A 67,855-nucleotide genomic window follows, 5' to 3' on the forward strand; every position below is an offset into this window, starting at 1 on the left:
CAATCCTCAATAACATCCCTTACATCGTGCAAAAGGAGGGTAATGGTATTAACTCTATACTTTTTTGTGTTAAAGACATTATAATTTTTAGCTTAAGCAATAATAAAATAGGAGTATATACATTCCCAACTAAAAGCGAAGTTTAGAATGTAAATAATCTACACAAATTTTTAAAAGAATGCATATAAGACACAGAACTGAAGTAAAGATAAGCACACAACAGGAAGATGCATCATACAGGAAATGTATATGGAATAAATGTTTGAATTAGTAGTCAGTAGTTTTCAGTGGGTTGAAAAATATACAGCAATATTCAGTTTATAAGTCACAGTTCGAAGATATGTTACAGAAATAAAGCAAATAAAAATTTGGAAAATATATACCTTATAATTATTAAACAAAAACACAAAAATGTGTATTTGTATCTGAAAAATAGATACAAGGAAGAAAATAGCAGGAAGACATTATACTTTAAAATTTGTACACAATGTTAAACATCAATTCAATTTACATAAAACAATTTTACTATAAGAATAAAGAGTTAAACCTATAAACAAATTAGAATATTTTAATGTTATCTCAGTAATTAATTTTTATAAGGCAGGAATAACATTGGTTATGTTCTGTTAGGTTCATACACCAAAATGCATAAATCTGACCTAACAGATACATATAGAACTGCATACACCAACTGCAGGATGTTTGCTTTTTAGCACAAACTGAATATAGGTAAAACTGACAATTATAGGACCATTAAAAAATAAATCTCTAACTTGCATAGAATGTAATAAAACAGAGACTGTAATAAAACAGAGACTGAAATAAAACAGGACAGAGAATAGAAACAGAAGATGTGATTGAAAACATTTAAAGATATAGGACCACAAAAAAACTCTTTAACTTGCATAGAATGAAACAAAACAGAGAATGAAATAAAACAGGACAGACGTTAGTAACAGAAGATGTGAATGAAAACATTTAAAGATGTGCTTGGAAATTAAGTTACGAAATACGAAATAAGCCATGCCTGAAGGAAGCAAAGATAATCAAAACTGGAGAACATGTTTTTTGAAAATAATGACATCCCCAATGCCAATTTGATGGGCTTTTTGGGGTTTTTTCTCTTTGTTTGTTTGCTTTTGCGGTACACGGGCCTCTCACTGCTGTGACCTCTCCCGTTGCGGAGTGCTCCGGATGTGCAGGCCCAGCAGCCATGGCTCACGGGCTCAGCCGCTCCGCGGCATGTGGGATCTTCCCAGACTGGGGCACGAACCCGTGTCCCCTGCATCAGCAGGCGGACTCTCAACCACTGCGCCACCAGGGAAGCCCTGATAGGGCTTTTATAAGCAGTATAATGGACAGCAGTCCAGCAAGTTAGGAGAAACAGATGGGATCTGCCCTTGTCTTGAGAATATGGGCTTGGGCTGGTCACCTGGCTTCTCTGCACCTCAGTTTTCTAATCATTAAATTGAAGGGGTCTCTATGGTCCTTTAAAGTGTTCAAGCCCTATTATTCAAAGCATAATCTTGTTTTTAAATTATTACAGGATATTCAACTTGAGACTTCACTTTACAATGTTTGAGAACTAATGACATCCCTACATATTCTCATGAGATGCAATTAATAAGTTACATTAAAAGGAATCTCCAGGCCCAAATGGTTTCACCAGAGAATTCTACCAAACATTTAGAGAAGAAATAAAACCAATTCCTCAAAATCTCATCCAGGTTGGGGGGGAGGGGGTGGGGGAACACTTCTTAGTTCATTTTGAGAGGCCAATACTACTCAGATACCAATAACAGTATAAAAATAAATAAAATATAGACCAATATGCTCATGATTTCACACATAAAATTTCTCAACAAAACACTGGCAAAAGGAATGTGTGTATATATACACACACACATACATATCATTATATTCCATGTTCCGTGACTGCAGGGATTACTGCAGATATGCAAGGCTGGTTCAACATTCAAATCCAGTCAATCCATCATATCAACAGGCTACAGAAGAAAAGACATATGATCACATCAACTGAAGGAGAAAAGGCATCTGACAAAATTCAACACCTATTCATAATGAAAGCTCTTAGCAAATGAAGGAAACCTTCCAAACTAGATAAAAAACATCTATATAAAAACCCACACTATCATCTTATTTAATGGTCAAGCAACACTGAACGCTTTCCCCTTAACATTAAGAACATGACAAGTGGGCTTCCCTGGTGGCACACTAGTTGAGAATCTTCCTGCTAATGCAGGAGACATGGGTTTGAGCCCTGGTCTGGGAAGATCCCACATGCCACAGAGCAACTAAGCCCATGTGCCACAACTACTGAGCCTGCCTGCCACAGCTACTGAAACCTGCATGCCTAGAGCCCGTGCTCCACAAGAGAAGCCACTACAATGAGAAGCCCGTGTACTGCAATGAAGAATAGACCCCACTCGCCAGAACTAGGAAGAAGCCTGCATGCAGCAATGAAGACCCAATGAAGCCAAAAATAAATAAATTTATTAAAAAAAAAAAAAAGAATAAGACAAGTGTGTGCTCTTTCACCATTTCTATTCAACATTGGACAGGAAATTCTGGCTAGTAGAATAAAGACTGGAAAAGGAAATAAAACTGATACACATAAGGAAAAAGTAAGATGTTCACTATTCACTGATAACATTATTGCTTATGAAGAAAATCCTGATGAATCTACCAAAAAAAAAACTCTGCTAGAACTAATAACTGAGTCCAGCAAGGGCACAGGATACAAGGTCAACATATAAAAATTAATATTTCCCTCTAACAGTAATGATAATGAGCAAACTGAAATTAAAAATCTCAATACCACATATAAAGACTCCAAGAAAAGGTGCATGGATGAAGATCTAACAAAATATGTTCAGAATCTGTAAGGTGAAAATTATAAAACACTAATGAAATAAATCAGAGAATCTAAATAAATGGAGAGACATACCACGTTCATGGAATGGAAGACTCAACATAATAAAGATGCCAAGTCTCACCAAAATGATCCACAATGTATCATCTATAAAAAATCCCACAAGATGTTTTTAAAATATAAACACATGATACAATTTATATAGAAAATGAAAGGAAAAATTGACATGGAAAGTTAAATCAATTTTTAAAAACAATAAAGAAGATGGAATCACTTTACCTAATTTTAAGATTTAATGAGAGCTACAGTATTCAAGATAATGTGGTATTAGCAGAGGTTTAAATACCCAGATGAATGGGATAATATAAAGAACTCAGAAATAGACCAAAATGAATATGCCCAACTTATTTTTTACTAAGTTCACTTCAATAGAGGCAGGGCAGTCTTTTCCACGAATGGTACCAGAACTGAACATCCTGAGGCAAAAAACACAACCTAAACTTCACATGGTAATACAAAAATTAATTCAACATGGACTAGAGATTTAAATATAAAAGGTAAAACTATAAGACTTTTAGGAGAAAATATTCAGGACCTAGAGCATGCTGAAGACTTCTTAGACAAGACATGAAAAGCATGAAGAAGGGGCCTTCACAATAATGCCATGGATTAACATAACAAAAATGACTTGGCCTTCAATGGGAATACAAAACTAGACATGCGGTCATTTGAAAGGCCCCGAGGAGGGTTCAGAGTGAATGCATGATTATTTTTATGTCTTTCTGTACAGTATATTTCTTAACATGAAGGAATACTATCACGTTGCTCAAAAAAAAAAACCAAAACACAAAACAAAAACAACCAAAACTCCAAAGAAGTAATTTCAAAATACCCTGACAAAAGATACTAGTCATTTAGTCATTATACTGGGACTAAGCCAATGGCAACAACCGTGGAACACACATGTACCTGCACCCACACATGCTCATTTCATCTGTTAAAATTCTAGTCACTTTCCTTGACAGTGACTCTTCACATAATCTTTTGTAAGATTAAAAATGAGACTACCTCTCTGCATGTATCATTATCCTTTAGCTTAATTTAGCTATGTGTTTTATTTTGTTCTGGCTCTAATTCGACCTCTAGAAAGTCACTGAGGTGGACCTGAAGAAACCTCTCTAAGGAAGAATCAGAGGGAAGAACTGGGATTCATCTGGGAAGGTCGCACAGCTACAGTCATCGTCACCCCACAGAAAAAAAAAGAATAAACAAGTAGATTAAGTATGAGTGTTGGGTGGTTAATGACACAGTATGTTCTCAAAAAATCAGTCTTAAATATGCAGTAAAATGGGCCCACTCATACATACATCTTTATCTCCTTAAATATGAAAGTATTTCATAAGTCAAGCCTTAATATTTCTCATAAAGACATATGCTACTCAAGGATAGAGACGATGTTGTAGAACAAAGTTGGCTTGCAGTAAATATTTTCAGACATACCCTCAACTAACTCTCCTGACACTGGACAGCAGTGCATGTATATTCAAGACAAATAAAAGGAACAAGGCCCTCTGATCTCTGCAACAACACTCCCCTTACCTCAACTAAACTAAGGAAGGGATGACAAATTGCCACAGGCCCATCACTGAAATCTGAAAGCTGTGTTTGCATTTTTCTCCTCTCCTCCTCTTTTGTTTACAAATATCCCTGAGATAATTTTGTAGCGTAAGCTAATGAGAAAGATGTGGCTGAGGGTTTTGCTAAGTGCACAATAAAGATTGGATCACTCTCCTGTGTGAATTTTCAAATACAGAATAAGTTTCTAGGCTGAGGCCATTTCTAAGATGACTCTTTAGATGACAACTGATATCCTGCAATAGCTTTTCTCATGGAGAAGAAAAATGAGAGGTTTCTCTTTGGTATGAATGATCAGATTCTGAGTAAGATGCTACCTCTGGCAAAAGATTTTCCTCAGTCGTTACATGCAAAAAGTCTTTCCCCAATAGGAGTTCTTGAAGACTGACTGAGGAATGCCCACTTGTGAAGGTTCTTCCCACATCTGTCACACTGACAGGGTTTCTCCCAGTATGAACCCTCTGATGCTGAGTGAGGGATGAGCTGCGACTGAAGGCCTTTCCACACTCACTGCACTCATAGGGCTTCTCCCCTGTGTGGATGACGGAGTGTCGAATGAGGCTTGTGCTCCAGCAGAAGGTTTTCCCACACTCGAGGCATTCATAGGGCTTCTCTCCACTGTGAATCCGCTGGTGCCTGGTGAGGCCTGACCTGCGGTTAAAGGCCTTCCCACACTCCATGCACTCATAGGGCTTCTCTCCAGCATGGATGCTAATGTGTCGAATGAGGTCCTTCCTAGTGCTAAAAGCTTTCCCACATTCTTTGCACTCAAAAGGTTTTTCTCCAATATGGGCCCTTTTATGCAAAATAAAAGTATAGCAGTAGGTAAAGGCCTTTCCGCATTCAGTGCACACATAGGGCTTCTCTCCAGTGTGGATGATGGCATGTCGAATGAGGTTTGCCCTTTGGCAAAAGGCTTTGCCACATTCCATGCATTCATAGGGCTTCTCTCCACTGTGAATCCGCTGGTGTCTGGTGAGGTATGACCTACGGTTAAAGGCTTTCCCACACTCCATGCACTCATAAGGCTTCTCTTCAGTGTGGATGCTGAAGTGTCGAATGAGGTCTGACCGATTACTAAAGGCTTTCCCACATTCTTTGCATTCATAGGGTTTTTCTCCAGTGTGGGCTCTTTTATGTAAGATAAAAGTGGAACAGTGGGTAAAGGCCTTTCCACATTCACCGCACACATAGGGCTTCTCCCCGGTATGACTCCGCTGGTGCTGCTTGAGGTGTGACCTGCGGTAGAAGGCCTTCCCGCACTCAAGGCACTTGTATGGCTTCTCTCCAGTGTGGATGACATAGTGTTGGATGAGGTCTGTGCTGTCACAAAAGCCTTTCCCACATTCGTTGCATTCAAAGGGTCTCACTCCACTATGAATCTGCTGGTGCCAGGTGAGATGTGATCTGCGGTTGAAGGATTTCCCACACTCCACACACTCAAAGGGCTTCTCTCCCGTGTGGATGATGTAGTGTCGAAGGAAACCTGTCTTATCTCGAAAGGCTTTCCCACATTCTTTGCACACAAAGGGTTTTTCACCAGTGTGGCTTCTGTTATGTAAGACTAAATTGGAGCGGTGGGTGAAGGCCTTTCCGCACTCACTGCACTTGTAAGGCTTCTCTCCAGTGTGAATCCGCTGGTGCCTCGTGAGGTGTGACCTGCGGTTGAAGGCCTTCCCGCACTCTGTGCACTCATAGGGCCTCTCCCTGGTGTGGATCATGTGGTGCTGGAGGAGGTGTGTGCTCTTAATAAAGGTTTTCCCACACTCTGTGCATTCATAGGGCTTCACGCCAGAGTGAATCTGCTCATGTCGAACAAGGAAGCAATTCTTGTTAAAAACTTTCCCACATTCCTCACACTTATAGAGGTGTTTTCCTTCATGTATCAAGGGTCCTTTCACTGGTCCACGTGAGTCACATTCATAAAGAGTATCTCCTGGAAAGACTCGCTGCTGAACAATCCTTGAGTGAAGACCATCATGTGTCCCTAAACCACCATGTTCAGGGCTCATTTTCCCAGAGAGCTTCTCCCTCTGGGGGTCCATCCCCGGTCTCAAGTGGCCTTCATGCATTTCCAGTGGCCCATCCTGATCCTTGGTTTGTCCCAACAGGGAGTCCCCTGAGGCTCGCTGAGTCAGTTGTTCCTGGGGCGAGACTTCCTCAGACAATGCCAGGTGAGAAGGGGTAGGCTCTGTGGTATCAGCTTTTGTGTTGCCACCTGAAGGGAATACAATACACAAAAGGCATATAAGTGATGGCAACACAGAAGAAACTAAATCACCATGTCAGTGAGAAGATGAAAATAGTGGCTCTGTACCTGCTGCGTTTTCAAATCTCTGAAACCCAGGTGTGCAATTTCTTTCTTTTTGGTTCTTAGATTCTTGAAAATTTTAGAGGGAAAACCCAAAGGGACAGCATGGGCAGGGGACAGAATGTCTGGAGACGAGGGGCAGATAGACAGAGGAATGATGACACTGTGTGTGGTGTGTGCTCGAAGCCAGAACATCTCAAGGTGCTAGGAGGCCAGCAAAGGGGCACCTAGTGCAGTAGGTGGGAGACAGGAAGAGGTCATGCAGGCTTCCCAGATGCGGCCAGACCTACTGACGTATAGAGAAAATGGGAAGGCCCTTTCAGCCTTTGGAAATACAACGAACAAAGGCACAGAATCCTCCAGAATCAGGGAACTGCCATGCATGAGAGGATAAGCTCCCAAGATGGGATTAGTGTCCTTACCAGAAAAGATACTAAGGAGCTTGCTTCTTTTCTCTGCCATGTGAGGACAGAATGAGAAGCCTGCCATCTGCACACCAAGGAGCAGGCCCTCATCAGATGCCAGATCTGCCAGCACCTTGATCCTGGATTTCCCAGACTTCCGAACTGCGAGAAATAAACGTTTGTTACTTGAGCTGCCCACTCCGTGGCATTCTTGTTACAGCAGCCAGACTAAGGACGGTATGAGTAATGTTCTCATTCTGGAGTTTGGTGATGTTAAGAATATTATTTTCAAAAAGAAACAAAGGAGCAAATAATTAATACATCAATTAATCAAGGTCATTGATTAATCAGTGATGACAATGTCCCCATAAAACCAAGGTTTATGATTAACTGAAACCTGTACCTGAGGTCCACTAAACAAAAGTTAGAGGTCACATGAGTATTATGGTCTCTGACCACAAAAACCCTAGGCCCAAATTCCAAAAGAACACAATATTAGCTTTGTGGCATCTGGTAAGGCACTCAAACTCCAAAGGCCTTCATTTTCCTCTTCTGAAAAATAAAGCTAAAAATAGAGCCCACCTTGTAGGACTGCTATGAGGATGAAGTGAAACACTACATATACCATGTTCTGGAGGGTGCCAGACACAGGGCAAAAGAGTCAATCAATTAGCTTTAATTTTTTATTATGGGTTAGTCCAATAATGTACACCTGGGACCTAACTAGGCAGCATGTAAATTGGAGATGTGAGAATGAGAACGTGTGGATTAACCTTGGAGAGCATTTAAGAGTAAAGAGAATGAGCCATGAGGTGCCCGATGAGCCAACATTCAAGTGATGACCAGAGAAGGAGAATGAAGGTCCAGTGAGAAGAGGGGCAACGAATCCAAGAGGGTCAAATGCTGAAACACGACACAGTCTGGAAAGTCTGTCTTGCGTCCTAAGCTCATATGGCGTGGCGGTCAAGAGTGCTCGCTCTGGAGCAGAACGACTCGACTCAAATTCTGCCTGTACCCAGCCAGCTAATGTTGGACAAATTCTTAGCTGTTTCCTGTCTAAGCTTCCTTGTCTGAAAAACTGAGAGGCTCTCAGTTTCTGCCTCATAGGCTGTTGTGAAAGCTAAATGAGAAAATGTCTGTAAAGCACTGGGCACAGTGCCAGGTGTGTTCAGTAAATTGTGGTCCATTGCTCATGATCGTTTATGGTTGTGCTGTATTTGAAGATTAGGAGCAAAGCAGTGACCGTGTAAGGAAGAGTTTCAGTGCTGTGGTGCAGAGGAACCTCCCCCAGACCTCAAAGAGCAAAGGGAACATTACCAAGAGCTGCCAAGGACAGGGACAGATGGAGTCTTTCATAGATGAATGGTGGGGATGTTAAAGGGGGCAGACACTCTGCAGAACTGTCTGGCAGTTTCTATCAAAGCTGAACATACAGCTACTCCATGACCTGACCTGCACACATACCAGAATGTATTCCTAATGGAAATCAGTGCTTACATGCACCAAAAAACATAACATGAATATTCTCAGCAGCATTAAGTTGAAAACAACAGGAGTGCCCATCAGGAGGGGAATGGATCAATGAAGGGCAATTTTTCAAGCAATGAGCTATTACACCGTATTAAGAGTAAACAAATTCCAACCCCAGGTAACCACATGAAAAGAATCTCAGATATGATGATCAAAAGAAGACACATACGACAGACAGCATGCTATGGGGTTCAACAGTCAAAACGAATCGGTGCCGACAGTCTAAATAGGGATTACCAAGCACAAGGGGCTATCGAGGGCGTGAGATCCCAATGAGATGCTGGAAATATTCTACATATTGACTGAGGTGGTGCTTACATGGGTTAAACATACCCAAGCATTCATGAAGTTAACCTCTTAAGATTTTTACACAACACAGGGTGTGAGTTACACCTCATTCAAAACGTGCAAGAAAATTTTAGTAAATGAGATGGACGGAACTCAAGCGTAGACATCTCTTGCAAGAATGAGACAGCTTCTCCAAGAAGATGGATTTTACAGGGAAAGTAGAGTCAATGTCAGTGTGAAGCCATTAGAGAGGCAGAAGCATTTTCTATTTACTTTCCCCAAATGTGAGGCAACTGAGCATATCTTTGTTACAAAAGAGGCAGAAAAGGTGAGAAGCAGCAGTTCCCTGAAAAGGTTTGGCCTAGACTCTGGTACATGAATTGGCCTTGGTCAGGGGTGAGATCTCCTCTAGGGAGGTGAGGAGGTAAGCTACACATATGAGAGATTTAGATGAATGTAGAAGGGTTTAAGGATCAAGCAACACAAGGATACAGGCTCTATTTTCTTTTTTAAGATTTTTTTGATGTGGACCATTTTTAAAATCTTCATTGAATGTGTTACAATATCGCTTCTGCTTTATGTTTTGGTGTTTTGGCTGCGAGACATGCAGGATCTTAGCTCCTCGACCAGGGATCAAACCTGCACCCTCTGCATTGGTAGACAAAGTCCCAACCACTGGACCGCCAGGGAAGTCCCACAAGCTCTACCTTCGACATGAAAACGTGCCGAGTTGCTCTGTGGCTGGGGGAGTGCTGAAGGTTGGGAACAAGATCTTGGTGGCTGCGGGGGCCACCGTGGGAGACAGGGCTGACTAGAGGCACAGAGGAGGTGTGGGGAGACCAGCCAGGAGTGTGCTGGCATCACCCAGGCAAAAGCTGAAAACCTGGACCGAGGTTGTGGGGGGGGGCGTCTTCTCCTCGTGGTGGAGATGACAGACTCAAGAGGCGTGCATGCAAAACAGACAGCATTTGGAGGGCTTGGTGGAGATGGGGGTGTTGAGGAGTTATCTGAGGCTGAACCCAGCCTTCTAACATGCACGGGAGGTGGGAGGAACGGGCAAGGTCAAAAGCCCCCTCTTAGGCATGTTGAGCATGAGGTGCCTTGAGGTTTAAGCAAACAGGAGGGATCGGAAGACTAGGGCGGAGGAGTGCTTCTGGGTGTCTGACTGACGCTCAGAGTGTGGGAGGATGGAGAAGGTGGGAAAGGGTAAGATACAGAGCATAGTTGGAAAGGCCCTGTTTACTTGCAGTTCAGAAGGAAATATGAGATACTATCATTACTCACTAGCACTAATCCCACGATGTTAATAATACTAATAGCTTACTTTTCCTGAGCCACTCACTATGGGTCAGGCCAAGTGAGAAGCAGTTTCATACATAATCTATTACATCCTCCAACCACCCAATGAGACAGAAACGATTATGACTACAATTTCTCAGGAACAGACTAAGTGTAACAGACCACACTAATCAAACCATTTCATTCCTTTCCTTGAAAACACTCAGCCTCATATCCCAGCCCCAGGCACCAAATGACAAAGTCGAGTATCTTGTCAGTGGAATGTGAGTGGAAACAATGTGTTGGAAGTGGGTGTGACATTTTCCCTTCTCTGTTTTCCCTCTGCCAGCTGGAGGATGCCAGGAACCCTGAAGGTCCCACGCTGATGACAGAAGGTAGCTGAGTCCCTGAATAACTGTGTGGTCAGAGCTCCCTACTGATCCGCATCACCCCTGGTTCAAGAAAAACACTTTTCATGTGCTGAGCCACGGAGATTTTGGAATACACCTGTTAGAACAGCTAGGTTTACCTTGGCCAAACTTATATACAAAGGCACAACGGGATCATGGAACTTCCCCCGGGCCACAAGGCTGTGTGGTGTGTCACACCTAGTTTTTAAGCCCAAGTACATGAGCCGAGAGCCTGAACTTACCTGATATGCCCCACATCTCCCCAGGAGCAGTGGAGAGTGTTATGGGGTAGAAGGACCACAGGTTAAAAGGTTCCACAGATCCCATGCCTCCAGAGAGGCCATGACAAGAAAATTCTCACAAATTTTATAGGCAATGGTCCTCCTGCTGTCTGCAACCTGCTGTGATGCCCGCTTGGCCAGCTGTTGGCACTTACCTGGGCAGGAGCTTGGGGAGAGGCCTCTCTTCCACGTCTGTAACTCTGGGCTGTGCTCCAGTGGGTGGATAAGCTCTGGCTTGGGCAAAGGACATCCTGTTCACAGAGAAAAAAAGAGAACATGAGGATTTTGGTGAAAATAAAGAAACCTCTCAACCCAGATTGGGACTGCAGGATTTGCAAGAGACCTCGGAATGCAGCTGCTCCCATCTAGGCAAACAAAATGCTGCAACTAGGAAACAAACTGTAAAAACACCATCCTTTGTCCCCGAAGACTGTAGACATTAGTGCTGGCTGCATAGACAGCACCAACTCCCTCTGATCTCCATCCCACAGAACCCAGCACCGTTCAGACGTACCTCCTGCAGACGTTTTCTAATCCATTAAAGTCAGGGACTTCAACCTCCTGTGCATCAGCAACATCTGGGGTGCCCAGCTACCACCACACAGCAGTTCAAACAAAATCTCTGGGAAGGGCCTGGGCATCAGATTTTTAACGCTCCCCAGGTGATAGTAGCCAACCTGGCAGGCTAAGAAGCCCTGGTCTCCATCATCCCACAAACGGCATCATCAGTATCTGAGGTAGGCAGGTGACCTACGACAGCTGCTCTGAGTAAAAAGAAAGCTTTATTTCAGGAAGGGCTGAGTGAGGCCCCTGCAGCTTCTGCCATCCAGAAGCATCTTGTGACTCCTGTGAGGGAACCAGCCTGAGCATCAGAACCAAGGAAGAAAAGAAACAGATACCTGGGTTGGTACCCCCAACCTGGAAGCCAGCATCACCTCTGAGCTGCTTCTTTCAGGGTGTAGACTGTTTGAGCTGGTCTGTCATGTGTACCCAAACATATATCAACCGATGTGGGGGTAAAGGCTGTAGATAAATCAATGGCAAAGGTACCAGCACCCGCACAGAAAGCACATCTGCAGATCCTGAACCAAAGCTCAGGATTCGTTTGTCATCACTAAGCAAATGTTCACTCCTGTCTGCTACATGCTCAGCACGGGGCTCAGGGACAGGGCAGTGGAAAGCGAAGGAGTCTTTCTTCAGCTGTCAGGAGTCATGCTCCCTGCAACCACAGGGCCTTTGCACGTGCTGTCCCTTCTAACTGGAAGGCTGTTTTTTTCCCTACTTTGCTCGTTCTAGATTACTCTAATTCTTTGGGTCTCAGCTCAAATGTCACTTTCTGAGATTTCACTGAACTGTGGCTCCTGAGTCCAGGTGCTTCATCTATCTGCCATATTGCCATGGAATTTTTAAATCCTAACAGTTAAGTCAAAACTAATATTTAGTCGACTTCCTGTTTCCAGTTCTGCCTGTAAGGAGATTCCAGGTCGCCACTCCATCCTAACAACAAGTGGCAAACTGAACAGACTGAAAAGTCAACAAGTCTTCTTGGATCAATAACGGAGGGGAGGAAACAAGGTAAACTGCTATCCGCAGGACTGGAGACACCGGGAATACAGTGAGTCACAGCTTACAAGAGCAGAGACTCATGAGCAGAAACTGCCACAGGAACCAGCGCCAGGATAGGAAACCTGAACGATAATGAATGGATTGGTGGAGGTTCAGTGCAGACAACCCTGACAGTAAAAAAAAAAAAAACTCCAGGGGGTACAGTCACTATGAAATTTCTCTCCAGAAGCTCAACTAAGTTCCCACAAAAAATAGAAGAGAAAAATCCCCTTGGGCTTCTGGCAGGGGGGAAGGAAAAAGAACCAATTATGAAATATACCAGAGCACTCTCTTTAACCAGGCCTGTCCTCAGAAGAAACTAGTTAACCAGATCCTAAACTGCTGGGGTTTTATCAGAGCCTAAATGGCCTGGAAGAAGGGAAATACCCAACTCCAGTCAACTTTGGCCATCCTGTCCTACCTTAGTGGAGAAGATAAAACACTTGTGACATTCACAGTCCAGAGGGATAGGCCCACTAAAAGACTGAGACCAAATCATAGAACTATAAGAACACTCTTTCCCTCCTGCCCTGCCACTACATTTTTTTTTAAATTTATTTTATTTTTGGCTGTGTTGGGTCTTTGTTGCTGCATGTGGGCTTTCTCTAGTTGTGGTGAGCGGGGGCTACTCTTCGCGGCAGTGCGCGGGCTTCTCATTGCGGTGGCTTCTCTTGTTGTGTAGCATAGGCTCTAGGTGCACAGGCTTCAGTAGTTGTGGCTTGCGGGTTCTAGAGCACAGGCTCAGTAGTGGTGGCACACGGGCTCAGTAGTTGTGGCGCATGGGCTTAGTTGCTCCGCGGCATGTGGGCTCTTCCCAGATCAGGGCTCGAACCCGTGTCCCCTGCATTGGCAGGCAGATTCTTAACCACTGCACCACCAGGGAAGTCCCGCCCACCACATTTCTAAAGGCCTATTTACAGCAGTTACTTTTGCCCAATACATCATGGCCTATTTACAGCAGTTACTTTTGCCCAGTATATCACGTGCAGCTATCAAAAAAAATTATGAGTCACACTAAAAGTCAAAGAACACAATTTGTTTGTTTTTGTTTTTTTTTGTGGTATGCGGGCCTCTCACTGCCGTGGCCTCTCCCGCCGCAGACGCACAGGCTCCGGACGCACAGGCTCAGCGGCCATGGCTCACGGGCCCAGCCCCTCCGCGGCATGTGGGATCCTCCCAGACCGGGGCACAAACCCGCGTCCCCTGCATCGGCAGGCGGACTCTCAACCACTGCGCCACCAGGGAAGCCCCAAAGAACACAATTTGAAGAGACAGAGCAAGCATCAGAACCTGACATGTCAGGGATGCTAGAATTATCAGATCAGGGATTTTAAATGACACGGATTAATATGCTAAGGGCTTAATGAACAAGGTAGACAGCATGCAAAAACAGAGGGGGAATGTAAGCACATCGAAGGAAATCCTAATTAAGAACCAAAAAGAAATGCTACAGATCAAATAACACTGAAGAATGCCTCTGGTGGACTTATCAGCAGACTGGACACAGCTACAGAAAGAATCTCTGAGTTTGAGAATATATCAATAGAAACCTTCAAAACTGAAAGCAAAGAGGACAAAGACTGATAAAAACAGAATATCCAAGGACCACAGAACTATAAAAGGTGTAATATACAAGTAATGCGAATTTCAAAAGGAGAAAAAATGAGAAAAAGAAACAGAAGAAATACAGGAAACAATAATGACTGGGAATTTCCCAAAATTAATGTCAAACACCAAACCACAGATCCAGAAAGCCAAGAGAACACCAAGCATGATAAATGCCCACTACCCCCACCCCTGTCCCCCAACAAAAAAACCAAACAACCACACCTAGGCATACCATTTAAAAACTACAGAAAATTGAAGATAAAGAAAAAATCCAGAAAGAAGACGAAGGTCAAAACAAAACAAAACATCTTACCTATACAGGAACAAAGACAAGAATTACATATGATTTCTCCTCAGAAATCACATAAGAGAGTTGAAAGATTTAAAGCGTTCAGAGAAAAACCTCACCAATCTTGAATTCCACACCCTGTGAAATTATCCTTCAAAACTGAAAGAGAAATAAAGAATTGCTCAAAGAAACAAAAATTGAGGGAATCTGTTGCCAGTAGACCTATCTTATAAGAAATGTTAAAATAACTTCTGTAGAGAGAAGGAAAATGATATAGGTCAGAAACTCAGATCTAAATATAGAAAGGAGGAATACTGCAGGAGGAATAAAAGAAGGTAAAGTTAAAACTTTTAGTTGTCTAACCAATCTAACAAGTAACATTGTGTTCAGAATAATAATAGTAATAATGTATTCAATTATGCTTATGTACATAGCTTACACACACTTATACATATACATACATACATATAAATGCTTATTTTTATATATGTATAAAATATACATTCCCATTATATATGCACTTACATAGTGAAACAAATGGCAGCAATGATATGAAGGATGGGAGGACAGAATTAAGATTATTTTGTTATAAGGTCTCATGTTACCAGTGAAGTGATATAGTGTTATTTGAAAGCAGACTTAGATTAGTAGCCCTTTGGCACATTATCATTTACATTAACACTCCTACAAAACGAAATACTTAGGTATAAATCTAAGAAAATATGTACACTTTTTTTTTTTTTTTATGGTACGTGGGCCTCTCACTGTTGTGGCCTCTCCCGTTGCGGATCACAGGCTCCGGACGTGCAGGCTCAGCGGCCATGGCTCACGGGCCTAGCCGCTCCGCGGCATGTGGGATCTTCCCGGACCGGGGCACGAACCTGTGTCCCCTGCATCGGCAGGCGGACTCTCAACCACTGCGCCACCAGGGAAGCCCATATGTACAAGATTTATAGGAGGAACTCCACAAAGCTCTGATGAATGAAATCAAAGAACAAAATAAATGGAGAGAGATTTTATGTTCATGGATAAGAAGACTCAGTACTGTCAAGATGTCAGTTCTTCCCAATTTGATCTATAGATTCAATGCAATACCAATCAAAATCTCAGCAAATCATTTTGAGGATATCCAAAACTGATTAAGTTTATATGGAGAGGCAAAAGACCCAGAACAGCCAACACAATATTGAAGAAGAACAAAGTGGGAGGACTGACGCTAACCCAACCTCAAGACTTACAATAAAGTTATAGTAATGAAGACAGTGTGATGTTGGTGAAAGATCAATGGAACAGAATTGAAAGCCCAGAAATAGACCCACATAATACAGTCAACTGATCTTTGACAAAGGTACAAAAGCAATACAATAGCTAACAAAGCTAGTTTTTTTAACCAACGGTGCTAGAACAGGACATCCACATATAAAAAAAAAATTACCTAGACAGACCTTATACCCTTCACAAAAATTTACTCAAAATGGATCACAGATCTAAATGTAAAACACAAAACCACAAAATTCCTAGAAGATATTATAGGAGAAAACCTAGATGAGTATGGGTATGTGATAACTTTCTAGATACAACACCAAAGGCGTAATCCATGAAAGAAATGATTGATAAGCTGGACTTCATAAAAATTAAAAACTTCTGCTCTGCCAGAGGATGAGAAGACAAGCCACACAATAGGAGAAAATATTTGCAAAAGACATATCTGATAAAGGACAGTTATCCAAAATACACAAATATCTCTTTTTTTTTTTTTTTGCAGTATGTGGGCCTCTCACTGTTGTGGCCTCTCCCATTGCGGAGCACAGGCTCCGGATGCGCAGGCTCAGTGGCCATGGCTCATGGGCCCATCTGCTCCGCGGCATGTGGGATCTTCCTGGACTGGGGCATGAACCCGTGTCCCCTGCATCGGCAGGCGGACTCTCAACAACTGCGCCACCAGGGAAGCCCCACAAATATCTCTTAAAATTAGAAAGTAAGAAAACAAAAACGACCCAATTTTAAAATGAGCCAAATACCTTAACAGACACCTCACCAAAGACAAGAACAAAGACCTTAAAACACACCTCACCGAAGACAATATACACACAGCAAACAGGCACATGAAAAGATGCTCCACAGAATATATCATCAGAGAAATGCAAATTAAAAAAAGATACCACTACATACCTATTAGAATGGTCAAGGGACTTCCCTGGTGGTGCAATGGTGAAGAATCCACCTGCCAATGCAGGGGACACAGGTTCGAGCCCTGGTCTGGGAAGATCCCACATGCCACAGAGCAACTAAGCCCGTGAGCCACAACTACTGAGCCTGAGTGTCACAGCGACTGAAGCCCACGGGCCTAGAGCTCATGCTCTGCAACAGGAGAAGCCACCGCAACGAGAAGGCTGCACACCACAACGAAGAGTAATCCACGCACCGCAACAAAGAGTAGCCCTTGCTCGCTGCAACTAGAGAAATCCCACACGCAGCAACGAAGATGCAAAGCAGTCATAAATAAATAAATATAAATGACAGAAAAGAAGGAAGGGAGGGAGGGAGGGAGGGAGGGAGGAAGGAAGGAAGGAAGGTCAAAACGTGGAACACTGACAACACCAAATGCTAGCAAGGATGCGGAGCAGCAGGAACTCTCATTTAATGCTGGTGGGGATGCAAAATAATATCACCATTTTGAAGACAGTTTGGTGGGTTCTTAAAAAACTAAATATACCGTCACCATAGGATCCATCAATCACAGTTCTCGCTATTTACCCAAAGGTGCTGAAAACTTATGTCCACATAAAAACCTGCACATGGATGTTTACAGCAGCTTTATTCATAATTGCCAAAACTTGGAAGCAACCAAGATGTTCTTCAGTAGGTAAATGGATAAACGATGGTAAATCTAGACAGTAAAATATTATTCAGCACTAAAAAGAAACATGCTATCAAGCCATGAAATGAGAAACAAATGCATATTACTAAGTGAAAGAAGCCAATCTAAAAAGCTTACATACTCTATGATTCCAGCTATATGACATTCTGGAAAACACAAATGGAGACTGTAAAAAAGATCAGTGGTTGGTGAGGGGGCAAGGATGAATAGAGAGGACTCTTAGGGCAACAAAAAAATTCTGTATGATACTATCATGGATACATGTCATTATATATTTGTCCAAACCCATGGAATGTACAACACCAAGAGTGAACCCTAATGTCAATTATGGACTTTGGGTGATCATGATGTGTCAGTGTAGATGCATTAACTGTAACAAATGTACCATTCTGGTGAGAATATTGAGAATGAGGGAGGGTATGCTCGTGTGGGGGGAGGGGGTATATGGGGAATCTCTATACTTACCTCTCAATTTTGCTGTGAACCTAAAACTGCTCAAAAAAAAACAAGCCTTAAAAAAACAATAACTATTAATAGGTGTAACCATATTCCAGGGACTGTGCCAAGCAATTTAAATGCATTAAAAAAAAAACTGAATTAAGTTTATGAACTAATTTAGAAATGAAATGACATACATATTTAAAATATTGAGTCTTTTCATTCAGGAACAAGGTAAATGTCTTCATGGATCTAAGTCTTTTTTAGGTCCTAAGCAAAGCATTATATTGACCTTCCTGTGGGCCTTCCATGAAAAATTCTATTTTAGGATTTCCTTATAGCACCCACATGAAGTACATACTGCAATAAGCACCATTTTATAGATGAAGAAACAGAGGCTCAGGCAGATAAAATGATTTGCTGAAACCATGGACACGATGAATGGCTGAGCCAAGATGAAAACCAAAGTCTAGTCATCTCTGGCATCTGGCATCTGTATTTAACTACAAAGCTACACAACACTGTTCCAGAAAATGCTGAGTCCAAGTGTAGGGTGATGACCATGACAACAAGGATGACGATGATATCACTAACAGTAGTGACAGCAGCAGGAGTCACAATTGCTAACCCTGCACACAGCCAGGCATCACCACGCACTGTTCTGAGCCATTCACCCTCACGACAGACGTGTGAAGCAGGTACTGTATTACTTCATGAGATACTACCTATGAGATAACTGACATACAGAAGCGTTCAGTAACCTGCCCAGGAACACACAGCTCATAAGCAGCAGAGCAGGGATTAGACATCAGGGGTCTAGCACCAGAACCTGGACTCCCAAGTGCTACACGAAGAAGGAAACAGCAAACACTTCCCCGTGGGAGTCAGCAGCCTCAGACCAAGTGGGCTGTGGTGGTGAGAGGGGTACATGAGCAGAGGAGTCAATCCTCAGGAAACAGGGCCAGAGGAAGGAGCAGACGTGGAGGCGCCAGAATTCAGCATTTCATGAACTACTAAAAATAAAAACTTGGGTTCGGAATCCCACACAGTGATTTGGTCAAATAGAGACATTTGCACGAACATCATATATCATTTATTCTAATCAACAATTTCACAAAAGGACGGACAAAAAATGCAAAGCAGAGCTGTTGACAACCAAGATGTGCCTTTTAAGTTGAATGGATTAAGCTTCCATTCACAACAATGGAAGGACTCACAACAATGGCCCTATTTCCGTTACTTGCTAAGTACAGCGTGCTGGGAGAATTAAATGAGTACAGCATGAACAGAGAAACAAGATAAACATACAGCAAGAAACAGAGATGAGGAGTGAGTGGGCCTCAGAGAGCAAGGACTTAGTGACTACCTCCTTCTGCAAAATAGCTGCAGCAGAAAAAACTGCTGTGAAAACAAAGTGACACGAGCAGGCCCACGAGAGAAGGCAGAACAAGAGACCCAGAAGCCAGGGCATAATCATGCTTCTCTAAGTCCCTATGTCAGTCCCTCAAGGAGCTCAGCAGGAATTCCTACCTCTGGGTTCTGTGAGACACCTCCATTTCCTCCCAACACATCCTTCTCCTTTGGCTGTGACCAAAGGCAAACTATGTTTCTTGTCCAACCCTCCCTAAGTGAGATACAAGGAGACCAGGCAGCAAGAGGTGAGTCCAGAAATTAACTGAAGCTGTGCGGAGGAGGGTAGATGGGCTACAGAGGGCTTCTCAACCACCAGGCCTGGAGCCGGAGGGTGGAATGAAGCAAGTGACAGGTCCCACATGGGTTGGGAAGGCCTTACCCAGAGAGACCAGGAGCCCGCAGGTCTCCAGCATCACCTCCTGGTACAGGGTCCTCTGGGCGGGGTCCAGCTGCCCCCACTCCTCCTGGGTAAAAGTCACGGCCACGTCCTCATAAGTAACAATCATCTGGAAAGTCAAGCAGACGCAGTTGTGTTGGTCTTGGGGCTATTGATTGAATCAGAGCCCATCTCTCTCCATGGCAAAGATGCAGAGACCAAACAGCCCCTGAAGGCCGAGCTCTGTGCTGGACTCCAGGAGGCAGACACTGCTCTAGACTGATCACAGCAGTGTAGCCGACAGAAGCCTCCTAGGCAGGAGGCGACGGAGAATGACACGAGGTCGGGACCCTCCTGCATGGACTGTGAGGCACAGAATGGTAAGCGTGCTAAGGTGTCAGACAAATGGGAAAGACTAATAACGACAACAAAACAATACCAATAATAATTACAGCAACAGTACCCCACACCCACTGGTCTTCATTGTGTGCCTGCCTCGTGCTGAGGCATTTACATGTCTTGTTAAAGTGTCTGAAAGTCCCCAGCTCTTAAGTCCCACCCACTTAATATACCTTTTATTTGGTCCACACTCTTCCGCATGCTGAAATGCCATGTCCTAAAGTCAGCACTTGCCTGCTGTGTGAACTTGGGGGCCTCGCTTAACTTCTCTGAACATTGATTTCTGAATCAATACAATGATTCTCACTGAGCAATAATAGTTATGAGAATTAAAGAAAAAAGAAACACTGGGTGACTGGCCACAGCCAGTGAGGTCAATGCCGTTATCATCTTCATGTCAGTCGGGAGACCTGAGGCCCAGGGAGCTCTACCAGTCCACCCAAAGTTTACATGTGTTGTGATCAGAGGCAGGATTTAAAAGCAGGTTCCTCTGGTCTGAGGTCTAACAGCATAATTATGACCCACTGGCAAAGTAAAACCACAGTTAATGAAGATGTGAAGCATTTTAAATAAATTTCCCAGTTATATTCATTTCAGCCACTGCTGAAAATAATTCTGCAGACGTGGGCAGAGGAGCAGATTCATCATCACCCACCTCACAGGAGAGTCACCTGAGGTGGTGGTACCTGCTTGGGAAGTGGCAGGGCCTGGACCAGCTCCTGCTGCCATGTGAACCTTGGAGACTCCCAGGGAGAATCCACAATGAGCCATCACTTCTTTTTTCTACCTGAGACCTGACAGCATGTATCCCGGAGGAAAGAATACTTCAGGGACCAGGGAATAGGAATTGCTGAGGACACTGGAGGCTGTAGCCATGCTTATATCATGGCCTTTGATTGGCCATGATGTATGTCCTGGCTGAGCAGGATGGAACATTCAGCCAACGGCCACAACGTCTGGCCCTCCCAGGACACGTCTCAGCAGATGGGGGAGTAGGGAGGATTCTGGCAATCGCAAAGACCCTCTGGGGGTTCCTTAAACAACCAATATACCTTTTATTTGGTCCACACTCTTCCGCATGCTGAAATGCCATGTCCTTGGTTCATGCCAAGACTGCCTACTGGAAGGAAGCCTGCTTGGCTTGCAAAGTTTACTTTAGGTGTCACTTCCAGGCAACCCTCTCCACTGTTCGTAGAGAAGACGGTAAAAATACAGGCTGTGGTGGCGACATACTGGTTGTTAGTTTCTGCTACTAAAGAACTGCAGTGAACTTGGGCAGGAAACTGAACTTCTCTGAGTCTCAAGTTGTTCTTGTACAAAACAGTGATAATAACAGAACTTAGCTCTGAAAAGGTGAGGATTACATGAGGTGATATATTATACCTGTCTACCTGCTAACAGCAAGGACTCAGTCGAGGCCGGCCGGCTATTATGGTTCTTTTCTCATTGTTTTCTCTTTGCTCCCACAGTATCCTGGACAAATTCAACCAGGAATTTTGCCAGGTTCCCTACACAAAAATGCCAGAACACAGGCAACAGGAAGGGGCCATTTTAAGCTAACTGCTAGAAAAGGCCTCTCCAAATAGGAGACATCTGTGCAGAGGCCAGAAGGATGTGAGAGGGAAGTCCTGCAAAGATATAGGAACAGTGGGACTTCCCTGGCGGTCCAATGGTTAGGGCTCCATGCTTCCACTGCAGGGGGCGCAGGTTCGATCCCTGGTTGGAGAACTAAGATCCCCCAAGCCCTGCAGCACGGCCAAAAAAAAAAAAAAAAATACAGGGACAGTACTCCAGGCAAAGGCCAGTGCAAATATAAAGATTGGGGGCGGGGCGCGGGGACAGAGAACTTATCATGGTCAGGTTGGTGTGTCTGCAGAACAGTGAGCCAGGGAAGAACGGAAGGTCAGAGGAGGTCGGCCGGGAGGATGGGGAAGCTGGAATTCTAGAATTTTAAGTGTGACGGGAAGGAAGAAAGCATCATTCATCCTTCACGCACTGATGAAACACCCGTCGGAGACCCAAAACTGTGGTAAGACCGCGGATAAAATAACGAGTCAGCGCCACTTGTTGTAAGTAAACGACGAGGACAAAGAGAAACCCAATGGCTTACTTAGCCTCCAGCCTGCCCAGGAGCCCTCTCCGAACCAGCGGAGAAGCGGCAATGCCAGCAATATGGCCCACTCACCCGTGCCGGGTCCAACCACGCCGCAGCCATCACGGGACCGTGAGGAGAGAGCGGGGCCAGAGAGGCGGCTCCAGGATTCAGCCGCCCGCCTCCTGCCCAGAGCAGGGGGGTGAGGGGGTTGGGGTTGGGGGGTCACCTCGGCCGACGGTCGCACTCTGAGCCTCAGTTTCCCAGGCGCAAAATGCGCAAGAGGCCCAGGCCGTCGCGTCAGAGCTGCGGGGACGGGGTCGGGGCCCCGGCAGGCGCTCACGGGACACTCCCGTTACGGAGGACCCGGGGCGAGTGTTGGGCTAGTACACCGACGCGGAGGTAAGACACACCCTCCTCACTGGCCTGCCCAGCTCGGGGCTGGGAAACGCACCCGGCCCATCGCCACAGGACCCTCAGCCCCGGAGGACCCAGCCGGCACAGATAGATGACGCAGCTCTCCAAACGGTCGGAGGTCCCGCCCCCGCCGGCGCGGGCCGCAGGAAACCACCCCCGTCCTGAGCCATCACTGGCCCAGCATCGGCGCAAACACGCGGCGCTCAGCCTTCTGGGTAACGTAGTATTTTTTTCCCCTGCAAACAACCAGGTGTGTGGAGCAACTTGCCTCAGAGCATCAGTGAAAGCAGTACTTCTGCACTCTCTCCTCAAACACCATGAATGGTCTCTATCGGTGGAAAAAGACTCCCAGATTTTTTTCTAGCAAGGAATGTGAAAAATGTGTCCTGACCCTGGAATTCTGTCACCTGCTCCTTCCTGTTCATCCCTAGTATCACTTTAAAGCTCACTGTGTAAAACCCTGTAGGCCACTGTAAAGAAGTCATAATATGTTCCTTGTGTGTTCTAGAATATACCCAGGAATTAATTTTGTATGTTAATATACACAGAAATGGGAATGATTGTCATGAAGGAAGTAGTTTATGCTCACACATTCCTAGAAACGGGCACATCACAAAGGGCCACGAGGAGAAGACCAGGATGGGTCAGGTCAGGAGGTAAGAGAGGTGAAGAAAGCATGGTCCACAGCTTTTATTGTGTTTTCAACAGGAAAGATAAGGCAGGGTAGGATAAAGTTTGGTATTGGCTAGTTTGAATACTGTCAACAGGTTTTGGAGCATACGGGCTGACTTATTTGCCCGGCACAGGCCCTTGGATGATGAGAAATATAGTCTCCTAAGTGTAAGAGTCAGAAAGAGGAGGGTTTCCAACTAGGGGCTTTGGGTTGCTTAATTTACACATGAAAGAAACAGCCCCTAAGAGTAGTTTGTTACCTCTAAGAATTGGCTAGTCCTGAAATGGGCATTCTTGGGAATTTCCTGGCAGTCCAGTGGTTAGGACTTCATGATCTCACTGCTGAGGGCCCAGGTTCAATTCCTGGTTGGGAAACTAAGAGCCCACAAGCCACGCTGTGTATCTGGGGACCTCAATTATTTGTCTTTCGCCATTTTCAGACGTGTGGGTCTATGAGAAGGGCATGTGGAACAATCTCTCTAAAATACCAATCCCACGGGAGATAACTGGGATCTTACTAACACCATCATCCCTTGAATACCTGCTTTCTACTTGCTCACCTGGACAGCCCCTCCTTGGAATTGCTCCTTGCTCTGTCCATGACTCTCTACCTTGTTGCAACTCAAAGATCACATCTGGCTTGATGCACTGACACCCTGTTCTTTGAAAGTGACATAAAAATGGCCAATTTGGGGCTTCCCTGATGGCACAGTGGTTAAGAATCCACCTGCCAATGCAGGGGACACGAGTTCGAGCCCTGGTCTGGGAAGACCCAACATGTCGCAGAGCAACTAAGTCCGTGCGCCACAACTACTGAGCTTGCACTGTAGAGCCCGCGTGCTGCAACTACTGAGCCCGAGTGCCACAACTACTGAAGCCCGTGTGCCTAGAGCCCGTGCTCTGCAACAGAGAAGCCACCGCAATGAGAAGCCCGTGCACCTCAACAAAGAGTAGCCCCCACTCGCCGCAACTAGAGAAAGCCCACGTGCAGCGAGGACCCAAAGCAGCCATAAATAAATAAATGTATATTTTTAAAAAAAGACTAAAAAGGGGGGTGGGGCACAACAACAAAAAATATATGCTTAATACACGGATCTCCAAATTAAAAATCACAGCAGACAGAAATTTCCTTCAAGTCATCCAGCTCGTTAGAACAAGGCCAGGAAGTGTAACCAGGTGGTCTGACTAGAGGGTCCATGCTCTTTACACTGCTCCAAGGAAGGGAAAATAGTGCCCATTTACTATTTAGCTTAGACCATTCAATTGTCAGGTGTGTAACATACCTGTGAACAGATCACAAATCTTTAACCCTCAAAACTCAAGGATGACGTCTTTGAGCATTCCAGAGGCACCTCAGCATCCGATAACTAAGACAGGAAAAGGCAGTCTGCGGGCCAGAGTATGAGTACAAAGGGGAGAGGCAAATACTCCCCGAGACCAGATTCCTACAGATCTCCAGCATCACGTCTCTGTAGAGGGCCCTCCCAGCTGGACCAAATGCTCCCATACCATCTCAGTAAAACTCACAGACAGGTCCATGAACTTGACTAAGCCTGCAACAAACCCTTTAATCTCCAGTTATGCACATTTAATGATGTAGGAATTATTATGACCCCATGTTCTTTAATTTTTTTGTTGAAGTCAAAGGCTACAAGTTTCAACAGTGGGAACAAAAAGTAAATGAGAAACTGTTGACACATGGGCAATGGAAATACACAGCATTGACCTGGTCGTTACATCTTTGTACAAATAAAAACAAATAAAGGGAATATTTGCAAGTCAAACCACTGACGACATATCTAAATAGACACAGATTTATTGAGAGGCAAGATTCTTTCTCACAAGACATTCTCTATATTTTGTCATCACTAAATTAAGTCTTGACCACTATGTAAGAATTTCCACTCTGACATAACTGATTGTTTTCGTTACAGTGATTTACATGTATATAAGCCTTCACCTCAAAGCTATGACTTATTTCTTGTTGTAGCAAACTGTATTTGTTAAAGAAATTTGAACTTCCTCAACATTTAGGTATCATTTAAGTCACTGTGAAGAAGAGTTAATATAGCATGCTATCATTTGAGCTTCAAAGTTTGCCCTTGGCTAAAGTTTGAGGCCTTAGATTTCAGGAGGCTTCCTATCATTCCTAGAAATGATGAATGGCTCAGTGCACCTATTGTTTGTGTAAACGAGGTGGCTTATGCTGCTAACCTGTTATGCTTCTGGAGGTCTAGAATTCTGTTATGCTCTAGACAGAGTGCCCAATAAAAATCATAGGCACTGAGGTTCTAGTAAGTTTCCCTAGTAGACATTTCACACATGCAGTCATAATTCCTTGACAGAAATTAAGCACTCAGAATTCCTAAAGCTTGTCCCTGGTTTCCTCTGGACTCCAGTCTTTGTATCTTTTCCCTTGACTGCGACTGCTTTGTATTCTTGTGCTGTCATAAACCTTCGATGTTCAGTATAATATGCTGAGTCCTTTGATGCTTCCTAGTAAGTCATAAACCTGGGTAGTCTTGAGGACTTTCAACACAGTCATTCATTATGACTTTTAAAGTCTTATAGATCTGTCCATAAAAGCCCATATAGTTTCTCTTTGTGGTCAACATAAGTCATATACTGTGCCAACTATACACACAGCTTTGTGTAAACTGTGAGGGAGGCAAACATAAAAATACACTACTGTGTGGCCATTCACTAACACACATATATTGAGTGTCTACTGAGGAAAATAAAAACGTAAAGTGAACAGAATCAGACAGTGGCTGGATGTGAGGATGATAAAAGAAAAATGGCTGTGAGGTGTCTGGCTTTGTCAACAAGACAGAAGATAGTGGAATTCACTGAGATTGTTTTTTCAGGCACCTCAAACACAATGTCTAAAACCAAATGCCAACCTTAGCCCTTTTCTACCTCCCTGCTTCCTCAGAGATTATATTTCCTACAAAGTTACAAGAGATGATGCAACCATTGAAGACTGAGTTTGGTTTCTCACTCAAACTGAAAGGATGGCCAAGATGTACTATAAAATGAGAAAGGGGGTTACAGATCAAATGAGTATTATTTGATCCGTTTTAGTAAAAATGAATTATGATCAGGAAAACAAAGATTCATACTACAAGAAGGAATCTAGGAAAGTGATAAGGGTATGGACTCTGCAGCCAGCCTAAATGGCCTCCAATCCCTAATCTCATACGTTGTAATGACTGTACAATTTTTAGGCAAACTCCTTAATCTTTCTGTTCCTCAGTTTCCTGATTTGTAAAATGATATTACCTATCACATAGACTTGTTGCAAGGGTTAAGAGTTGATGTGTTTAAACATTCAAAACAATAGCTGATATACAGTAATACCACGTTTGCTTGCTCTTAGAATTATTATGGGTGCATCCTTATGGTGATGGTCTTGGCCAAATGACACATGCATAAACTCAGTGTATATGAATACACAGAAGGTGTGGAAGTATGAACAGAGGGTAACAGACATGAGAAATATTCAACCTGGAGACACAGATTTGGGGGAACTCTGTAGATCACTGAGTATAAAATGCATTGAGTGGGAATTAACTCACTCATGGAACACACCACAAGTGAGAAAGCAATGACCTTGGATGGACCCTGGGAAGCACATTGTTTAATACATGGGCTAAAGACACAGACTCTCTGAAGAAGGGTAAGAACTCACAGAAACCAGGAAAGGACCTTCAAGTCAGAGAGGTGGGCAGCAGTCCAACAGTGATGGGAGGGCGGGAGGAGGAGAGAGGACAAAAGGGAACTTTGTGAGACCTGCTTAAGCCAGGCAACCATGGTGGAGGTCATTCTTTAGTTGTCAGTGGAGCGAAAGGGACATGATGGGGTGAGGACAGGCAGTGGACAGAACAGTCACACAGGGTGTATCTGTGAGAGAAAAGAGAAGGGCAGAGCTCAATACACATGTAGGGCAGAAAGTGCTTGGGGGTGAGGAACACAGGTATAGATTGTGAGGACAGAAGGGGATTCAGAGGGAGAATTTAAAGACCAAGAAGTAGAGGCACAAAAGAAAGACAGTGGCCCTACACAAGTTGGGGAATATGGGAGAATGTGTTCAACAACAAAGAGGAAGACTGAACCTGGAAGACGAGTAGCCCATTCTCCTTTGAGGCTATAACAAGCCTTAGAGAGCTCGGAAATTTTACACACAAATCTTCCCTGGAGAACACAACTCTGAACAATCTGAAGGTTGCCCAGTTTTATTTTCTTGAGAAATATTTGTGGATAACAACACAGAAGATGGCAGGTCTTCCATTCCTCCAGATACTTCAGGATTTCTATTCCAGTATCAAGATAAACCACCAGAGAACCACTGACTTTGGACTACACAGTTTTGCTTGTTTTCTCAGAGACCTTCTTTGGCATCATAAACTAGGCAAAGAAATAGAAGATGTGTAAAAGAACCAAACGGAAATCAGACAATTGAAAAATTCAAAAATCAAAACGAAAGTTCACTGGATGAGCTCAATAGCAGATTATGTATGAGAGAGAAGGAATCAGTGAGCTCAAAGAGAAATCAATGGAAATTAATCAATGTGAGCAACAGAGAAAAGCAGACTGGGGGAAACAAAAAGATGGGAGCCTGAGAATCCTATGGAACAAGAACAAGAGAACAAAGGGCTGAAAAAACTATTTGAAGAATAACTAAAAAGTTCCCAAATTTGCCAAGTGGCATACACCACAAAATGTGAAAAGCTGAGCAAACACCAAACAGGACAAGCCCTCCAAATTTTATGGCAGGTTACATCATAATCAAACTTCTGAACTCTATATACAAGGAAAAAACACTTTCAAAGCACTTGACATAAAGGATACATTACAGATAGGGAAATAATGAGTCAAATGGCAGCAGATTTCTCAACTGAAACAGATCAGATTTCCCATCTGGAAGACAGAAGGAAATTACTTATTTGCCTTTCAAGTACTAAAAGAAAAGAACTGCTGACCCTGAATCCTATATCCCACAAAAATATCCTTTGGGAATGAAGGAGACATAAAGACATTTTTAGATGAAGGAAAACAAAAACATTTGTTACCAGAAAATCTGCACAAAAGACAGGCTATAGATTTTCATGGGGCAAAAAATTTAAAAAGAAACTGTTAATGGAAGAAACTTGAGATTTCAAGAAGGGAGAAAGAACAATGTAATGAGACTGTGCTTCTGAGTTTTGTAAAAATTGTTTGACAGTTGAAGCAAAAAGAACATCATCCAATATGGTGTTCAGTATATGAAAAGGAAATACTTAAGACAATTATATTAAAAGAATGGGGAATGTAAAGGTACCCAATGGAAGTACGGTTTCTACGTGTCAAAGTGCTAAAGTGTTGATACCGTAGGCTGTGATAAGTTATGTATGTACAATACAATACCTAGAGTAACCACTAAAATACAAGAGATATACTCAAAAACATCACAGATATATCAAGTGGAATTCCTAACATTAAAGTAACCCACAAGAAGGCAAAACAAACAACAAAAAGTACCCCCTCAAAACCAAACAAAAACAGAGCAACAAAAACATCATAAAATGGTAGTTGTAAGCCCTTAAAATATCAATAATTATTTTAAACTTAAATGGCCTAAATATACCAATTTTAAAACAGAAATCAGTAAGATGGATATAAGAAAATGAGCCAAGAATATGCTATTCACAATATTCACATATTACATTACTTCAAATGTAACAATATAGATAAGGTTGAAAATAAAATTATGGAAAAATATAAACCATGCAAACATTAACCAAAAAACTCAATAGTGGCTATATTAATATCAGATAAAGTATACTTCAAAGCAAAAAATTTAGAGGAGCAAAAAGAAAGCATAATGATAAAAGGGTTATTACACCAAGATGACACAGCAATTCTAAATGTGTATGCACCAAACAACAGAGCTTTGAAATACATGAAGTGAACACTGACAGAACTTAAAGGAGGAAGAGACGATTCTAGAATTAAACTGCAGGACTTCAACACCCCTTTCTCAGCTGTTGATAAAAATATGAGGCAGGAAATCAGCAGATACAGAAAATCTGAAAAACACCATCAATGAACAGTATCTGGTGCATACATATACAAACTCCACTCAATGACAGTAGGATACACACTCTTTTCAAGCAGCCTTACTGAACGTTCATCAAATATCCTGGGTCATAAAACAAACCTCCAAAAATTTAAATAGCCAAATCAAACGTAAAAGAAATCAGAAGAAAGCACAAAATACTCCAAACACTGGGAAAGTAAACAACATCCTTCTAAATAATCCATGGGTTAGACAGTCTCAAATAAAGAAATATTTAGAACTGAATGAAATGTAATTAGAACATAAGACAAGAAGCTAAAACAGTACTGTGAGGGAAATTTATAGAACTTAATGCTTACATTAGTAAAGTGAAAAAAAAAACCCTCAAATCAATAACCTAAGCACCCACCTCAAGAAACTGCAAAGGAAACTACTATCAAAGCAAGTAGAAGAAAGGATATAATAAAGACCAGAAAAAAATAATAATTCAGTGAAATTAGGAAAAGATAGAGGAAAAAATGGTATAAAGTGCTGGTTCCTTGAAACAAAAAAATTGATAAATGTCTAAGAAGATTGACAAAGATAAAAGAGAGTTAACACATTTCCAATAATAGGAATAAAACAGGGGCTATAAGTACAGATTCTGCTGCCATCAAAAGGATAATAAAGGAATACTTTAAACAAATAAGAAAATTTAGATGAAATGGGACAATTCCTAGAAAAAGATAAACTATAAAAACTTATCCAATATGAAATAGATACTCTGAATAGTTCTATACATATTAAATAAAATAAATACATAATTAAAAAGCATCCAAAAGAAAAATCTCCAGGACTAAATGGTTCACTGGAGAATGCTACCAAACATTAAAAGAACAAATAAAACCAATTCTATACAACACACTGTCTTGTGAATAATACAACACCTGTTAACACATGTTAGGAGGCCAGAATCACCTAGACACCAAAACCAAACAATGACAATTGAAAAAAATATATATAGAGAAAGAAAACTACATATCACTGTCACTCATGAAATTAGAGGAAAACTTCCTCAACAAAATACTAGCATATTTAATACTGTAATATAATATATAAAAATAATTATACTCCATGACCAAGTGGGGCTTATTCCAAGCATACAAGGCTGGTTCGACATTCAAATCTCAAATGAATGTAATACATCATATCAACAGGCTACAGAAGAAAAAACACAGGATTCTATCAATTGATTACAAAAAAAGCATTTGACAAAGTTCAACACTCATTCACAACAACAAAAAAACACAGTAAATTAGGAACATGGGAAACTTTCTAAACTTGATAAAGAAAACTCTATGAAGAAAACCTTACAACTAACACCATAGTTAATGATGAAAATCGGAATGTTTTTCCCCTAATATCAGGACCCAGGCAAGAACATGTTTTCTCACTACTAGTATTTAACATCATATTGGAAATCTTAGCTAGTGCAGTAGGACAAGAAAAGGAAATAACAGGTATACAGATGGGAAGAAGTAAAACTGTCTCTAATTGCAGATGATACTTCTATGTAGAAAATCCCAAGCATTCTATCAAAAGAAACAGCAAGGTTGCAGGATAACAAAATAACATGAAAAATATACATATTTCTGTATACTACCAAAGACTGTGTGGAAATTCAAAGTTTAAAAATTAATGCCATTTATAATTACTCAAAAAACAAAAACACCTGTATATAAATCTTAAAAACATTGTACAGGACCTATTACTGAAACTTATAAAATAGTAATGAAGTAAATCAAGCCATATCAAATAAATGTACAGACATAATGTTTTCATGAATTGGAAGACTCAAAACAGCAAAGATGCCAACTCTCAACAAATAAATCTGCCAATTTAACTTAATTTCTATCAAAATTCAATACAGCTTTTTTTTCTGGTAAAAACAGACAAGCTTATCCAAAATTTTACATGGAACTTCAAAGTAACGAGGAATGTTAATCAGTTTTAAATAAGAAGACTGAAGACAGAGGACTCACTTTACCCAATTAAAAGATTTACCACATAACTAGAGCAATTAGTAAACCAATAAAATAGTACAGGACCAAGAAAAAGTCTGAGTATTAGGTCTTTAAAACCACATGAAAAGGTTTGTTTTTAAAGAATCAAAGCCTAAATAGTCTAAAATGGTTCAACAGAACGTGCCCATTCATATGTGTATTCTTATCTCCTTAAATATAAAGGCATTTGATGGCTCAAACCAAAAAATTAAGGTCCTTAAGAATAGAGACAATGTTTTAGAACAAAGGAGATGTTCAATGAAAGTTTTCAGACCTGTCTAACTCTCTTTAAACTGGATAGCAATGAATGTATATACAAGACACATAGAGTCTAGGTTCTTTACCATGGAAACAAAACTATCCTCCTGCCAATTAACTAAGGAATCAATGACAAATGGCCATAGCTTGGCAAGGAAGTCTGAAAGAAACATTTTGTAGTTCATTTTCTATTTTAAGTCTCTCCCTTCTTTTTAAAAAAAATTCCTGAGATAACACTGAAGTGTAAACTAAGAAGAAAGATGTAGCTGAAGGTTTTCCTACGTGCATAATAACCACTGGGTCTCTCTCTTTGATGAATTCTCAGATGTAGAGTAAGGCTCTAGGTTGGGTCAATTTCCAATATGACTCTTTAGATGACAACTGATATCCTGCAATAGGTATTTTCACAGGGAAGAAAATTGTGGGGTTTCTCTTTGGTATGAATGATCAGATTCTGAGTAAGATGTTTCCTCTGGCAAAAGATTTTCCTCAGTGGTTACATGCAAAAAGTCTTTCCCCAATAGGAGTTCTTGAAGATTGACTGAGGATTGCCCACTTGTGAAGGTTCTTCCCACATCTGTCACACTGACAGGGTTTCTCCCAGTATGAACCCTCTGATGCTGAGTGAGGGATGAGCTGCGACTGAAGGCCTTTCCACACTCACTGCACTCATAGGGCTTCTCTCCAGTGTGGATGATGGAGTGTCGAATGAGGTTTGTGCTCCAGCAGAAGGTTTTCCCACACTCGAGGCATTCATAGGGCTTCTCTCCACTGTGAATCCGCTGGTGCCTGGTGAGGCCTGACCTGCGGTTAAAGGCCTTCCCACACTCCATGCACTCGTAGGGCTTCTCTCCAGTGTGGATGCTGAAGTGCCGAATGAGGTCTGCCCGATTGCTAAAGGCTTTCCCACATTCTTTGCACTCAAAAGGTTTCTCTCCAGTGTGGGCCCGTTTATGCAAGATAAAAGTGGAGCAGTGGGTGAAGGCCTTTCCACATTCAGTACACACATAGGGCTTCTCCCCAGTGTGAATCCGCTGGTGCCTCTTGAGGTATGATCTGTGGTTGAAGGCCTTCCCACACTCGAGGCACTCAAAGGGCTTCTCCCCAGTGTGGATGACATAGTGGTGAATGAGGGCTGCGCTCTCACAGAAGGCTTTCCCACATTCACTGCATTCGTAGGGCTTCTCCCCAGTGTGAATCTGCTGGTGCCACATGAGGTATGACCTGTGTTTAAAGACCTTGCCACATTCAAAGCACTCATACGGATTCTCACCACTGTGGATAATGTAGTGTCGAATGAAACCTGGCCTATCTCGGAAGGCTTTTCCACATTCTTTGCACACAAAGGGTTTTTCTCCAGTGTGGCTCCTGTTATGCAAAACAAAAGTGGAGCGGTGGGTGAAGGCCTTTCCACATTCATTGCATTTATAAGGCTTTTCTCCACTGTGAATCCGCTGGTGTTGTGTAAGGTGTGACTTGCGGTTGAAGGCCTTGCCACACTCCATGCACTTATAGGGCTTCTCCCCAGTGTGGACCATGTGGTGTTGAAGGAGATAAGTGCTCTTACTAAAGGTTTTCCCACACTCTGTGCATTCATAGGGCTTCACTCCGGAGTGAATCCTCTCATGTCGAGCAAGGAGGCGTTTCTTATTAAAAATTTTCCCACATTCGTTGCATTTAAAAATACTTTCCTCTTCCTGAATCATGAGATCATTACCAGATCCACATGAGTCATGGTCATGGACAGCACCTCCTGGAGGGACTGGCTCCTCTACAATCTTTGAACACACACCACCAGGTGTCCCTAAGCTGCCATATTCAGAGCTTGGTTTCCCAGGGAGCTTGCCCTTCTGGGGTTCTATCTCTGGTCTCAAGTGTCCTTCTTGCATTTCCAGTGACCCTTCCTGATCATTGATTTGGCCCAACTGGGAGTCCTCTGAAACTCTTTGTATTAGTTGTTGCTGGAATGAGACTCCCTCAGACAGGGCTGGCTCACAAGTGGTAGGTTCTGTGGTCTTGGGCTTTCCTTTGTCACCTGAAAGAAATTCAATACACAAAAAGATCTGTTAATAATGCCAACATGGAAGAAAGAAAATCAGTATTTCAGTGAAAAAAATGAAGATGGAAATAGTGTCTCTGTGTCTGCCATGTTTCCCGACCTCTGAATCCCAGGATAACAATTTCTTTCTTTCCTGATCCTTGGACTGTTGGCACCTTGAAAGGGAGACCCAGAGAACTAGCTGGGTGAGAGGACAGGGGGCTGGAAAAAGACACGGTCAATTCCAGACTGGATAGTTATGCAAATAAGTAACTCATCTGGGCTCACAGAGAGTTCATGGTGAAGAGATGACTCAGTGCAAAGCCTGAAAGCCCAACTATGTGATCAGAAGGTTGGGGTTTTAAGCCATAAGATAACAACTAGACCTCCAGAAACAGAAGGAGGGCAGGAGACTGAGTCATACAGGCACTGATTTAATCAGTTGTGCTTATGTAATGAGACTTGGTGAAATTCTTAGGTTGGCAATATTTCATGCATATATTGCCATACATCAATGCCAGGAGGCTAACGAGTCTGAGGACATAGTAGCTTATGTTTGGAACCTCTCCAAAATCTGTTCCTAAAAAACATCTGATGCAAACCTATTGGACAAAGACTTTACAATAACCATCTTAAAAAAGCTCAAGGAGTTAAAGGAAGATACAGAGAAAGTCAAGAAAACTAGGTAAAAACAAAATGGAACCATCAATACAAAAAAAGAAAACCTAAAAAGAAATGAAAAAGAGGTAATTCCCTGGTGGTCCAGTGGTTAGGAGTCCATGCTCTCACTGTAGGGGGCCCAGGTTCGATCCCTGGTCAGGGAACGAAGATCCCGCAAGCCATGTGGTGCGGCAAACAAAAAAAGAGAAAAGAAATGAAAAAGAAATTCAGGAGCAACAAGTTCAGTAACTAAAATGAAAAACTCACCAGAGGGATTCAAAGAAAAATTTGAGCAGGAAGAAGAAATAATCTGCAAACTTGAAGACAGGACAATGGAAAATATTGAGTCTGAGAAACAGAAAAAAAGAAAAGATTGAAAAATAGTGAGTAGAGCCTAAGGGACCTGTGATACACCCAATGAATCAACATACTCATTAGGGAAGTCCCAGAAAGAGGAGAGAGAAAGGGTCAGAGAGAATATTTGAAGAAATAGCGGAAAACTTCCCAAATTTGATGAAACATCCAAGAAGCTCAATGAATTCCAAGAAAAATAAAGAGACTCACACTGAGAAAATTACAATCAAACTTTTGAAAGCCAAAGATAGAGTATGGCAAGCATGAAGCAACTTGTTACATACAAGGGGCACTCAATAAGATTATCAGCAGATTTCTCATCAGAAACTTGGGAGGCCAGAAAGCAGTGGTTCGATATATTCAAGTGTAAAACGAACAAAAAGTGTCAAGTAAGAATCCTGTATCTGGCAAAGCTGTCCTTCAAGAGGGGGGAAGCGGGACTTCCCTGGTGGTCGAGTGGTTAAGACTCCATGCTTCCAGGGCAGGGGGTGCAGGTTTGTCAGGGAATTAAAATCTCACATGCAGCTTAGCACGGCCAAAAAAAAAAAAAAAGTGAGGAAGAAATTAAGACATTCCTATATATGAAGGCTAAAGGAGTTTGTTACCACTAGATCTGCTCTGTAAGAAATTCTTAAGGGAAAATTCTTCCAGGGTGAAATGTAAGGACATTAGACAGTAATTCAAAGCTATACCAAGAAACAGAGATCCTGATAAAGGTAAATACATGGGCAATTATAAGAGCTAGTATTACTTTGTAACTCCACTTTTAAAAAATATGTATATATGTATATATATATATATTTATTTATTTATGGCTGTGTTGGGTCTTTGTTGCTGCACATGGGCTTTCTCTAGTGGCGAGGGGGGCTACTCTTTGTTGCGGTGCATGGGCTTCTCAGTTTAGTGGCTCCTCTTGTTGTGGAGCACAGGCTCTAGGCACGCAGGCTTCAGTAGTTGTGGCACGCGGGCTCAGTAGCTGTGGCACACGGGCTTAATGGCTCCGCAGCATGTGGGATCCTCCCGGATCAGGGCTCGAACCCTTGTCCCCTGCATTGGCAGGCGGATTCTTAACCACTGTGCCACCAGGGAAGTCCCGTGTAACTCCACTTTTTGTTTTTACATGATTTAGAAGACTTTTTAAAATTGTTAATCTAAAGGCTACTATTACTGTAACTTTAGTTTATAACTCCATGTGTAGTTTCCTACATAATTTAAGAGACTAATGCATTCAAAAGAATTAGTGGTTTAAGTTTCTAGGCATACAATATATAAAGATGTAACTTTGTGACACGAACAATTGAAAGGGGAGATGACAGAGCTGTAAAGGATTTTTGTTTGTTACTGAAGTTAAGCTGGTATAAAATCAAATTAGTGTTAAAACTTTAATATGTTAGATGTCATTCCCATGGTAACCACAAATAGCTATAGAATATATGCAAAAAGGAATTTAAGTGTTTCACTACAAAATATCAACTAAACACAAGACTATAACACAGAAAATGAGAAAGAAAAAAGCTATAATGCATATAGAAATCAAATATCAAAATGACAGAAGTCTCTCCATATCAGCAATTACTTTAAATGTAAATGGATTAAACTCTTCAATTAAAAGACAGAGATTATCAGAATTGATAAAAACACATGATTCAGAGACTTCCTTGGTGATCCAGTGGTTAAGAATCTGCCTTCCAATGTAGGCGACACGGGTTTGATCCTTGGTCTAAGGAACTAAGATCCCACATGCCTTGGGGCAACTAAGCCCTGGCACCGCAACTACTGAGCCTGCACGCCAGAACTAGAGAGCCCACATGCCGCAACTACACAGCCCACGCACTCTACTACAGAGCCCATGTGCTACAACTACTGAGCCCGCGAGCTCTGGAACCCACGTACCACAACTAGAGAGAAGCCCACACATTGCAACAAAGAGCCCACGTGCTGCAGCAAAAGATCCCACGTGCCACAACTAAGACCCCATGTAGCCAAAAATAAATAAATATTAATTTCTTACAAAAACCCACATGATCCAACTATATGCTTTCCAAAAGAGACTCACTTTAGATCCAAAGACACAAACAGATTGAAAGTCAGAGGATGGAAAAAGATATTCCATGCAAATACTAACCAAAAGAGAGCAGAGGTTTCTATATTAAAATCAGACAAGATAGGCTTTAAATCAAAAAAGATTACAAGTGACAATGAAGGACATTATATAAATAAAAGGTATAATACAGCAAGAAGATATTACAATTGTAAACATTTACATAATGACAGAAGATCAAAATACATGAAGCAAAGAATGACAGAATGGAAGGGAGAAAGAGCACTACAACAACAGATGGAAACTTCAACGTCCCATTCTCAATAATGGAGAGAACAACCAGACAAAAGATAAGTAAAGAAATAGAGGACTTAAATAACATAATAAACCAACTAGATCTAACAGATACATACAGAACATTTTACCCAACAACAATAGCATACACATTCTTCTCAAGTGTACATAGGACATTTTCCAGGGCAGACCATAGGTTAGGCCACAAATTAAGTAAGTCTCAACAGATTTAAAAAGATATCATACAGGGTTTCCCTGGTGGCGCAGTGGTTGAGAGTCCACCTGCCGATGCAGGGGACACGGGTTCGTGTCCCGGTCCGGGACGATCCCACATGCCGCAGAGTGGCTGGGCCCGTGGGCCATGACCACTGGGCCTGTGCGTCTGGAGCCTGTGCTCTGCAGTGGGAGAGGCCACAACAGTGAGAGGCCCACGTACCACAAAAAAAAAAAAAAAAAGGTATCATACAAAGTATGATTTGTGTCTAATGAAAACAAAAACTTAACATACCAAAACTTACAGGATGCAGAGAAAGCAGTGTTAAGAGGGAGAGTTGTAGCTATAGATGCTTCCAGTAAAAAAAAAAGACCTCAAATCAACAACCTAACAACATAATTAAGTAGGAAAAGAAAAGCAAACTAAACCCATACGTAGCAGTAGGGAATATGAAAGATTAAAGATAAATAATACAGGGGATTTCACTGGCAGTCCAGTGGTTAAGACTCTGCGCCCTCAATGCAGGGGGCACGGGTTTGATCCCTGGTCAGGGAACTAAGATCCTGCATTCTGTGGCCAGTTAAATAAACAAATATTTTTTAAAGGTAAATAGTGCAGAGAATAAAAAAATAGAGAAAAATCAGTGAAACAAAAAGTTAGTTTGAAAAGATCAACAAAATTGACAAACCTTTAGCTAGATGCACCAAGAAAAAAAAAATTCAAAATACTAAAATCCGAGATGAAAGTGGGGATATTACTTTTGATTCTATAGAAATCAAAACAGAGTATAAGAGAATACTGTGAAGAACTATACACCAATAAATTGGAAAACCTAGATGAAATGAACATATTCCTAGAAACACAAAACCTGTGAAGACTAAATCATGGAGAAATAGAAAATCTGAATAGACCTATAACTAAAAAGGGATTGAATTAATAATCAAATTCTCCCAACAAAGAAAAATCTTGGACTTGATGGCTTCACTGGTGAGTTCTAACCAAACATTTTTTAAGAAGAACTAAGACCAATCCTCAAACTCTTCCAGAAAACTAAAGTGGACAAAACACTTTAAAACTCATTCTGAGACAAGCATTACCCTAATAGCAAAGCCAAGTACGCTACAAGAAAACTACAGAGAAATATCCTTTATGAACACTGATGCAAAAATCTTGAACAAAATATTAGCAAAACGAATTCAGCAACATATCGAAAGGAATATACACCATGACCAAATGCAGTTTATTCCTGTAACGTAAGGACAGTTCAACATATGAAAATTGATCAGCGTTAACACATCACATTAACAGAATGAAGGAAAAAGTCCATATGATAATCTCAAATGATGCAGTAAAAGTCTTTGACAAAATTCATGATTAAAAAAAAAATCAATGATGAAAGTCTGAAAGCTTTTCCTCTAAGATCTGAAACAAGTTAAGGACATCCATTTTCACCACTTCTATTAAACATAATACTGGAAGTTCTAGACAGAGCAATTGGCAAGAAAGAGAAATCAAAAGCATCCAAACTGGAAAGGAAGAGGTAAAATTATCTTTGCTTGCAGATGGTAGTTTATTACATGTAAAAACCACAAAAACGTCACAAAATAACTGCTGAATAAATGAGTTCAGCAAAGTAGCAGGATACAAAGTCAACACACAAAAATCAGTTGCATTTATATACATGAATAATGAACAACCTGAAAATGAAATTACAAAACAGTTCTATTTACAATAGCATGAGAAAGAATACTTAGGAATTAATCAACGAAATGAAACACTTGCACAATGAAAACTACAAAACATTGCTAAAAGAGTTAAAGATGATGTAAATAAACAGAAACACATAGCATGTTCCCAATTTGGAAACCTAATATTGTTAAGATATCAATACTACCCAAAGTGATCTACAGATTCAATGCAATCCCTATCAAAATCCCAGCAACATTTTTTTTTAAATCTTTTGGTTGCGCCGCATTGCATAGGGGATCTTAGTTCCCCGATGACCGGGGATCAAACCTGCGCCCCCTGCATTGGAAGCCCAGAGACTTAACCATTGGACTGCCAGGGAAGTCCTCCAGCAAAATTTTTTGCAGAAATAAAAAAAAATCCCCCCTAAAATCTATAGTGCATCTGAAGAGACCCTGAATAGAGAAAACACTCTTGAAAAAGAAGAAGTTGAAGAACAGAAAATTCCCGATTTCAAAACTTACTACAAAACTACAATGATCAAATACAGTGTGCGACTGGCATAAAATCAGACAAATAGACCAAGGGAATAGAATCGACAGCCCAGAAATAAACCCTCACATATATCATGAAATGATTTTTGACAAGGGTGCCAAAACCATTAAACGGGGGAAAAGACAGTGTTTACAACAAATGGTGCCGGGAAAACTGAATACCTACATGCAAAAGAATGAAATTGGACCCTTACCTAACATCATATACAAAAATTAACTCAAAATGGAGAGAAGGGACTTCCCTGGTGGCACAGTGGTTGGGAGTCCGCCTGCCAGTGCAGGGGACACGGGTTCGAGCCCTGGTCCGGGAGGATCCAACATGCCGCGGAGCGGCTGGGCCCATGCGCCACAACTGCTGAGCCTGCGCTCTAGAGCCCATGAGACACAACTACTGAGCCGGCATGCCTAGAGCCTGTGCTCCGCAACGAGGAGTAGCCCCCGCTCACCGCAACTAGAGAAAAGCCCATGAACAGCAACAAAGACCCAACGCAGCCAAAAATAAAATAAATAAATTTATAAAAAAAAAATGAAGAGAAGAAAACATAGGGCAAATGTGGCATGGCACTGGAGTTGGCAAAAATTTCTCAGATATGACACCAAAGGCACAAGCAACACAAGAAAAAACAGAAAAATTGTAGTTCATGAAAATTAGGAAAATTTGTGATCAAGACACTACCAACAGAGTAAAAAGATAATCCAAAGAATGTGACAAAATATTTGCAAATCATGTATCTGAAAAGGGATTAATAACCAGAATATACAGAGAACTCAAACTTAACAAAACAAATAAACAAAAAAACAGCCTGATACAAAAATGGGCAAAGGACTTGAATAGACATTTCTTCAAAGATATACAAATGGCTAACAAGCACAAGAAAAGATGTTCAACATCACTGATCATTAGGGAAATGAAAATCAAAACTATAATGAGATACCAGCTCACAACCATTAGGACAGCTATTATCAGAAAAAACAGAATAACAAATGTTGAAGATGTGGAGAAACTGAAACTCTTGTGCACTGTTGGTAGGAATGCAAATTGGCACAGACTGTGGAAAACAGTATGGCAGTTCCTCAAAAAATTAAAAATGGAAATATTGATACTACATGATTCAGTAATTCCATTTCTTGTTATATGAATTCTTTCAATTAAAAAGAATTGAAATCAGGGTCTCAAAGACATTTGTACACCCATGTTCACAGCAGCATCATTCACAATAGCTAAAACATAGAAGCAACCCAAGTTTCCACCAAGGGATGAATGGATAAGTAAAATGTGAGACTGAGACACACACACACACACACACACACACACACACACACACACACACAAGAATATTACTGAGCCTTAAAAGGGAATGACATTTTAACACATACTACAACATGGATAAACCTTGAGGACGTTATGTTGAGTGAAATAAGCCAGTCACACACACAAAATAGTGTGTGACTCCATTTACATGAGGTACATAGAATAGTCAAAAATCACGGACACAGAAAGATTGTGGTTGCCAGGGGCAGGGAATGGTAGGGACATAGGGGGATTACTGTATAATGGGCACAGAGTTTCAAATGATGAAGAGTTATGGAGAAGGCTGGTGGTGATAGCTGCACGACATTATGACTCTATTTAATACCACTCAATGTATACTTAAAAATGGCTAAGATGATAAATTTTACACTATCTGCGTTTTACCATACCCACAAAAAAAGATAACATGAGTAATGCACAAAGAATCCCTACAAATCAGAAAGAAAATGCAGGGCTTCCCTGGTAGCACAGTCTGCCTGCCAACGCAGCGGACATGGGTTTGAGCCCTGGTCTGGGAAGATCCCACATGCCACGTAGCCACTAAGCCTGTGCGCCACAACTACTGAGCCTGTACTCTAGAGGCCAAAAGCCATAACTACTGAGCCTGCGTGCCTCAACTACTGAAGCCCGCACACCTAGAACTTGTGCTCCACAACAAGAGAAGCCACCGCAATAAGAAGGCCACACACCACAACAAAGAGTAGCCCCCACTCGCCGCAACTAGAGAAAGCCTGCACGCAACAAAGACCCAACGCAGCCAAAAATAAATAAATAAATAAATTTGTTAAAACACAAGAAAATGCAAACAATAGAATAAAATAGACGTTTATCACGAAATGACATTTCAAAGAAGAAAACTTAATTCATAGATTGACTCACAATCATATAAGGTGCTAAAGTTCCTTATGAATGAAGGAAAAGCAAATCAAAACCATGTGGGATACAATTCTGTATTCACTTGATTGTCAAAAATTGAGGAGCCTTATAATACCAGGTATTGGTCAAGGTATGGGTTGAAGAAACCTCCATTCTTTCCTGGTGGAAGTGTAATTGGTTTAGCCCCTTTAGAACACAACAGGAATTATCTTGTAAACTTGAGAATTTGCACAGCCTATAATCCAACAATTTCACTCTAAGAAACATTAAAAGACAGCCTAAACATGAGCAAGATGACCAATATATACAAATGTTCTTGGCAGCACTGTGAGAGTGAAAAAACGTGAACAATTAAATGCTACAGACAATGGATGAATACAGTGTGAGACAGGAATATTTTTAATTTATTTTCTTCACTGTAAGGAACTTCAGCATATTTTTACTTTGAGCAAAGGATAAAGTTATAAAACAAGCAGAATATAAGTGATGAAGGCACTTTCATGAAAAGCTATTTTCCAGATTCTGATGTCGGACCTGGCCATGCCCAGGGGCAACACCTCTTCAACTAGGTGAAAAGAGAAGCTACAGATAAGGGAGTCCAAATGAGTGTGGAAGGGCCGAAGATCAAGCAATATGAGGCAGACTTTACTTTCAACATGAAAACTTGCTGACACATTAGTGGTCACATGCTCAGGCATCTGTGGCTACACCGGGGGTAGCTCATGCAGGACAGAGAGCTGACCAGAGGCATAAAGCAGATGTAGAGACCAGTTAGGGGAACTACTAGCATCCCGCAAGGAAAAGATGATGAGAGCTTGGACTCAGAATGTGGGGACAGATCTGATGGGAGGTGGTAGAAGTGACAGATTCAGGAGATGTACATGATGTAAAATGGACGGGATGTGGGAGGTAGCCGGATATAGGGGCCGACAGAGGTGGAGGGGTGAGGATACAGTCTCTGGGGCTGTATCCAGTCTCCAACCTGCCTAGACGGCAGGACTGTGCGCTCTAACTTGGGAGAGGAAGGAATGAGCATCGTGACGGGTTCCTTGCCAGGCATGCTGACTGGGTGCCTCTGAGATATTCAGGTGGAGAAGGGCAGAGAGCAGAGGGCAGAGGCTCGGAACTGCCTCTCTGAGGGGCTGTCGACGGGCTGCACACAGACACTCGCAGGCTGGTGGGGCCGCCCGAGGGACAAGGAGGGAAAGAGCACGACTCTGCTGGGGCCCCATCACCACACACGGCGGCCCCAGTACCCTCAGCAGCCCAGATGTGGGGCACAGCAGGACAAGTGTCACTGTCAGGTTTTACCAAACAGGAGGAGTAGGGAGACATGCAACAAGGGAAGGCTTCTTGAGTGTCTGGACGGACAGGGTGGGAAAGGGGAGGCAGACGAGAGCTGGAGAGGAGCTGGGAGAGGAAGGAAGGCCCTTTTCCTCAGAGGTCAGAGGGAAACGTGAGATGCATTACTCATTACGATACAGGGACATGAATGACACCAACGGCTTACTTCCCACGAGCCACTGACTGCGGCGCAGACGCTGTGCTAAGCGGTTTTATGCTTTAACACGTTATGTGACCACGTCCCCAACAACCCGGAGACGGAGCAACTATCAGGAACAGACTGAGCGCAGCAGACCACACTTGCCAAACCATCTGCTCCTCCACCTGGACACATGGCTCAGCCCCATCTCCCAGCCCCGTCCCCCGAGTGTGGCCAAGCGCCTAGTGCCTGTCAGTGGAAGCGGGGGGCTGGTGTTTGTGCGAGTCTTCCTTGCCCTCTCACTCTCCTCTGCCTGCTGCAGGAGGTCAGGACAACCTTCAAGCCACATGCTGACGGCAGAGTGGACCCAGGTTCCTGAACAGCTGTGTGATGCACAGTCACACGGACCGGGTGTGCCTCAGAAAAAGTGCTTCCAGGGACATCCCTGGTGGTCCAGTGGTTAAGACTCCGAGCTTCCACTGCAGGGGTCACGGGTTCGACCCCTGGTCTGGGAACTAAGATCCTGCACGCTGCGAGGCATGGCAAAGAAAGAAATACAAAAAAAGAACAAGTGCTTCCACATGCTGAGCACCAAGATGCTGAAGTCTGTCTGACATGGCAGCTAAGATTTAACTTAGTCATACGTATATATACAAAGACACAACGAGATCCCGAAGTTCACTAGGGCCACAGAGCTGGTGATCGGTGAAGCCCAGGCAGCTGGAGCCCAAGACAGCTTGAGGCCCAGGCAGCTTGAAGCTTGAAGCCCAGGCAGCTGGAGCCCAAGACACATCTCAGCTCATGCACCCCTATCCTCCAGGAGGACAGAGGGACCTGGGGTCAAAGGGCTCCGTGGCCTCCAGACCACCACAGAGGCCCGAACAAGACGCTTCCCCAAGGAACCAGGGCCAGCGACCTTCCCCTGCAGGGTCTCCCAGCTGCCCAAACCTTGGCCCCTACCTGGACAGGTGCTTCGGGAGAGGTCTTTCTTCACTGTCCACAACTCCTGCCCCTGCTCCAGTTGGTAGATCAGCTCAGATCTGGGAACAGGACACCCTGTTCATGAAGAAAGGAAGAAGACACTAGGATTTCTGTGAAAACAAAGAAAACCTCTCGATCTAGTGTGGGACCTCAGGATGTGGACAAGACCTCAGAATGAAGCTGCTCCCATGCATATACAAAATGCTGTACTGTGAACTGGAAACCAAAGACATGCCACACTGCCATGGAGTTTTTATTCCTAAGTCAAAAACTAACATATAGTGTATAATCGTAGTAAAAGGACTGTGTTCAAGCAACTTAAATGCATTACATCATTTCAAAATTGAAATAAATTTATGGAGTAATTTAAACAACTAACGTATTTAAAATATTGACTCTTGGGAATTCCCTGGCGGTCCAGTGATTAGGACTCTGTGCTTCCACTGCAGGGGGCAATGGGTTCAATTCCTGCTGTGGAACTAAGATCCCGCAAGCTGCATCGTGCAGCCAAAAAAAAAAAGAAAATTGACTCTTTTCATTCAAAACAAGTTATATGTCTTCATTGATCCAGTTCTTTTTTTAGAACCCAAGCAAAGTTTTGTATTGTTCTTCCTATAGGCCACAGAGGATTCTATCCTAGGGTTTCCTCACAGCATTCCCAGCAAGTACATATTGTGATCAGCACCATTTTTAAAAAAATTATAGTTCATTTACAATGTCAGATTAGTTTCAGGTGTACAGCAAAGTGATTCAGTGTATTTACACACACACACACACACACACACACACATATATATTCTTTTTCAGATTCTTTTCCATTATAGGTTATTATAACATATTGAATATATATAGTTCCTTGTGCTACACGGTAGAACCTTGTTGTTTATCTGTTTTATATATGGTAGTGTGTATCTGTTGATCCCAAACTCCTAATTTATCCCTCACACCCCACCCCCCAACTTTGCTTACCATAAGTTTGTATTCTATGTCTGTGAGTAGCCCTATTTTATAGATAAAAACCATACAGAAACCAATGCTCAGGCAGATAATGTGATTTGCCAAAGAGGCCAGAATTGGTGAATGGCTGAGCCAATATGGAGCCCAGGTCTAGCCATCTCTGCTCTGTGTGCTGTTTTACCACAAGGCTACACACACTGTTCCAGAAGGTGCTGGATCTAGGCACGGGGATGATGAGACTCCTGAGGAGTAACAACGGCAGTGATGGCAGCGAGCTTCTCAACGGCTAACCTGCATGTAACCTGGTCACACGAGGCACTGTTCTGACCCCTGCCCGTAAGTTAGCCATGTACCCTTGCTACGGCCCTGGCAAGTAGATACCATCTTACCCCATTTTACCAACGAGCACCCCAAGGCACAGACAGCTTCAGTAACTTGCCCAGGACCACAAGGTTTTAAGGAGCAGAGTGGGGACTGAACATAAGAGTCTGGCTCTGGAGCCTGGGCTCCCCAGCACCACACTAAGGAGGAAACAGCAACACCCCTGAGTGGGGCCGGCATCCTGAGACCGAGTGCAGGGCAGCCGTGAGGCAGGGATGTGAGCACGAAGATTCACCCGCTGGGAACAGGGGCCGGGGTGGTGGGGCAGACTCAGTGACCCTAGATTTCAGCGTTTCATGAACTACTAGAAAATAATAAAATTGAGAATCTTACACAGTGGTGTATGGTCACATTGGACATTTATAGAAACATCAAATAACATCTACTTTCATCAGTATTTCATAAAAGGATTGTTGCTTAAAATAACCCACAGAGGACAGCTTCATCAATGAAAGTGTATGTTCTTTACTGGGTAAGTTCAGCTGTATGAGACTCAGTGCAGTAGCTGAGTTTTCCTGACTTTGCTAAGGACCAGGAGAGCATGAGAATCAAATGGGTGCCTGGAACAGGGCTGATATGCAGTCAGTCCTCCAATGACCAGAGTGAGCTGTGACTAGCATTAACATTAATATTTTTCTTAAAAGTGACCCACTTTTTATTTTTCTTACATTCGTTCAAAAAGGGAATCCTCATTGTAAAAACAAAACAAAAGGGAATCCTGGGCTTCCCTGGTGGCGCAGTGGTTGAGAGTCCGCCTGCCGATGCAGGGGTCACGGGTTCGTGCCCCGGCCCAGGAAGATCCCACATGCCGCGGAGCAGCTGGGCCCGTGAGCCATGGCCGCTGAGCCTGCGCGTCCAGAGCCTGTGCTCCGCAGCAGGAGAGGCCACAACAATGAGAGGCCCGCGTACCGCAAAAACAACAACAACAAAAAGGGAATCCTGTTTAGCTCTGATAAATGGGAAACAGAAACCCAGAGTCACTTGAGTCGATGGCAGGTCAACCTGAAAAGGCAGCAATAAAATCCAAAGGATGGGGCTTCCCTGGTGGCGCAGTGGTTGAGAGTCCGCCTGCCGACGCAGGGGACACGGGTTCGTGCCCCGGTCTGGGAGGATCCCCCATGCCGCGGAGCGGCTGGGCCCGTGAGCCATGGCCGCTGAGCCTGCGCGTCTGGAGCCTGTGCTCCGCAACGGGAGAGGCCACTACAGTGAGAGGCCCGCGTACCAAAAAAAACAAAACAAAACAAAACAAAACAAAACAACAACAACAACAAAAAACTCCAAAGGGTGAGGTTAAGTGCCAGCGAGCTTGTGCTGCTGCTCAGGGACGGGGATCCCTCTGTTGAAAATGGGAAATTAGCAATAGTGGGGGTGGGGGGAGGTGTTCAGTACTGAACCCGGATTTTCACTACATAATCAGGAAGGACACAGAATAAAGGAATGTCTTCCTCGGGGTGTCTCTCAGTGTCCCTGGTGAAGTGTCCGTGAGCCTTCAGAAACAGGGTTTCTCAGCCTCTGTTCAACTGACATTTAGATCCAGGCAATTCTTTGTTGAGGAGAAGGGGAGGGAGTACGTATGTCCTGTGCAGCATAAGGATGTGTAGAAGCGCTCCAGGTCTCCACTCAATAGATGCCTGTAGCATCTACATCCCAGTTGGGACAACCCAAATGTCTCCAGACATTGTCATGTGTCCTCTGGGGGACATCATCCTTGGATGAGAACCACTGGCTTACAAGGATATAAATAGGGTGACGGGAAAAAGCGACTGTGACAGGGAAGGGGCCTCCAAGAGATTTCGTGATCAGGAAACAGCTGGTGAGGAGGTGGTGACTGTGCTGAGAAGGGGTAGCCATGTGAAAAGCCCAAGCACACCCACACCCACCAGGCATAGAGAACAGCAACTGCAGAGGCCCGAGGCAAGTACGTTAAGTATGTGCACAGGAAACAGCAAGACACCAGCGTGATAAGAGCAGACTGAGCTCGGGGAAAGCATGGGGAGGAGAGTGAAGGGTGAGCAGGGCCAGATAGTGGACATTCTTATTTTTTAAATTTTGTTAGAAAATATCTAAATATGTCAAACGTTTCCTAATTTTGTGTAACCTCTTCTCATTAACACAGAATACAATCCCAATTCTCTAAAAACAGGCATGTCTTACCCTATGCCCTGGATTTACAGCTCTCCTTTCCCTCAAACTGAGAGGTCTAAAGTGATTATCCTCAGGCTGCTGTTTCTCCACCTTGGCTCTCTTGCCCTTGTGGGCTGGATCAACCTTTGTTGAATGGGGCTGTCTCGTCCATCCTCAGGTACTAAGCAGCATCTCTGGACTCTAACCTGCTAGATGCCGGGACCACCCACACCCCAGGTGTGACAGTCAAATGTGGCTGCAGACTTCCAAATGTCACCTGGGGATAAAACTGCCAAGTACTGAGAAGCACTACTCTCTCAGCTTCTCTCTCTTGGACTAGCAGAGGATCTTGGCCAGGACTCAGGGAACAAGAGACAATCATGAAGGCACAGGAGAACAGAAAAGCCCCATAACCGAGATCCTGTGGTTTAGAACAATACCTGTTGGCACTGAAGGCAAACACCTCCCGAGGCCCCACCTGCCTCACCCTCTTCCTGGAGACCATCCCATCACTCACAGCCCTGTGGACTGGGTTGCAGGGGATACGTGAGCCCACCAGTCCCACCCAGTCAGCTCCCTGTCTGGAATGTGAAACAAGAACCTCAGACAGAGGCCAGTCTGTGCTGGGCACTGGGGTGGAGGCTCAGGGAAGTATGGGCTCAGGTGGCCACTCCTGCACTGCCTCCATCCCTGGAGCCCAGCAGCAGAGAAAGAAAAAAAGAGAAACAATATAAGTATGCAAAGAAGTAGAAACAAGGCATCTGGGGGCCCCAGAGAGCAGGGACTGGGGTGGCCACTCCTGCCACAAACTTGCTGAGGCACAAAAGCCATTTTGAAAAGACAGAGACGTGAACAAAGCCAGAGGGAAAACCAGGACAGGAGATCCAGAAGTCAGGGCATAATCCTGGTGGTTCCCAGTTCCTACATCAGTCCATCATATGGCCCAACAAGAAATTCTGCCTTTGGGTTCTGCAGAACACCCCTGTTTCCTTCCATCATTTTCTAGGAGCCAAAAAGGAACTTTATTCAAAGAGACACAGGGATAGCAGGCAGGAAGAGATGAATCTCAAAAATGACTGAAGTTGTGAGGAAGAGGGAGGAAGGGCTCCTGAGGCCGTCGTGACCAGCCAAGACGGAGCCAGAGTTTGGGATAAAGGAGGTGGCAGGTCCTCTGCATGGCAAAGTGGCAAGGCCTTACCCAGAGACACCAGAAGCCCACAGTTTTCCAGCATCACCTCCTGGTACAGGGTCCTCTGATCCAGGTCCAGCTGCCCCCACTCCTCCTGGGTAAAAGTCACGGCCACATCATCGAACGTCACAGACACCTGGAATGTCAAACAGAGATAGCAGCATTAGCCTTGGGATGGTTGGATGGGATCAGAGCCAGTCTCTGCATCGCTGGTAAAGGTGCAGCAAGATCAAGGCCCTAATCACTGGGTACTTCCTCTGCACTGGGCTGAAGGGGAGGTGGACAATGCTTTGGACATAATACGATACAGCTATACTTTGGAGATATTGGGGGTTTGGTTCCAGACCACTCCAATAAAGCCAGTCACATGATTTTTTTTTGGTTTCCAGGAGCATATAAAAGTTATATTTACACTATACTGCAGTCTATTAAGTGTATGATAGCATTATGTCTAAAAAAATAATGTAGACACCTTAATTAAAAATTACTTTAAAAAAAAAAAAATTACTTTAGGGACTTCCCCGGTGGCGCAGTGGTTAAGAATCCACCTGCCAAAGCAGGGGACACAGGTTTGATCCCTGGTCTGGGAAGATTCCACATGCCGCGGAGCAACTAAGCCCATGTGCCACAACTACTGAGTCTGCACTCTAGAGCCTGAGAGCCACAACTACTGAAGCCCGCACGCCTAGAGCCCATGCTCCACAACAAGAGAAGCCACCGCAGTGAGGAGTCCGCGCACTGCAACAAAGAGTAGCCCCCGCTTGCCACAACTAGAGAAAGCCCGTGCACACCAATGAAGACCCAACGGAGCCAAAAAATTAAAAAAAAAAAAAAAAGTACTTTATTGCCACCTACTGTATAGCACAGGGAACTCTACTCAATGCTCTGTGGTGACCTAAATGAGAAGGAAATCCAAAAAAGAGGGGATATATGTATACGTATAGCTGAATCACTTTGCTGTACAGTATAAACTAACACAATACTGTAAAGCAACTATACTCCAATAAAAATAAAATTTAAAAAAAGGAATAAACTGAAAAGAAGGAAAAAAATTTTTTTAAGTACTTTATTGCTAAAAAATGCTACCCATCATCTTTTTTTTTTTTTTTTTTTTTTTTTAAATTTCTATTTATTTATTTTTGGCTGTGTTGGGTCTTCGTTTCTGTGCGTGGGCTTTCTCTAGTTGCGGTGAGTGGGGGCCACTCTTCATCGCGGTGCACGGGCCTCTCACTATCGCGGCCTCTCTTGTTGTGGAGCACAAGCTCCAGACGCGCAGGCTCAGTAGTTGTGGCTCACGGGCCTAGCTGCTCCGCGGCATGTGGGATCTTCCCAGACCAGGGCTCGAGCCCGTGTCCCCTGCATTGGCAGGCAGATTCTCAGCCGCTGCGCCACCAGGGAAGCCCCGCTACCCATCATCTTGAGCCTTTAGTGAGCTGTAATCTTTTTGTGGGTGGAGGGTCTGAACTATTGTGAGAACTACCAAAACGTGACACAGAGACACGAGGTAAGTGAATGCTGAAACGCTTGCTGGACGCAGGGTTGCCACAAAACTTCAATCCGTAAAAACACAGTATCTATGAAGTACAATACAGCGAGTTATGCCTATAGTGTAAGAGAGAGGAGCCTACTATGCAGGAGCCATTGGAAAATGACACAAGTCAATGGAAATGACATTGGAACTGTGAGATGCAGACAGAAAGGACTCTAGGATGTCAGAGGACTGAGTAAGTGATGATAATATCAATAACGTTAACAACAGCAGTACCTGAGCTTCACTGGTCCTACTACCTGCTGGTCCCCATGATGAGTGCTTTATGTTGTCTAAAAGCAACTAAGTCCCTAGCCGTCGTTTTCACCAGTATCTCCTGATTAAACACACTCCATACAGAGTTTTCCTTGTTAATGTTACTTCCACCACCATATTCTATACATTCTCCTCAATGTGAAATGTCCAGCAGATGCAGGACCACATCCCTATGTGACCAGAACCACTAAGTAAATATAAAAAATCCAGCCACTCCACTCTCAGATGAACAGCCCCACCAATGCAGATCTATCATTTAAATGCTCCAAGACATCGCCTCATGGTTTTTCACCTGCACTTTCAGTGCTCACATATCTCTGCATTCTAGCTTCATCCTAACAGCTTTCTTGAGTTAATATTTCAATTAAAGACCTAGAAATTCCTAATAAATTGGTTCATACCTAGGAACCCTGCAATATTACTCATTTCTGGTACTGGATAAACTCATATTACTGCGCACATTTTGGGCAGGTAGGTAAGGATAGAAAAATTAACTAGGGCTTCAACATTGACTACCAGATGATATGCGTTTAATTAATTAAAACTCTCCGGCAGGTAATCCTACAGCATCCTCTATGATTGTTTAAGGGCGCACATATGGATGGCTTTCTCTGGTTGGTTTTAAGTTGGAAGTGGGGACAAGGATTAGGGAAAGGGTCAATTATTAATCAAGTCCTGGCCATTTGGGCCGATGTTACATAAGTCACTGTTTCTCTTCCTGGACTGTCTCTAGAGATAGGAATCTGGCTTCTGGCAAGTCTGACTTAGGCCGGGCTAGACTCCTGGGTTGTTGATTGTAGATAAGGGACTGGATTACGGGGCAGGTTGTTTGTCAAAGTTCTATTTTTACACGCGGTCTATTTTCCATTTGCATATTCAGTCTCGCATGTTCTAAGACTGGAAATAAAGTCAGTGACGAGCCAGCTTCACCGGTCGTACACAAACACAACTGCAAAGAGAAATCTAGCGCCTCTCTTGACTTCCACCCTGCTCAGGAGCCCTCTCCGAACCAGAAGAGAAGCAGCAAGGCCAGAAACATGGTCCACTCACCCGCGTCGGGTCCATCCACGCCGACGCCATCATGGGACCCTGAGGAGAGAGCGGGGCCCGTAGAGGCGGCGACAGAGGCGGGTACCGCGGGCTCAGCCGACCACCACCCGTTCCCTGCCCTGGGCTGGGTGGCCGATCGAGCGGAGGCTCACCGCTCGCTCAAACGCGCGGAGGGGAGCCCTAGCCTCCTTTCTGCTCATTTGCGAAGAGCCGCACTAGAAGCGGCCACAGAACTGCTATCGCCTGCCCACAGCTGGCGTGGACGGAACAGTCGCGCGCTAATGACATCTACAGCCAAAGGGGTCGGAAGTCCCGCCCCTGCGCAGGAAATGCCCCCGCCCTGGGCCGTCATTGGTCCAGCGCCTGCTATAGACGCGCGGTGCACCGCCTTCTGGGTAATGTAGTTTTTTCTTAACAAACAACCGGCCTCGGAGCGCGTTCCAGAGCCGTTATTCCTCCATGTAAACGACCTAGGAGGCCCAGGGGTACTTCCCTGGCAGTCCAGTGATTAGGACTCCGCGCTTCCACTGCTCGGGACCTGGGTTCGATCCCTGGTGGGGGAATTAAGATCCCACAAGTTGCAAGGCACGGCAAAAAGAAAAAAGACTTACGAGACCCAGAGCCCTGAAACAGACCCGCCTCTTCACAGGGGACACAACTTTGGGGAACCAAGGAGCACTGAAGGTGCAGGTGAAAAAACTATGAGCCAATGTCTTGGAGCATTTTTTTTTTTTTTTGGTTGCACACAGTGAAAGCGCGGAGTTTCAACCACTGGCCCGCCAGGGAATTCCCTTGGAGCATTTAAATGATGGATCTGCAATGGTAGGGCTGTTCATCTTAGAGTGGAGTGGCTGAATAGCTTGTATTTACTTAGTGGTTCTGGTCATATAGGAATGTGGTCCTGCATCTGCTGGACATTTCACATTGAGGAGAATGTATAGGATATGGTGGTGGAAGTAACATTAACAGGGTAAACTCTAAATGGAGTGTTTTTAGTCAGGAGACACAGTGGTGAAAAAATGCCCAAAATTATCAGAAAACATGTTTGAGCTCCTCGCTGAGTAGTCTGGATGTTTACTCTGGTGCAGTCAAGCTTATTGTAAATGAAGGGAGCAGCTGCCACAAAAAACTGCAACAGGAGGATATAGGGGAATGTTGGAAGAAAACTCCCAAAATTGCTGCAAGCAGAGCACATGATTTCAGAAGAGGTTGAAGATACATTTATTATCAGGGATGATTTATCCTGACGCAATAATATGACAACACCGCGTAAGTGCTAGTGAATTCATTTGAGAATTGGATGGCATTGATGTGCAGTGAAACATTTTATCTTGAAGATGGCACCATGTTGGATGTCAGTATAAAGAGAATGGACCTCTGGATTGATTAGTGTCCTGTTTTACAAATGACATACTCCTGAAAATATGGGGAAAGTTGAGTTGAGTCTAGGAGCCACTGGGATAGGTGGTAGGTTATGTATGCACCACTAGGGTGGTTATTTGCATAAAGTAGTAATTTGTTTTCAAGAAGAGTCGTTAAGTCACAAAACCTGCGGCCCAGGAAGGGCATCATTTTGGGCTGCTCTCATGGGAAACAGTTTCTACAGAAATAAAGATTCTAGGGACTTCCCTGGTAAGACTCTGTGCTGCCACTACAGGGGGCGTGGGTTCAATCCCTGGTCGGGGAACTAAGATCCCGCATGCTGTGTGGTGCGACCAAAAATAAATAAATAAATAAAATAAAGATTCTACTCAATCACACACCAACTCATGCAACTATAAAGACCTGGTACAAAATGATTCAGCTTTTATTAATTAGCAAGATGCATCTTAAAAGAGAAGAAACAAAAGACAGAGTAGATACCAGAGCCAGGGGTGCTCCATGAGCAATCACAAAGGATTAGGCGTATACAGGGCTCAGGAAACCATTTGAGCAGATGGGGGCAGCACCCTCCGAGAGTGGGCCCGGACCCACGGGTGCTCCAAGATCTGGACCAAGGGCAACCGCTCCGAGGGCTGGTATCTGAGAAGCTTGGAGATCAAGTCCTGAGCCCCCAAAGGCATTGATGGGGGAAACCTTACATCTACCTGATGAGGCCACAGAAGAAAGGGAAATATGGTTAATTTCCTTCGTCCATTCAAGGCACTGTTCGGGATCTTAGCAGACAATCTTTGTGTGTGCCCTGGGCTACGCAGGCCCACCAGCCCCCATTGACTAGCTCCCACATGAATGCCCAGAGTGTGGCCTTCCCACCTGGAGGATGCGTCTGTAGGTCTCATTATGGGAGGGACTCTCAAAGGGCGGATTTCCCACCAGCAGCTCATAGCAGAGCACCCCAATGCACCATAGATCCACCTTCTCATTGTATGTTCTCCCCTCAATCATTTCTGGGGGCAAGTAGTCCAGTGTCCCACACATTGTCCTTCTCCTAGAGGGCAGAGAAAGGAGCACTAAGCAGAGGATCAGTATAAGGGAAACTCCTTCCCCAGCTTTCAATGAGACAGGAGACCCTAGGAAATCCTGGCAGCCCTCTCCCAGGCACAGGAATTTGGAAACACCAAATTTCAATACAGATCAAGGTTTGAAGAAGGCAAGTACTGGGATCCACCAACTCCATATTTTAGAACTTTTTTTTTTTTTGGAGGTGCTGCACGTCATGAAGGATCTTAGTTCCCCAACCAGGGATCAAACCCGTGCCCCCCTGCAGTGGAAGCACAGAGTCTTAACCACTGGATCACCAGGGAAGTCCCTCCATATTTTAGAATTCTTCATACAATTATTTAGCTCACAATCCAGGATATTTTCACAAGGAAGATTTGGAACAAACTGATGGTACACCAAGAGGGACGAAGTAAATTAATTATGGTTTATTCATACAGTAAAATTTCTGGAATTATGGAGCAATGGTTCTTAATTTATTTACATGGAAAGTTATTGGTAAAGTTGTATGTTAACAGAGATTAATCTCTGTTAAATGGTTGAACCACATTCTTTCAGTCTACAAATACACATTAAATATAGGCATTTGAAAAAGGTAGTATTTAAATACAAACCTAGGCTTGTATCTGGATCTTACGTGTGAAATAAATCAAACTGGATCATTCTTAACTGGCACCCAGGGTGCCACCACCTGACCTACCTTAGAGAGGGGGTGTGCACAGACCAGCCAAAGTCTGCGATCTTCACCTCACCCCTGAACCCCAGCAGCAGGTTCTCCGGCTTAATATCCCTATGAATCACCTTCTTTTCATGGCAGTAGGTCAGAGCATCTGCCAACTCCTCCATTACCTGTGTGAGCAAAGAAAAAGCAGTTTGGAAATGGAGCTGGCCATGGGATGATTATTGCTGTGATTTCCCATCTGGAGCCCCCAAAAATCTCTTGCTTCCTATTTCTAAGTCAGTTCCACTCATTTATTCAGTGAACTGCCGTAGAGCCTTTCATGTTTCTTTCCATAAGGTAGCACACTTAGATTCTGTTGCTTACAACCAAAGAATCCAAACTTACACACACAATTTATTAATATTCTGGGGGTAATTAGGGTATCCAAATGTGAAGTTGTAGGATATGAGTCATTATATAAAATTTATAGATTGAAATTCAGAAATAAAGAAAAAAGCAATCTGGATACTCATGACCGCCACAAGCAGTGACCCCCATCAGCCCATAGGAAACTCATGAACCCAAGCCCTCAGCCTCCCACCTCACCGTAGCTGTACGCTGTTCGTCTAATGTGTGGCTCTTTTGCAGCTCCTTGTAGAGCTCACCCCTTGGAGCATATTCTAGAATCAGGTACATCCGGCGTGCGTCATGGAAGTAGTTGTACAGGCGTAGGATATTGGGGTGTCTGTGCAACAGAAGGAGGAAGTGTCAAGACTCCTCCCTGAGGCCCAATTCATGATGCTATTACAAGTGACTGGTCACACAAGGGGCAAATTGTGCTGGGACCAGAATAGTAACAGCATGATCTGGAAGTTTGTGAGGGGAAAATGAAACAGGCATCAAGATTCTGATGTCTGACACAGGGAGCTTTACATGGTGTAACTGGAATGAACTGCAGAGAAAAAAAATCTTCGTAAAGCAATTATACTCCAATAAGGATGTTAAAAAAAAAAATCTTCAAGGTGAAAGCAAAGGGCCTATTTGGGGGTAGTATTGGGGGAAATGATGAGTTCAGATGTCGGAGATGGAAGAGGAAACAGGAACAAGTGAAAAAAAGAACCTGTAACAGGAATCTCATACAGAGACTGTCCTTACTGTAGATGTGCCTGGATTTCAATTTCTCTGCGCAGCTGGTGTTCCAGTCCTTCCTTCTCTATCTGGGACTTGAAGAGGACTTTCAGGGCCACAATGAAATGGCTTTCCTTGAGCCGAGCCAGGTACACATTCCCAAATTTTCCCTTGCCGAGAGGACGCCCGATTTCAAAATCATCAATTGTAAGGCGCCGCCTGATAGGAGAGAAGGAAAAGAGCCTCCGTTTCGGAGGTGGGTGGAGAGTCAGGGAAACTTCATGCTCGCCTTCCTCTTTCACTTTACCCTCCCTGGGCCCCTTTCCCTTCTCAAGGGCCCTGTCAGGGTGTTTGGTCAATAACTGTCAGTCCCATGAGGCAACCTTCACACGTGGAGCTTGCTCTTCATCCCTCGGTCCCACTCCCCTTCCTTTTTCAGATACAAAACAAAAGCGCTCACATGGTTGGGATGCTGGGCATCGTTTGACCTGCTACAGCTACGGAAAAAAGAAAAGAGACGTCAATACTTTCTTCTGTGCACACCCACCCCCAACAACTGACACCAGGCCTTTCTTCTAAACCCTCTTTCTCTGGTCCTGGTACTTATCCCTTTCACCTGCGGGCTGCGCACTGCCCGACTTCATCACAGTTTTCGAGAGGCTCACTAGACAAGATGGTGGTGAGGAGGACGCCTTCCTGAGCCCTGAGGAGCTGGGTGTCCAGGAAGGAGGTAACCCTCAGGCTGAGGCTCTTCCAGTCCCGACCTGCTCCCACGCAGCCTCGGGGCAGTCACTGGGCGGGCACCGCCTGCGGGCTCCCCTGAGGCTCACCTGCGAACAGACCCACTACTGAATTAGATAAGATCCTAGACAACGCGGGCCAGGCCCTTTATACTAAGTGCTCTGGCCCCATTGGCTGAGCGGATAGTTCCTGGTTGACTCCCACTGGTTGAAATGTCTGAGGCTTAGGCGGCGTGCCCAATAGAAGAGACAGGAATGAGAGCTCCCGCCCGTGGTTGGGGGCGGGACTTAAGGCGCTGGGCCAATGAGAGGGCAGGGCGCGGAGACAGGAAAGCGGGAGCCAGGGCAGAAAGACACGAGAGGAGGGAGCGCCAGAAACCGGAAGGGGAGAGAGGGTGGAGGGGTGTGGAGAGTCTGTAATGCAAGAAGCCTGAATGAATGAGCAAACATATAAATCCGTGACTGAGTGATTGCTTTAACGAACTCAGTGACGTGACGCAGGTGTGACTGAATATAAACCAACCGTAGGAAGCTGCCGGGGTACGTTATGCAGTTGGCAAACTCCAGAACCACGTGCAGCCCAACTGGCCCCAGCTTGAAGGGCGTGTCCTATTCAGGCCGCTCCCCAGGGTCCTCCTCAGTCACTCGCTTATGTGAGGGTCACCACTGTGGAGCTCCCCGAAATTTGTGCCTCTGTCCCCCAGTATCCTGTGGCTTGTGTGCCCTCCCCCAATACACCTGCCTCCCCCAGCCCAGGACTGCCCGGGCCACTTGAAGTGGGGGCACGGACCACAGCTGCATTCAGCCCTCCTGTCTCATGTACTTACTACAGCACAGCTGATCCTTGAACAAGCGGGATGGGGCGGGGGTGGTATTTAAGGGTGCTGACCTTCAGCATATAACTTATGGTTGGCCCTCAGCGTTACCACCAGGGTTCTTGGACTCCCTAATCAATAGAAATTGATATGAGGCCTGAGGAGAAATTCAGGTAAGGCTTTATTGGGACTCCTGCAGCAGGAGGGAGAAAACAAGTAGCAGGTTCGCTGGCTCGCTCCCTGAAGCGGGGCAGGCTGGGCCCTTAAACGAGGTGAGCCCAGGGGTGGGGCTGGAGGGGTGGCTTAGGTAATCTGCCCACCTCCTTAGTGGTGCTGTGTGCAGGGGGCATGCACAGTACCGTTTTTGCTCCCAGTACCTTGTTTTTGCTCCTGGTACCCCTGCTTCTGTTCCCAGCTCCTTAGAAGTGACAGTTGGATTTTTGGTCTTTTTGTATCTTGTTGCTCATAATTTGCCCCAATTGCACATGCACGCAGTTATTTTTAGTCCCTTATAGTTTCTTTGTATTTTGTTGCTGGAGGAGATGTTTCTCCAGGTGCAAGCACTGCAGCAAATGGTCCCACGTTCCAGCTTGTCTTATCAGTATTTGAGATTCCTCCATATCTGCGGGTCTGCATCCAGGGAGGGGTTCAAACAACCCCAAGTGGTGCAGTGCTATAGCATTTACTATTGAAAAAAACCTGCCTTAAGTGGACCTAGGCAGTTCAACCCCTTTTGTTCAAGGGTCAAGTGTATTTGTTGGACCCAGTAATCAGTTTGCATTCTGGGTCTCAAATAGTAAAATCATCCCCCATATTTATTTGTTTGGCATACACAGAAATTTCAAAAACATTTGCAATTGAATTCTTTTAGACAGGTAATAGTGTGAATTGGTGGGGAAATTTAAAAAGGAAAAAATCTCCTCCAACTCAGAAAAACCTCTCCGAAAAGATAGTAGAGAAATAAAATAGTTTAATATTGTATAAGCATTAAACCAGAATGTGATGCACAGCACAGTTGCTAAGAGATTGCAAAGAATAAAACTCACCCTTTCATATAGCCAAACAGACACAACCCATTACATACATTTTCAAACAATAATTAGTTCTCAGGTATTGACAGCACCATTTGTTACACATAGTTCATCCTAAATTTACCTGGTAATTGGGGTGACTATCTGCTGTTACATTGGCTTTCTAGAAGGGAAAACTAACTTCTCAATTCTTTATGACAGAGGTAGTTTTGCTACTTGGAGCAAGGTGCCTGTCAAAGTTAGGCTCCTACCCTCCCACAGAAGCTGGGATGTAGGGATGCTATCTCCTTTGATGTCTTCATTTCAAAGAGATGGATTCCTAGGTCTTTGAGAAAGACATTCCTGGGTTCGGAGTGTATTGGGGTGTTTGCGAAAAGCAAGGCTAGTGTGGCTTAGAGCTGCATCTTCAGGGGTTAGAGTGGTATGAGGTAAGTTGGAGAGATAAAGGGAGGCAAATTGTGTAGAACTTTGTCAGCCATAGTAACGAGGTTCTAATATGCACCTGAACGTGTTCTAAAATGTACCTGTGGGGGACTTCCCTGGTGGTCCAGTGGTTAGGACTCTGCACTTTCATTGCTGAGGACCTGGGTTCAATCCCTGGCTGGGGAAATAAGATCCCACAAGCCGTGCAGTGTGGCAAAAAGAAAGAAAAAAATAAGGACTTGCCCTTGACCAGCTCCAGGAAGACCACTTCTGAGTCCTTGGAATATCTTGACTAGTGAGAGCGATTTTTATGCTTACGCCTGTAGGCCCCACTGTATCATTATGACCAGATAATTTATGCTAACAATGTGACTCATGATGAAGGGTGGACTTTGTATTGCCTGAGGCAGCACTACATCTTTGCCTTCTGCGGATCCTGAGTATCCATGGTAGGTCACTTAGGTGCTGCGAGCCTCAGTAAAGGAATCTGTGGACTCTGAAGCTTGGGTGACCTTCCTTTGTTGGCGATAACTGAACATGTTGTCACACATCTTTGCTGAAATTTGAGTTCCTGTGAACTGCACAGGGAGGGATCACCTGGAAGGGGTGCTTGGTTTCTCCCGGACTTCATTACACGTGCCTTCTCCCTTTGGTGATCTTGGTCTGTGTCTTTTTGTTGTAATAAACTGTCATCATGAGTATCACAGCTCTTCTGAGTCTAGTGAATCCTCCTAGCAAACCACCAAGCCTGAAGGTGGTCTTGGGCAGCAAAGAACCATGAAAGTTTCCCTGAAAAAGAAAAGTTATGACCTAGGTGGATATTCTGGTAAAGGCTTCCCTAGGGAAGTGTTATTTGAGGTGAGATGTGAAGGATAAGCACTCACTCACTAGCCAAAGTGGGTAAGGAAGAGCCCTACAGCAGGGGGGGAAATGAAAAGAAATGGAAACAGGAAGTGGAGAGAGAAGAGCAGTCAGACACGTGCAAGAGAAAAGGCAGTAAATTAGGCACATCCCTTACCAGGTAAGACCCCATGGACGGGCTATGTTAAGGATTCGGTTTTTATCCCAAGAGTTAAGGGAAGTCATGAAACACTTTAACGGTGTGTGTGTTGGGCAGGTAGCAGGGAGTGAGATGCATCATCTGAGTTTCATCTCTGGTTACACTGTGGAGAATGGATTGAAGAGGAAACGGGTAAAACAAGACCTAATTACTAAACAGAATTAGAGGTGATAAATGATGGTATTATGGTCTAGGAAGGAAGTGGTGGATTACAGAGAAGAGGATAGACTTGAGAGGCATTAAAGAGGCAAAACTGGCAACTTTGCATGTTGGGGATGAAGAAACAGAGGTAACCAGGCTGAGTAAGGGATTTTTTTTTTTTTTTTTGGCTGTGCTGCGTGGCATGTGGAATCTTAGTTCCTCAACCAGGGATCAAACCTGTGCCCTCTGCAGTGGAAACCTGGAGTCTTAACTACTGGCCCGCCAGGGAAGTCCCCTGGGATTTCTATCCTTGGTAACCAAACAGTGCCATGTAGTGTAGAGGCAAGACTAAAAGTGGATCAGGGGCTTCCCTGGTGACGCAGTGGTTAAGAATCCGCTTGCCAATGCAGGGGACACGGGTTTGAGCCCTGGTCCGGGAAGATCCCACATGCCACCAAGCAACTAAGCCCGTGTGCCACAACTACTGAGCCTGCGCTCTAGAGTCCACGAGCCACAACTACTGAAGCCCGCATGCCTAGAGCCCATGCTCCACAGCAAGAGAAGCCACCGCAATGAGAAGCCCGTGCACTGCAATGAAGAGTAGCCCCCATTCACTGCAACTAGAGAAAGCCTACGCGCTGCAACAAAGACCCAACGCAGCCAAAAATAAATTTAAAAAACTTAATATTTGATTTAAAAATAAAGGCATGGCCTTATCTCATTCTTTAAAAAACATAAAAGTAGATCAGAATCAGGGAGAAGTGGAAGCCACTTTAGGAATCTTTAAAAAGTCAAGTGGAGAATGAGACATCTTTGAAACATCCAAGTGGGGACAGTAAGAAGAAAATCAGGGGTTCAGGTCTAGAGCTCCAATAAGTCAGGACTGGGAAAATAAATTTCAATTTGTTCAAAGTAAAGAAGATAACTGAAGCCAAGGGTGCAGATGAAGCCTTGGGAGAGACCACAGAGTGAGAAAAAGGCCTATGAAAAGTATTTAGAAATTTCAAAACTGAATGGGTGACTAGAATTGGATGTTAGCAAGTTAGAAAAAAAGAAAGAGGGAGAGAGAAACCCAGGACAGTGATGTTACAGAACCAAAGAAAAAGAGTATTTCAAGAATGGAGTGGTCAACGGGGTCAAGTTCAGTCTCAAGAAAGACAAGGGCTTAAATTTTTTTTCTTTTTTTCGGTATGCGGGACTCTCACTGTTGTGGCCTCTCCTGTTGCGGAGCGCAGGCTCCGCGGCATGTGGGATCTTCCCGGACCGGGGCACGAACCCGTGTCCCCTGCATGAGCAGGCGGACTCTCAACCATCGCGCCACCAGGGAAGCCCCAAGGGCTTAAATTTTACAAACATGGGAGTCACCACCAACCTTGCCCAGAGTGGTGTAGAGGGTGGGACTGTACCAAGGAGGTTCACAAGGTAGGGAGGCTTGGGAAGTGGAGAAAAATAGAAGAGGTAATGGTGAAGTGCAATCGCAAGGAAAGGAAAATAGGTCCAAGGGGACTCCTCAGTTAAAGGGAGAGGGAGGAATAAAGAAGTGAGATGTGGGATAGAGAGTGGTGCCTGACACTCAAGGCCATGTGTGAGGACAAACCAGAAAGAGTGAAGGACAAAAGAACATGCAGATGAGAAAGAGGCTTTAGGCAGCTGAGATCACAGGCACAGCAAACATTGGGCAGACTACGATGGGGAAAATGTTGACGATTGCTTAAGTGTGATTCCAGGTTTCAAGGAGAGAGAAAGTGAGGAGAGCACATCAAATGTGTATGAAGATTTATACCTAAAATCAAGAGCATGAAATGGAACTAGAATGAGCAATAATAAGCAGAAAGGTTGAAAGACCACGTGGCTACAGATGCCATAAGGGACAAGGGAGGAAAGTGATGAGGATGCCTGTTAACCAGGAGGTGAACAAGAAAACAAATGATGTAGCAGGACTCAGGAGACAGCACACAGAAAGGCGTTTCTTCCTTCACGTCTCAGAAAGTTGGAATCATACAAGGAGACTATCTGAAGTTGTCATTAATGAAATTTGTGGCCCCCAGCTAGTCACACTTGGTCATTGTCTGAAGTGTGTGACTTTGAGAAGGAAATCTGGAACCATCTTTCTAAAAGACAAACACCTGGGGGTGGAGGTAAGTGGCATCTTACTAACACCTTGGCCTGTCAAATACTTGCTATTTGCTCACCTGGACAGCCTCTCCTTGGCATTGTTCTTTCCTCTGTCCATGACTCTCCACACCGTTCCAATTTAAAGATTGCATCTGGCTGGGTGCACTGACACCCTGGTTTCTGGAAATGCCTGATTTGCTCTGTTATATTCCTAGTATTTATCCTCTCATTAACGCTTTCAGGCAGTTTTAAAATGTAGAATTTAGTATCCTGATATGAGGCCAACAGACGATTGCCGTTGAAGAAATACAGTGCTGTAAGATGAGGTCACGCCATGCTCTACAGGGTCACATGGGGATCCGCACTAGTGTGGAGTCAGAGGCAAAAGGATGGAGGCGGAAGTGTAGGCAAAGACTGTGTTGTCATTTTCACTGGGAGCAGTGGGCCAGGGGAAGCAAGCAGGCTAAGTAGGTTTAGGGTTAGCTAGCTGGGATAATTTCAGCACAGTTCAGAGTGCAGGGGCTGTCCTTAGTTTCCTGGGATCTAGGGAAGGGTCTTGAAGCATGAGAACTTGATAAAGGCAGTAGTAGTGGGGTCTGGGCTCTGGAATGGCTGGTTTGCATTTAAAAGGCACACCCAGTGGGGAAAATTATCTGGAGGAATCAGCTAGCTCTAGGAGGAGCAGTCTCTACAGGATCAGCAAGGTCCCAAATGTTAGAACTTCAGAATAAAAGCACATACTTTAACACATGGATATCCAAAACAAAGGGAAGGAGGCGTGGCCAGGAATTTTCTAAAAAGTCTTCCAGCAGGTAAGAACCAGGTCAGGAAGTACCAACAGGAAGTCACACCACAGGGCCCATGGCACTGACACTGCTCTGAGGGAGGCAAAGTTGCCCATCTACCATTTAGACCTTTAACTGTGAGGTGTGTAACCTACCTGTGAACAGATTACAAATCTTTAACCCTCAACTCTCAAGGATGACATCATTGAGCATTCCAGAGCCGCACCACACCCCCATCCCACAACTGAGACAGGAAAGGTCATCTGCAGGCCAGAGTGTGAGTACAAAGGGGAGAGGCACATACTCCCAGAGACCAGATTCCTGTAGGGGTCCAGCACCATGTCTCCAGCAAGGGCCCTCCCCGCTGGAGCCACCGGCTCCCACTCTCTCCAAGGGAAACTCACACATAGATCATGAAGGCGACTAAGCCTGAAACGAAGTCTTTAATTAAATCTTGTCAGGTGCACTGAATGATGCACATATTCCTTATTTCTCTCTTTGTTGAAGACAGAGGCAAACAGCATCAACAGCAGGAACAAAGAGACAAGAAATTGTTGACTTGCGTGCTATAGGAACACACAGCACTGATGTGGCATTTACATCTTTATAGATAAGGGTAAGCAAGCAGTGGGTGTATTTGCAAGTCAGACCACTTGAAGCCATGTATCTGTATATATATACACACACAGAAATATATATTAGGTCTATACACATTTATATACATATATATGGCCTCAAGTGGTGTACATACATACACATACATATACATACATATATTAATATTGGGAAGAGATAAGGAACTTTGTCACCAGACTGCCTCTGTACTTTGTCATCACTAAACTAAATCCTGGCTAGCTTGTTAAGTTCTACTTTGGCTTACTGATTTTTTTTTTTTTACAACAATTTCACCTCAGAGTTATGATTCACTTTTTGTTGTAGGAAACTGTATTTGCTTAACGTTTGTTACAGAAGTCTGAATTATTCAGCATCTTAGTACCATTTAAGTCACTATGAAGACGTAACACAGCAGGCCTGAGACTGCTATTCTCTTGAGCTTGCAAGGTTCACCTTTGCAAGGGCTGGGGTTTGGGACCTTAGATTTTGGGAGATTTCCCATCATTCCCACAAACGACGAGTGGCTCAGTGTGCCCAGGTTTTTTGTTTAACTGTGTGGCTTAATGCCAAAGATCTATCTATCCTTCTAGAGGTCTAGAATTTGGTATGTGCTAGTGTGTCCCCAAGAAACCCTGGGCACTGGGTCTCTAATTAGCGTCCCCAGTAGACATTTCAATCTATTGCTGTTAACTCCTTGATGGAGCTTAAATTAGGCCCGTCCTGTGTGACTTCCCTGAGACAGGACCACTGCAGATTGTCCCTGGTTTCCTCTGGACTTCAGTCCTTGTGCCTTTTCCCTTGGCTGAGTTTGCTTTGCACCGTTTTGGTGTAATAAAGCACAGCTGTTGACTGTAAAAATACGCAGAGTACTGAGAATCAGCGAATTACTGCAACTGAGCGTGGTCTTTGATGACCCAAAACAATCATTCATTATGACTATGATCTGGCCATAAAAGCTTGTGTGGATTTTCTTCAAGGTCAACATATGTTCTATACGGTGCCAACTATATACACAGCTTTGTGTAAACACTGTGAGGGAGCCAAACATTATAATATAAATTCCCTGCTGCATGTAGCCATTCACTAGAACACACATATACTGAGTGTCTACTAGGAAAAAAAGAACAGAATGGGACAGTGGCTGGATGTGGGTGATGATGAAAAAATGGCTGCAAAGTGTGTCTGGCTTGGGCAACAAGGCAGAAGACAGTAGGATTCACAGAGAATCCAGGCACCTTAAACACAACTCTGAACAATCTACGGGTCTCAGTTGTAAGATCTGTTCTCAGAAATTCTTGTGGATACCAGGCTTTTCATTTCTCCAGTTAATCTAGGATTTCTATCCCAACATCAAGATAAACCACCAGAGAACCATGACCTTGGACTATACAGTTTTGCCTGCTTTCTCAGAGTCCTTCTTTGGCATTATAAGCTAGGCAAAAATACAGAAGAAGTATAAAAGAACCAAATGGAAATCAAACAACTGGAAAATTCAAAAACCAAAATGAAAACTCACTGGGTGAGCTCAATAGTAGATTATATATGAGACAGAAAGAAACCAGTAAGATCAATGAAAGTTAATCAATGTGCGGAACAGAGAAAAACAGACTGGTGGAAACAAAAAGATGGGAGCCTGAGGGTCCTATGAACAAGAATGTGAGAATTATCATTCACGTTACTGGAGTCCCTGAGAGGAGAAAAAGCGTGGGGTTGAAAAAATATTTGAAAAAAAACTAAAAATCTCCCAAATTTGGCAAAGAGCATACACCACATGATTCAAAAAGCTGAGAAAACACCAAACAGGATAAACCCTAAAAATGCTATGCCAGGACACATCATAAACTGAATATTATAATAAAAAACACTTCGAAAGCACCTGACGGAAAGGATGCCTTTCAAATAGAGGAACAATGAGTTGAAAGGCAGGATTCTCATCTGAAACCATGCTGGACAAAAGGAGATGGACAGAAGAAAAAACAGACATGTTTTCTTTTGTCCTAAAAGAACTGTGGACCCCAAGTCTTATGTCGCACAAAAATATCCTTCAGGAATGAAGTGAACATAAAGACAGTTTTAGATGAAGAAAGAAAAAACATTTGTTAACAGCAGACATACCCTAGAAAAAAGGCCACAGGAAATTTGCCGAACAGAATGGAAATGTTAACAGAAGACTTGGGACTTCAAGAATGGAGAAACAACAATGGAATGGTAAAAGTAGAGGTAAACAGACTATGCTCCTCATGAATTTTGTGGGGGGGGGGGGGGGGAAACTTAGTTGAGGCAAAAATTACAATATCCAATATAGTTCTCAGTATACAACGAGAAAATACAACAATTATATTAAGAATAGGGAATGTAGGTGAACCTAATGGAATCAAGGTTTCTATACATCAAAGTGCTAAAATGCTGGTAACAGTCTGTGATAAGTTATGTATACATAATACAATACGTAAAGAAAATTAAGATATATACTCAAAAACATTACAGACGTATCAAATGGAATTCTAAAAAATATTAAAATAACCCACAGGAAATGGGGTGGGGGAACCCAAATAATAAAAACTGGAAAACAAGAGGAATAATACAAAGGGAACACACACAAAAAAAAGATTAATAAAATGCTACAGTTAAGCTCTAACATATAATTATTTTAAATTTAGATGATCTAAACCTACGAATTAAAAGTGGCATAATGGATTAAAAAAAAAAGTATGACCCCAACTACATGCTGTCACAAGAAACTTACTTCAAATATAATGATGTAAATGTTAAAAATAAAATTATGGAAAAATATAAACTACAAACATTAATAAAAAAATGCAGTAGTGGGCTTCCCTGGTGGCACAGTGGTTGAAAGTCCGCCTGCCGATGCAGGGGACACAGGTTCATGCCCTGGTCCAGGAAGATCCCACATGCCGCGGAGCGGCTGGGCCCGTGAGCCATGGCTGCTGAGCCTGCCCGTCCGGAGCCCGTGCTCTGCAACGGGAGAGGCCACAACAGTGAGAGGCTCGCGTACCACAAAAAAAAATAAATAAAAGGAAGAAATAAAAATGCAGTAGTGACTATACTAATATCAGATAAAGTATGCTTCAAAGGCAAGAAAATGAACCCTTTTATTATGATTAAAGGGTCAATACACCAAGATGACATAGCAATCCTGTATGTGTATGCACCAAACAACAGAACTTTGGAATACATGAAGCAGAAACTTACAGAACTTGTAAGGAATAGACAATTTCTCAATTATACTTCAGGACTTCATCATCCATCTCTCTGCAACGGACAGAAACACTACACAGAAAGTCAGCAAGGATGTAAACAATCTGAGCAATAACCCCAACCAAGAGGATTGTGCAGACATTTATAGAAACTTCACCCAGGAACAGCAGAATACACATTCGTTTCGAGAAGCCTTACAGAACAAGATATACCACACCCTGGGTCATAAAACAAACTTCAACAAATTTAAACAAACCAAACATGAAACAAGTAATAAATCAGTAACAAAAGATACCAGAAAATGCTCCAAACAGTAGGAAATGAAACAATATACTTCTGAATAATACATGGGTGTCAGAGGAAGTCTCTAAGGGAATCAAGGGATATTTAGAACTGAATAAATTGTAATGAAAACTTTTGGGATAAGGCTGGAACAGTGCTGAAGGAACTTTATAATACTTAATGATCCATTAGAAAAGAAAAAAAAAGTTTCAAATCAATAATCTTAGCATCCCTCAAAAAATAAAAAGAGCAAAATACAACCAAAGCAAAGTAGAAGATATGCTATCATAAAGATCTGAACAGAAATCAGTGAAATTAAGGACAGAAAGGTAAAGGGACTTCCCTGGTGGGCCAGTGGTTAAGACTCTGTGCTCTCAATGCAGGGGGCATAGGTTCGATCCCTGGTCGGGGAACTAAGATCCCACATGCTGCGTGGTGCGATAAAAAAAAAATAAATAAAACAAACAAAAAAAACACCCAGAAAGGCAATAGAGAAAAATCAATAAAGTGCTGGTTCTTCAAAATGATCAGTAAAATTGGTAAATGTCTAAGACTGACAATGATTAAAAAGAGAGGTGACATATTTCCAAAATCAGGAATAAAATGCGATATAAGTACGGACCCTGTTACCATTAAAAAGATAATAAGGGAATACTCCCAACAAGTCTCCAAATAAGAAAAGTTAGATGAAATGAAACATTTCCTTGAAGAGGACCAACTATCCAATTTATCCAATATGAAAACAGATACTCTGAATAGTTCCATACTTATCAAATAATATGTAACTAAAAAGTATCCAGAAAATCTCCAGGCTCAACTGGTTCA

At 43.5% G+C, this 67,855-nt stretch overlaps 3 protein-coding genes across 3 annotated transcripts; all 3 read right to left on the reverse strand.

Moving 5' to 3' along the window:
- Positions 1-4,955: 4,955 nt before the first annotated feature.
- Positions 4,956-22,254, reverse strand: LOC136140170 (zinc finger protein 460-like). The gene is given in 6 exon segments (XM_065898239.1): positions 4,956-5,054; positions 5,056-5,246; positions 5,415-5,893; positions 5,978-6,746; positions 19,644-19,770; positions 22,225-22,254. Coding segments are annotated over 6 exon segments (1,695 nt in total).
- A 9,728-nt stretch (positions 22,255-31,982) lies between these two features.
- Positions 31,983-33,467, reverse strand: ZNF805 (zinc finger protein 805). Its single transcript, XM_065898241.1, has one exon. It carries the CDS (start codon positions 33,465-33,467, stop codon positions 31,983-31,985), a length of 1,485 nt encoding a protein of 494 aa, XP_065754313.1.
- A 19,893-nt stretch (positions 33,468-53,360) lies between these two features.
- Positions 53,361-56,448, reverse strand: AURKC (aurora kinase C). Its single transcript, XM_065898242.1, has 7 exons — positions 56,421-56,448; positions 56,265-56,301; positions 55,832-56,023; positions 55,283-55,421; positions 54,716-54,864; positions 53,830-54,004; positions 53,361-53,663 (listed from the first exon to the last, which is right to left on the reverse strand). Exons 1-7 carry the CDS (start codon positions 56,446-56,448, stop codon positions 53,493-53,495), a joined length of 891 nt encoding a protein of 296 aa, XP_065754314.1. The 3' UTR covers positions 53,361-53,492.
- Positions 56,449-67,855: the final 11,407 nt, after the last annotated feature.

Source organism: Phocoena phocoena, chromosome 20 (genome assembly GCF_963924675.1).
Source record: "Phocoena phocoena chromosome 20, mPhoPho1.1, whole genome shotgun sequence".
Classification (NCBI taxonomy): domain Eukaryota; kingdom Metazoa; phylum Chordata; class Mammalia; order Artiodactyla; family Phocoenidae; genus Phocoena; species Phocoena phocoena.

What these genes read in the sequence shown, in the direction of transcription:
- ZNF805 (XM_065898241.1), bottom strand. Translation starts at nt 33,467, where the DNA reads ATGCAAGAAGGACACTTGAGACCAGAGATAGAACCCCAGAAGGGCAAG.
- AURKC (XM_065898242.1), bottom strand. Translation starts at nt 56,448, where the DNA reads ATGAAGTCGGGCAGTGCGCAGCCCGCAG. An exon ending in GGGCAGTGCGCAGCCCGCAG is followed by an intron (nt 56,302 to 56,420) that starts GTGAAAGGGATA and finishes TTTTTTCCGTAG; the next exon opens with CTGTAGCAGGTCAAACGATG. An exon ending in GTGCACACCCCCTCTCTAAG is followed by an intron (nt 54,005 to 54,715) that starts GTAGGTCAGGTG and finishes TCTGCCCTCTAG; the next exon opens with GAGAAGGACAATGTGTGGGA.